At 43.6% G+C, this 69,881-nt stretch overlaps 6 protein-coding genes across 8 annotated transcripts in view; 2 read left to right on the top strand and 4 right to left on the bottom strand.

Annotated features, from left to right (window-relative positions):
• Positions 1 to 5,856: 5,856 nt before the first annotated feature.
• ccdc175 (coiled-coil domain containing 175) lies at positions 5,857 to 8,073 on the top strand. Its single transcript, XM_070926875.1, has one exon. The coding sequence runs from the start codon at positions 5,857 to 5,859 to the stop codon at positions 8,071 to 8,073; it is 2,217 nt and encodes a 738-aa protein (XP_070782976.1).
• Positions 8,074 to 10,280: 2,207 nt separating this feature from the next.
• noctb (nocturnin b) lies at positions 10,281 to 19,200 on the top strand. Of its 3 annotated transcripts, none has more exons than XM_070915541.1 (5): positions 10,281 to 10,392; positions 16,925 to 17,067; positions 17,186 to 17,345; positions 17,809 to 18,140; positions 18,228 to 19,200. In XM_070915541.1, the coding sequence occupies exons 2-5, from the start codon at positions 16,933 to 16,935 to the stop codon at positions 18,747 to 18,749; spliced, it is 1,149 nt and encodes a 382-aa protein (XP_070771642.1). In that variant the 5' UTR covers positions 10,281 to 10,392; positions 16,925 to 16,932; the 3' UTR covers positions 18,750 to 19,200. The 3 variants fall into 3 exon arrangements, with proteins under 3 accessions (XP_070771642.1, XP_070771625.1, XP_070771633.1); XM_070915524.1 differs by lacking the exon at positions 10,281 to 10,392 and adding an exon at positions 14,974 to 15,146; XM_070915532.1 differs by lacking the exon at positions 10,281 to 10,392 and adding an exon at positions 14,974 to 15,146 and having other exon boundaries at positions 17,189 to 17,345.
• Positions 19,201 to 19,817: 617 nt separating this feature from the next.
• On the bottom strand, positions 19,818 to 37,660 carry elf2b (E74-like factor 2b (ets domain transcription factor)). The gene is made up of 10 exons (XM_070915649.1): positions 37,376 to 37,660; positions 30,392 to 30,543; positions 30,007 to 30,253; positions 24,444 to 24,557; positions 24,011 to 24,199; positions 23,499 to 23,585; positions 23,181 to 23,376; positions 22,688 to 23,098; positions 22,408 to 22,585; positions 19,818 to 21,932 (listed from the first exon to the last, which is right to left on the bottom strand). The coding sequence occupies exons 2-10, from the start codon at positions 30,464 to 30,466 to the stop codon at positions 21,312 to 21,314; spliced, it is 2,118 nt and encodes a 705-aa protein (XP_070771750.1). The 5' UTR covers positions 30,467 to 30,543; positions 37,376 to 37,660; the 3' UTR covers positions 19,818 to 21,311.
• A 6,481-nt stretch (positions 37,661 to 44,141) lies between these two features.
• LOC139303159 (uncharacterized) lies at positions 44,142 to 51,493 on the bottom strand. The gene is made up of 4 exons (XM_070926886.1): positions 51,379 to 51,493; positions 48,730 to 48,830; positions 47,480 to 47,552; positions 44,142 to 44,626 (listed from the first exon to the last, which is right to left on the bottom strand). Exons 1-4 carry the CDS (start codon positions 51,449 to 51,451, stop codon positions 44,142 to 44,144), a joined length of 732 nt encoding a protein of 243 aa, XP_070782987.1. The 5' UTR covers positions 51,452 to 51,493.
• A 3,225-nt stretch (positions 51,494 to 54,718) lies between these two features.
• On the bottom strand, positions 54,719 to 57,025 carry LOC139301127 (ras-related protein Rab-33B-like). The gene is made up of 3 exons (XM_070924435.1): positions 56,807 to 57,025; positions 55,367 to 55,545; positions 54,719 to 55,269 (listed from the first exon to the last, which is right to left on the bottom strand). Exons 1-3 carry the CDS (start codon positions 57,023 to 57,025, stop codon positions 54,942 to 54,944), a joined length of 726 nt encoding a protein of 241 aa, XP_070780536.1. The 3' UTR covers positions 54,719 to 54,941.
• A 1,033-nt stretch (positions 57,026 to 58,058) lies between these two features.
• The window catches only part of LOC139291293 (N-alpha-acetyltransferase 15, NatA auxiliary subunit-like), a 15,014-nt gene continuing 3,191 nt past the window's right edge, over positions 58,059 to 69,881 (bottom strand). Inside the window, exons 2-20 of the mRNA XM_070913283.1 lie at positions 68,360 to 68,444; positions 68,141 to 68,245; positions 66,821 to 66,978; positions 65,989 to 66,123; positions 65,271 to 65,424; positions 64,879 to 64,998; positions 64,668 to 64,763; positions 64,305 to 64,411; positions 64,019 to 64,091; positions 63,327 to 63,496; positions 63,068 to 63,220; positions 62,416 to 62,544; positions 62,059 to 62,272; positions 61,757 to 61,950; positions 61,517 to 61,625; positions 61,289 to 61,387; positions 60,942 to 61,085; positions 60,329 to 60,426; positions 58,059 to 60,120 (exon numbers count right to left, since the gene is read on the bottom strand). Coding sequence (XP_070769384.1) covers positions 59,923 to 60,120; positions 60,329 to 60,426; positions 60,942 to 61,085; positions 61,289 to 61,387; positions 61,517 to 61,625; positions 61,757 to 61,950; positions 62,059 to 62,272; positions 62,416 to 62,544; positions 63,068 to 63,220; positions 63,327 to 63,496; positions 64,019 to 64,091; positions 64,305 to 64,411; positions 64,668 to 64,763; positions 64,879 to 64,998; positions 65,271 to 65,424; positions 65,989 to 66,123; positions 66,821 to 66,978; positions 68,141 to 68,245; positions 68,360 to 68,444 — 2,541 coding nt within the window. The 3' untranslated portion in view covers positions 58,059 to 59,922. The remainder of the gene's footprint in view (positions 60,121 to 60,328; positions 60,427 to 60,941; positions 61,086 to 61,288; positions 61,388 to 61,516; positions 61,626 to 61,756; positions 61,951 to 62,058; positions 62,273 to 62,415; positions 62,545 to 63,067; positions 63,221 to 63,326; positions 63,497 to 64,018; positions 64,092 to 64,304; positions 64,412 to 64,667; positions 64,764 to 64,878; positions 64,999 to 65,270; positions 65,425 to 65,988; positions 66,124 to 66,820; positions 66,979 to 68,140; positions 68,246 to 68,359; positions 68,445 to 69,881) is intronic.

A 69,881-nucleotide genomic window follows, 5' to 3' on the forward strand; every position in this document is an offset into this window, starting at 1 on the left:
AAATCCAATCCTGGGGAGATAAAAAAAAAATAGAGAGAAATAATTAGTCAAATGTGGGATTAAGGTGAGATCCAGAGGAGGAGGAGGCATGTTTACTGTTTCTTTTGTTATTTTTGGTAACTAAATGGAGTTAAGCAACACAGTAAATAGAGACAAGACCTTTAGAATGTGTTACTATACATTAGATATATTACATAGCAAAGACAGAAGCTTTGAGTTTGTTTTGATTCATTTTATTTGGTCCCCCACCAAGAAAAATATATGTTTCTTTAGCGCCTTGCATCCAGCATCACGTTTGTTCATTCTGACTTTCCGTAGACATTCATCTGAACATTTAACCCGGACTGTAATTACTATGATAATGAATCCATTGCAGCAGTGCACAATGTGTGTGCTTGAGTGAACTTCTGTTAGGGGTGCCCACTTGTCTGGTGGCAGACCTGCAGGGCCAGCTGAACTGCTCTCTGGCAACATCTCACTCCGCTGGTTACGGCTCCCGAGGGATGGCGTGTGGTGACTCTGGAGGGAGCTTTCAGACCTGTTATAAAAATGATATTAAAGTCATTTCAGCAGGTGTAATGGGATACATGTAAATTAAGATGGCAAGAGGTGAATAAAACTCATCCTACCTGTGCGCACCGACAGGAATAATTTCTCTCCCCTCCAGTCCTGCGTCACACAGCTGGTGAAAGGGTGTGCTTCTGACGCAGTGATTGGTATAGATGACTGATGTGCCGGCTTCTTTACACATGCGAGCCAGCATTGAGCCCAGATAGTTGACTCCGAGTGGGACGTGGCTATACCACATTTCATCCGTTAGCTCCCTCTTAGGCTGCAAGTAAAGGGCGGCTGCATTGGACGGGAGCTTGCTGAGGTACTTCAAGAGGGAAGTAATGGGACAGAACTCGCTGCCTGGCTTCTCAAACATAGAGCATCGGCCCTTCTCCACATGAAGTTTTGTCTCATCGCCAAAGGATAAAGTGCAGTATCTCAGTCCCCGCTCGTCTTTTCTGATTACAAATGAATCTGGCTTTAGATTCCGGTTAGCCTGCTTCCCTCTGCGGCCGAAATGCACCTGTATATCAAACCAGACTTTGTTCAGAAGTCCCCTTGGGGTGCTGGTGTCCATCGCACGCGAGTGTCTGAGGATGCGGATATCATCAGGAGACAGCGCCTGATGGTGTGATGTTATGTCTCGACCGGACTTCCTAATTCTCTTGAGCACTCCCAAGAACACCTTGTTGGCTGAGGTGAACTCAGCATCTCTCATTAAGCACACGGGGCGGCTGACAGGAGGCTCTTTGAAGTAACGGTTAAGTCCAGCTCTCAGTGCAATGTAACTAGCGATCCCATACAGCTCACCTTTGCTGTTCCGTACCGAGCCATAGAAGTGTCTCAGCAGCCTGTTCAGCTCCGTCTTCTCCGCTGTGGTCAGGTCCACCTGAAGCCCCCGGGACTCCAACCAGCCAATGAAGCAATTCACAGCCCACGTCGTCTGTTTCTTTGTGACCTTACTTATTTCAGTCCTGCTGTCTTCAAGCTCGTCCAGTTCCAAGTCTGATACCATTGCATGTCTGGAAATGTCAGTGGTATTCACCCCACACTCTTCCTCTTCTTGTGACTCATCCTCTTCTTTCAGAGCGACCTCATCCTTAGTTGTCACATCAGGCTCAAACAAATCCACATGTTCACGAGACTCCCTCAGGTCTGCACACATAATGTTAGCTGGTAGCTCCATCAGCTGTGTTTTGTCATAAAATGTGAGATGAAGAGAGCACAGGTGTTAGGTTTTGGCCATGTAAACAAAGCGGAGTGATACCGCTCAAGTAGTCAGGTCCCGGTGCTATACGGCGATTATACCACAGTCGTTATCAGCTCGTATTGAAGAGACGGGGTCAGTCTGTTTAGAAAGGGGATTTTAAACTGCTAAAGATGGCGGCTCTGACTGGCAAATCATTGATTGCACCAACCGCATAACTGTCCTTATTTACGACATATCACACCAGCGGGACAACAGCGACATATCCCATTCCAAACTACATTTTCAATAACAGCATATTCCCGTACGTGTCTGCCAGCTCCTTACAACGGGCTGCGTGAATGACTGTTTAGGTGATACCATGGCAACGACCAGGGAACGGGACTGCCGTAAAACATGACTTCTAGCGCTTGGGTCGTGTTCTCTGTGCGCATGCGTACAAGCATCTCAGGTGGTTAGGCGAAAATTAACATTCTACGTTGTATAGAGTGCGATTCATCAGTGCTCCTAAATGTGACATGAAAATGACATTATGATTGGAAGAACGTGACATTAGATAACCCCCAATTTGAAGAAATGCACACCGTTTTGCTGAAAAACTTGCAGGCAGGTGTTACACAAACGACTCTTTACAGTAACGAATATTCTTCATTATACACTCTTTGAATGTGTTTGACAATCACAATGCATGGTCGGAATTAAATGTTGCATTCATAGATGTGACAGACTAAATGCACTCACATCAGTCTGGGCTAGTCTTTAGTTAAAGTAAAACACATACCGTGTGGGTATGGCATACGTTGTGCTCTTAAGTGTGTTATAAATTACCAAAGAGTGTGCATATACAATAATAGCATCAGGGTCAGGGACTACTTTTGCATCTTTAACTGCTCCCCGTTGCAATGCAACTTCATAAAACCCAAAGAAGTGCCACTCTGCAATGGCATTTTGTCAGTTACGAGGGGAATAGGGTGAATGCAGTTGTGGCAAGGGCGGTCAGTGCAATAGGACTCAAATTTGATGCACACCTCAGATTCACAATAATTGCAGTGAAAGCGCTGATTTTGGTGGTGAATCACCTTGAGCCTCAAACAAAGCTCCAGAAGTCGAGGAAGAAGTGGTCTCGAAGAAATCTGCACGATGTCGACGCCTCAGATGACTTCTTAAATTCGTGGTATTTCCACCTTTTGCCAGCACTATTTTTCGGCATAGGCGACAAACGGCCTCGCCAGAGTTTAACGGTTGTCCCTTTTCGTCTGCTTTCAACCCGAAATACAACCACACGATAGACTTGCTTCTGGGTTTGCTGATAAGATCCATGTTTCTGTGGCCCTCCTCTGCTGCTCTGCAGGCTGTCCGCTGGCTGCAGAACTGCTGCAAGAGGTACGGTGGATAGAAAGGACACCCCGTGGAAAATGACTTGTATTTTGTTGCACTATTTTAAATGCGTGCCACAGTATCACGTCAATGGTGATGAGAACGCTCAAAGTGGAAAAAGTACATGAGACTCAAATTAATTTCATAATTACCAGCGCGTTTTATTGTGAACATATTTGAGTAAAACTACGAAATTACAATAGAAACATACTCCATGTTGGTATTCAGTTCTACGTGCCAGTTTAATGCGCCAGTACTAACGCTGTAACAAAAAGCCCAAACGCTTCCAGTGGCTTTCATAAAATAACACATAGGATGACTGCCATTGAATTGGTGGTGCACCTTCTACCTGCTCTGTTTCTATTTGTGGACCAACGTCAACACACTGCGACGAGTCAGGGTTGCCAGGTCCTGTTGTTAACAAATTTACAGTCCAGTTCAGTAAGTCCAAATATTATTAAAATGTGTACCTTGTGTACCAAATGTCTGAAAGGTTTTATGTCCCCAAAATGACCCCCCCCCCCCCCCCCCAAAGTATTTGAAATAATTTCTGATTCACTTTCCTTTTTGTTGTGATTACAAAGTATGTAATACTTTGACATGTGTTTAATCATGCTGGTTTTAAAAACAAAAAAAATAATTCTGAGTATTTCATTTTTGAACAGATCCCTACCAGCAACTTCAGTTTAAATAACAGTCTGCTCTGCTAACCTTGATGTTGTCCATTTTCTCTTTCTGTTGCCTCCTCTTTTATTGAATAATGGAATAAGTTATTAAAAGTTATTAAAATAACAGAAACATAAACGGGCCTTATGAAAGGTAGCTCATTCTGTTGGGCAGAAAATACCAATCAGAATGGACTTCTAATTGTATGCGTTTGTTTTAAATAAATGTAAGCCCGAGGCTGGATTACCAAGCGGATGTGTAAGTCTTTCTGTCAGGTTAGAATTAGCTAACCAAACAGACATCCAGACGTGTAATGTGCTTTAAAGGGCAGCTAAGGAGGGAATGGGCAAAATTATGGTAGCAATGAGCAAAATGGTAGATCTTTTTGATGGATGTTCCCACCTAGAGATAAATTCAAATTGTCAGAATACTGGTCCTTCCTTCTCCCTAATAAAACTTGTCATTAAGCTCTTACACATATAAAAAAAAATATGACACCAGCCACTATGTGACAACAGAGACGCACGTCTCATACCAGCGCTCCCCTTTTTAACTAATTTACGTGAAACTTTCTAATCTGGCAACAACGGGGTAACCACCACGCGGACTAAACGCAAATCATCCGCACCGACTGCGCATGCTCCAGATGCCAGAATGATGTTTGTTTTGAGGAGAGACGAAGTACGTGAGGAAACTCGCCGTTACGCACATATATATTACGTCTCTGAAAGAATATGAAGGCAGCCAAATGGCGTTGAACTCGTATGGGAGAGACCAAAATGCCTGCCGTCAAAGGCGGAAAGAGAGAAAGCTGAAAGGCAGGAGCGGCCACAATGAATACAAACTAGCCACTACTACCGGCCATGGTGTGGCTTTGGAGTGGAGCTGGCGATTGTACATTTGTGTGGCATGAAATAATCCTGCGTTTTTTTGAGCCGTCACTGCATATGCATTACCAAGGTTGTTCACATAATTAAAGCATGTTCTAGTATGTGTTGCAGTGAGACTGAGGTGTTGCAAGCTGGAGTGGATCTCTGCTCCTCTGCCTGGCCTGGAGAGCCATTCTCTCCCCCCCCCACACACACATGCTTTACTGCACGCAATAAACATTGCTGCCAGGAGGAAGCAAACTAGATTTGTGGTTGTTCTTTTTATTTTGCTCACTTGTTCTGAATAAATATTCTTTAGTGTGTTGAACTAAAGTGAGTGAGTGTTGAATACATGTTTCGGTTTTCAAAGATGACAGTTTTATTATGCGCTTAAAAGTATCACAGCATGTTGCAGATCCAAATCGACAACTTGTACTTCGATAGATCTCCTCTTACAACTGCCTCTTTCCAGGGTACACGTCCCCCATTTTCACTGAAGAAATATTTGAGGTTGTACCGGGTGTTGATTGCAGGCCGTGGTACTTGTGTTGCTTTGGATCGAGTTGGCAAACAACGTTATGGTGCATTACCGCCACCTACTGGAATGGAGCGTGGATCGTGAAAATGCGCATGCGTGGAGAGTCACGCAGACGGACGCGGACCCTCAATTGGTTTATACTGCCACCCACAGTTTGGCGTCAGCTATTATACCAAGTGAGTTTGACTCGTGCTGTCGGCTCGTACACATCCTGGGAAGCTGCAGTTGTTCCTAAATGTCTGCCACATATTTCAGGTAAGCGCCAAACCCGCTGAGGATGAGCCTCCAACATTCATATCTCTATATTTCATGGCAGAAGTCGCGACAGGCTTTCTCGTAGGACTACACGTTCCTTCATGCGTTAAATGGGAAGGTCACCCGACTTCTCTGTTTATCTAAAGTTAGCTTTAGCTTAGCTTCTTGCGGTTAGTGGCAGTAATTGCTTGGTTGCACGCACTGACGATAGCGGCTAGCTTATGGGTAGCCACTGCTAACAACAACCTTCTGGCCTCGCCGACTTGCCGTAGCACGCCGTCTTCTTCGTGGTGGGACAGTTGTTGCCATGACGACCCCACTCGCAAGTTGTCGGTGGTGGAAACTGACTTGAGCTTAAAACTGCAGCTACACAGAAACTCACACGGATAAGAATGGCTTCTTGCCTGGTCCCGGACTGCCCGGCCGTCATGGTCGCTCTGGAGCATTTAAAGGAACTGGACAAGCAGCTGAAAGAGGAGGGAATACCATTCTCGCCTGAAGCCAGCCTCCATCTGACAGAGATAACGGCTGCTATCACTGAACTGGAGTTGGACCGGCGTGCTGCCCATGAACATTTAGAAGTGGAGACCATAGAAAACAGCAAACTAAGACACCAAATCAACAATATAAGGGAAAGAATGAGCCAGGAAATCATGGCTGACGTAGCAGCAGCCCGGGCGTCTAATGCTGAGGAGATAGAGCAGCTGCACAAGGAACTCAACACAGTTTCTCAGCTACAAGAAGCCACTGTGAAGAGGCAGGAAGCCCTCTTCAGACAAAATGAAGCTCTGCACCCAGAGCGAGAGCAGATGAAGGCCGAACAGGAGGAGATCGTTGCTGTTCTGAATGATCAAATCACCTTAAAGTATGGCTTGCAGCTGCAGCTGGATCAGACACAGGAGCAGATAGAGGAGCTGAAGTCCTGCATTGCTGCAGTCGAACAGGACAAGATAACGCTGCAGCAAAACATGGCACTGGAGAGAGAGGCCTTCACTGTGAAAAAAGACAACCTGTCCAGAGAGGTGGACCAGGCTGAGGGGGAAATTAAGCAGCAGAAGCAAGAGATCAGGAGGAACAGAAGAGGGTTGGACAGAGTTAATGACAAGAAACGAGAGACCCATGACCGTCTGGGCGAGCTCATGATCCACATGGCCAACCTGGAGAGCAGTGTACGAAGACTGACAGAATCTCGGTGCCAGTGTGAGAAACAGCAGGAGGGGGAGACACGGAAGCAAAAAGAATTGAAGCAACAGAGAGAAACGCTGAAGAAGGAGTTGTGTGACTTAGGGGAAGCCTTCAGTATTAATGTCCAGCGTCTTAAAGAGGAAATTGCCACAGTGGAAGGTAAAATAGAGGAGGGTCGAGCATCAAGGTTGCTCTGTCAAGACTCCCTGGCTCAAATCTGTGAGGTATTCAAGCGTCAGGGTGATGACGAAAGCGAAATGATGGCAGAGCACTTCCACGTCTCGCAGCAGCTGGAGCGGTCCAAGCTGCAGCTGGAGGAGCGCATTGCCTCCATAGTCAAACACAGCAAGGAGATCAAAGAGATGGACAAGCAGATCGTGGAACTCCTGGAAGTCGACACGATCAACAAGCGCGTGTTTGAGAGGAATCAGGAAGAGATGTGCGGTAGTGTAGATACAGAGAAGAAGAACATCAGCCATTTGGAGGAGGAGAAGAGGCAGCTAAGGGGGCTCTTGGAGGAGGCGAAGAGGAGGCAGGAGGAGCACGTGGCAAAGATGACCTCTGATATCAGCAACACCAGGGGGAGATACCTCGAGCTGCAACAAGAGGAGGCCGCACTCCAGCAGCGCCAGCCCGAGAGCGCAGATGCCGACTTGCTGATGAGCCACGTGACCCAGTGCGAGGTGGAGAACAGGCAAAAAGAGACCAAACGACATCAGGAGATGGAGCAGTGCACTGCAGAGACGGAGAGCATCATGAAGAGCAACGAGGAGAAGCAGAGGGAGGTGGATGAGAAAGAGGAGATGCTGCAGGAGGCGGAAGCGAAGTGGAATGAAGAGCAGTCCAGGCACCAGAGACTGAATACGCTGACCTCCGAGCTGAAGCGGAAGAGCAACGAACTGGAGCTGTCGATTCAGGGGCTGAAGGAGAAGACCAGCTCCCTGCTTCAGCCCAAAGAGGACATGAAGGCAGAGCTGGAGGAGCTGCGAGAAAGTTACCTGGACACGCTCGACAAGCGGGCCTCGCAGCTGAGAGCTGCAGAGGCGAGCATCTATAACAATAGCGTGAAACTGGAGCAGGTCGGCGTGGAGAACAGCAGGCTGCGTCTCTGTATCACACAGATGACAGAGGACGATGGCAGCGCCAGGCAGAACAAAGACAGATACTGGCAGGAGATCCACCGCTTCAAGCAGGGCACCAAGGCCTTGTTTGAGAGTTTACAGGAAGCATGGAGGGAGGACTTATTGGTAACTCAGGACTGTCAGAGCAGCGACGGTGTTCTGTTGGCATCGATGAGTGCCACGTTGCACCACCTGAAGACCAGGAGACAGCAGTTAGGGAATGTCAGCACACTCCTGCACCGACTCATGTTAGACTTCAGCAAACGACTGGGAGATAAAACAACCATGGAACAGCAGAGTTGAGTTGATAAGAGTCTCTAATTCTGTGACAAAAGGAGGTAAATGTCTGCTGACCTGTAGTGCCTATTTGAATTCAGATAAACTGCATGCGTGAAATACTCGAAGTTGATATTCATTTGTGATCAAATTAACTTTAAATACAGCTCACAGCAACAAGGTGATGATGTGACGTAATGTCTGTTAATTTTATTGTTAATGCAGGGTCGTATACATAAAAATACTCCAAATCTTAACACAGCTCCCCTGAGTAGACTTCACTAAAAAGCATTCAAGACATGTTTGATTTCTATTCATATTGACATAGTAATGATGAAATATACACTGTAGTAGATGCTGTATTGGTTTGAGTATATACGAACTCATGTATATGTTATTAGTTCTAACCGTGCCTTTCCTACAATGACAAGTCAAACAGTCTGCTCTGAAGCCACTTATATAATCTGCGTTTTATTTTGTTAGATCTCAGTCAATTTTTAGGGATATAGAAATTGAACATTTAAGATGGTCAAAACTGGTTCAAGTGGAATTTCAATCATACATCATATTGTATGTATGTGTATGTTTTTTTTTTATCATTTGTACTTTTCCTTACCAAACAGGTCGTTTTCCCAGAAGACCTTTTGAAAAGTCACTGCAGGAAAAGCACAGGTATAAATAAGAAACTTAATGATGGCTGGATTCTATTTAGTTGATTCATTTTCAGGGTCCTGGCTAGGACGCTGAATAGAGCAGATCCGGTGTTAATGTTTTTGGTACCTCCTGTGCTTTTCCTACTGTGTAAATTCAAAATGTCTGCTATAAAAATAGCCTTTTTGATCATTTACCAATTCAGTCTATGCACAGTTAGCTTTGTATTATGAGCACAAGAAATGCATAGTAAATCACAGTGCAGTTGAATAGCAATTAGCAGTATGTGTCAGCTTTGACCGATGTCTGATAATAAGGCAACATACAGAGATACAATAAATTCATATTTTGGAATGGAGGCCTTACGTGGAATGTTTGTGTTGTGGCTCTCTCCTCCAGCACACTCACCTGAAAGTGTTGCTGTCCTCTTTGCAAAGTTAAATGTTCAGTTTCTGTGCAGTGGCTAAGCCAGTAAAACATTAGAAAAGTATTGAGTTACTATTGCCACTGTGACTTGTTTTACAGGTCCCTTACCAGGTCACAAATATAGTACTTTTCTCTGTAGCTAGATTTCTTATTAACACAGTGTTTGGTACATACAGCAGCTGTTGTCATCTTCCAACATGGAGGAAATACAGCAAACATTTGGTGAATAACCTCTTGAAATAATGGTTTAAAGTTACACAGGCTAACCACACTTAAAATACAGACGCATTATATGGAGCTATAAAATGTACATATACGGTGAGAGCAGCAGAGGACTCATCTGAACAGAAGACACATGACGTGCTTTTGTTTAATTTCATACCCTGTTGTTGTTGTTGTGACACCTCCATGTTAGTGGTGTGACAGTTTTTTGAAAAAACCTCTTGGCAACGTCATCGTCTTCTTCTTCCTGTACTGGAATAAAAAACGTAAAGAAAACTACAACTAAAGTCTCTCCTCTGGTTTCCTTTTATTAAGGAATCATCATTTTGTTCCAAATCTGTAAATGAGATCAGATATATCACCAACACTGTTTTTTTATTGTGATGCTCAATTAGTCAAAGGAAATACAGACTGTTATTCCTTTTATATGTTTTGTTACCAACTTACTGTTTGCTTCTTCTGTGTATCAGAGTAATTCCACAAATTTTCCACTAATTGTGAGTGCCAGCTGTCACCCACTGCAGGTTTTTTTCCTGTGTAAAGTATAATTTACTGATTAATGCTTTAATTTTTAAACAAAACCAAATGATGGTGCCAAAATAAAATGAAAAATAAAATGATTAATTGGCAAGTTTGAAGACAGATTATTGTTAAAAATCAAAATGTGAGAAGTCACTTTTTTGTCTGCTGCCTGTCACATCTATCAGGTTTTATATAATTGAACCCAAGGAATAATGACCACCGACTCTCCTCTCTTTTCAGACCGTACTGTGTGAAGCTCGACACTGTGTGGCTCCTACCAGCAGATGGCAGAAGGGACCGGGTTTCTCTCTGCTGTGACCTTGCCCTGCAGCTAGAGGGTCAAGCAACCACCCACTTCCCTCTGAACAAAAACACACACACATGCACCGAGAGGTACATTTCCTCCGTCTGTGTCAGGCACTATTAGGAGGACCACATAGAGGCAAAGAAAGCTAGCTGGAGAACAAGGCAGCAGGATCACAAGTGGAGCTGAAGGGAAACCAGCAGCTTATTCCAGTAAAGACGGTAAGTCTTCAGATAAACATGAAGTAAACTTTGCTCTGAACTACAGAGTCTGTAGCTCTACAGTGTGTAAGTGACTGTGTCTGTGGCTGCTCTACTATATCAGTATTTTGTGTGTGTGTGTGTGTGTGTGTGATAGATGCCGCAACACAATTCAGTACATTTTGCTGTTGGTTGCCACTTGTGATCTTCAGCAGCAGCAGACACGTGCTGATGTTAAGTTGGAAAACGTCTTTGAATGATGTAATGTTTTATATTTTGCACACTCAGCTGAGATCAAAACATCTAATTTGTTGATATTTTGAAGACCTTTCACTGGATGGTGACCATTTTTAAACCAGTGCAGCAGCTTTTATATTGACGAGTAGTAAAGTCTTCTAAAGATAAGTCTTCTGAAGCATTTTACAGAGAAGACAGAGAAGAACTCCATTACAGTGACACAGCACCGTGTGTCTCATGAATTTTAACAATGTCCACAGGATGTCTCCGTATTTTAAAGTGGCCCTCTGCTGATTTTCCCTGCAAGAATCTGTTTACTAGTAATGAGGAGCACTTCTCAGCCTGTGAAAACAGTTGTATATGTGCTAAACATTTTTGACAGAAAGCCTGCATTACAGGGTAGGAAGGGTCTAATAAAGGTTTTTGACATTTTAGCTGAGGGACTAACTGTGGGAACTAATACATTTACATACTCACTCATTTATCTTCACCCCTTGCCAATATAAAAGGTTTTAAAGTTCTGCTGCTACTAAAGAATTGCCTGTGCCTGTTTGTTATGACATACACAGACCTTCGGCCTGCTAACTTTAATGTCACAGAGACAAAGACTACGAGGGCTCATGAAGATGGCTGTGAACTGACAGCATTGTTGACACTGATATTCCCAAGACTGAATGTGTGAGTCAGCAAAGTCAAAGTCATGAAACATGCTTTTGCTTTTTTTTTTTTTCACATTTGAAACACCAATTGGGTCAAGTCTGAAGTCTACAGCTCTGATATATGATACTAAGTATATTTCCAGTGTATGAATGACCTTGCCATGTACTTGAACTACTTTGTCACATAATGCATTCAGAGTGCTTCTGCCTAAAGTGATTCTTTCATTGCAGCTCATACTGTACGGTGAGCAGAGGCACAGAAACACGTTTCTGTTTGTTCCCAACTGAAAACAAGCTGCCGCCATCTTTACTGATACAACATGCACGTGTGGATTGAGTGGCTCTTTTATGATGTAGTTTATGTTTGCTCCGCCTTGCTGCCTGTCTAAAGGTCAAACGGTAAAGTAGCAATTCAATACCACAAACTAGATAACATGCATGATGCAAGATATCGCATACATCTGCACGTGTTCACTCCCAGTCTTTATTTACTGTGTAAGTAAACAAAGTCACTCAGCAAAATAAAACTATTTACATAAACATGTATTTTTCATTCATTAGCAATCCTTGCAGCAAGGCCTGTTGGCCAATCCACAACTTTGGTCCAGACTGAAAAATGTCAACAACTATTAGATGGGCTACCATGTACATATAATCTTGTTCTCCTCAAGATGAATTGTAATGACTTTTGTGATCCCTTAACTTTTAATTTAGTGCCATCATCAGGTCAAATGTTTATTTTGTCCAATACTTTGGTTCATGACACTAAGGACATTTCCATCAGCCTCAGCTGTACTTTGCATTTAGGGTTAACGCGCTAAACTAAGATGGTGAACGTGGTAAACATTATACCTGCTGAACGTCAGCATGTTATCATTGTCATTTTGAGTATGTTAGCATTCTAACATTAGCATTTAGCTCAACTGCGCTTCCGTACAGCCTCAGAGCCCCTAGCATGGCTGTTGATTCTTGTTATAACCTTAAATCCCATTGAGATCTACTTTTCAAGTAGGCCTCGAGGACATAAATATATTCATAACTCCATAGAACTGCATAATTTAACATTTACAATACAACAAGATGCCAGAAGACAATGTTGGATGTTTGAGCACAGAAAGAAGAAAAAGCAGCAGTATTGAATCTGTCAATTTATTCAAAAAGGAAAAGAGCAGTTTCTTCCGTTTCATGTACAGTCGTGGTACTTTAAGATCACAAATAGACAGCGATCGCAGTGAAATAGTTTCAGCTGCCGTGACACACACAAAACCCACCCACATATTGTAATGTAATGAGGCAGCTGCCCTTCAATGTGGAAATGTCAATATGCCACTAAAGGATACAGTGACACACTCTCTCTCTCTCTCTCTCTCTCTGTCTCTCTCTCTCTGTCTCTCTCTCTGTCTCTCTCTCTCTCTCTCTCTCATATACACCCAATCACTCCACTGTAGTAAATTACAAGAGGTTGAGAACAGGGTATGAGACACACACACACACACAGACATACATTATCCACGAATGCTCATTCAAGGTGTTTGGACATCACTTGCTTGTGGTTCTCGTGGAAGCAGATCTTTTCCCCCTGCTGGTTAAAAAACAACCTCCGTGCTGTAGAAATCATGTATTTCAGTGTCATGCTGCCGTAATGTGTCGTGACTTGTAGTAAATGTGTAGAAACGATGCACATTCTGTGTCATGCGTCTGCAGACGTGAGTCACCGCTCGCATGTCAGCAGAGCGTTCAGTTTTATCTTTAGCGCCTCCCCTGTGCGCTGACACACTGACGTCACAGCAACCGTGGAAAATGAAACATTCACCTCTTGACTCCATTCTGTTGGATTAAGGGATCCAGATAGAGAAGGAATAATACGGCTTTGTGTCTGCTCATAAAACATCGGGATTATTTGGGTCACGGAGAGCAAAGAGCTGGAATTGGTCTTGTTTGTATTCATAGAGGAACAGGTGGATGTTTCACTCTGCAGAATGTTGATTTAGACCCAAACATTGTTTGCTGCCACTTTCACTTTTTGATTCAACATACTCGCACAAGATGATGGTTGATCAAGGAAAACAAAATAAAAAGCTTTTTATTAGCCTTCAGTTGATCTACAAAAGACTCCCATCCAGACTTGACCAATGCTACACGCTGATAGCTGCCATTAAAACCAACAGAGTTTGCATACAATAACCTGTGAAGGTCAATGAAGGCAGACTGCACTCCACGTAACCCCGTCACACAGGTGGTGCACAACCTTCATGGCCTTTGATGCCTTAAAACAGTGGTTCTCAACCTGGGGGTCAGGACTTTTCCGAGGGATCACAGGTGAAATCGGAGGGGATCGTGACATGATTAACGGAAAAAATTCAAAGTTTTAAAAAACACAAAGCTAAAATAATTCCTAAAAGCCTTCATTATCTGTACAACTGAATTCAAATAAACATAGCTGTGACTGCAAGCCGCACGCCAACAAGAGTCTACAATGACGCTCTTAACATGCTGATGTTTATCAGGTGCTGATACCATTTTAGTTTAGTGTTAGCATGCTAACATTTTCTAATTAGCTCTTAACACAAAGCACAGCTGAGGCTGATGGGAATGTTTTTAGTTTTGCAGGTATTTGGTCATAAACGCTGAAATCTTGACCTGATGATGGCGCAGAAACGTTGAGGCATCACCAGTGTTAATACAACGGTGTTAAGGGGAAAAAGAATTTCTGTATAAAGTTTCATGACAATCCACCCAATAGTTGTGAACAACACTTTCATTGGAAACGCAAACACTTGTAGCTGAGGAGTAATATATCATTTGAATACATTTCACAGACCTGAAGACGTAAAACTATCTAATGTTTCACAAAAAAAGATTCAAGAATAAAAACGGAATAAATAACTATAATCATGTGTCGCTGAAATGTCTTTTCTCAAATCTCATGACACCTCCCGTTTATGCCACGACCCCTTAGGGGAGCCTCCAACCACAGCTTGGGAACTGCTGCTTCATACTGTAGTTATACTGTCTCAATGAACAAATTAGATTCCAGCCCAAAATATTATTAAATTTAGTTTTAGTTTGGAAAAATACAATGTACTACATGGAAAATAACACTGAGGACTGGTGTAACGTTAGTGACGGTTCGCTGTTATCAAAGTGACCTGGGTGCTGTTACAACATGCAGACTGAGGAAGTTATTATTGCAGAACACGCGCTCTCACACGCACACACTCAGCACATTTGTGCATGCCTGTGGTCATTGTTGTGCAGTTAATATTAGAAATCATTAACAAACTGTGAACTGTTGAAATGAACTTGTTGTCCACTCTGAGCCGGACATTTTTGGGTGTGTGTATTTGTGTGGGTGCGACTCTGTTTTCATGTCTTTGCTCAATGTTCCATATAAGTCAATACAATCTATCTGTCAGTAATATGTGTACCACACACTCAGCTTGTGTGTGTGTGTGTGTGTGTGTGTGTGTGTGTGTGTGTGTGTGTGTGTGTGTGTGTGACTGTGAGAGAGCAGCGGTTTGGATTGCGCAGTGTATCCCTCTCTCCCTCACCAGCACATGACCTGTAATACTCCATATGGCCTGATGACGTCTATATACTTCCTAATCTCTCTCTCTCTCTCTCTCTCCGTGTCTCTCTCCCTCCCCGAGGCTTTATAGGCAGCAGCGAGCAGCGGGAAGTCAGATTTCTGCATTCACACAGAGACAAACACATCTGTCACCGTCTCCTGTTGCAGTGAAAACCCTTTGAGTGTAGCCAGGAAGCTTAAATCAGCTGACATAGAGTCATAGAGTGTCTGTTAGAGTGACGACTGTTAAAAGGAGGCGTTAAAGGACAATTTACTGTGGACATAGCTGTGGACTGTGATGGAGACTATGGGTAAGAGGCAGCTATTCTTTATTTTACTGTGGTTGAGGTCATGTTGGGATGGACAGTGTCTACTGTATATACATGACTGAAGCCATTTTGAATGTACAAAGTCAAAGATCAGAGGTGGAAGGTGATACAGTGACGGTGAGGTGGATTTAATCACCACATTCAGTCTGGCGGTGTATGGGTAAACATGGGTCCACATACTTACCCACATATAAACATTCATGTGTGAAAGCGTCAAAATGTCTCTTCACGTTTATCTAAATGCTCCAGGGTTTGTTTTTATGTCAAACAAAAGAGTGGGAGCTGGCTCTGGTCACTTGCACGGAGCAGGACGGATCCTAAACGTCAGTGGTCAAACAGTGTCCGATCTCTCCATTTATAGTCGTATAGTTCTGGTCTAGAGGAGCCCAGAAGTTAGTCGCTAGAATGAGTTTGACAGAGCACCGGCCAGTTTGTACGAGCATATTAGCATGCGCTGCATTTTTATATTTGCAGATCAGAAATTGTTGAAACAAATTGTGGTACCGTTACAGAGAAGTGTGCATTGCTCTGTCTGTTTGAAAAATGTGTGGGCAAAGCAATTAGGACTCGAGCTGAAATTGAATTGATGTGATTGATCTGCTTTTAGGAAATTAAAGGACAAATCTTAACTAGATAACACAAATATTTTGGGGGGGGGGGACAAATGGAGACCGAATGCTGTTTATAACATTAGATTCAAGACAGCTAAAGTCTTTTTTCATATTATTGTTCATTGTCTGCAACATCTGGAATTGAACAAGCCTGACGTCTCTTGGCAAAACTACCAGTCAGTTTTGACCCACTTTGGTTTGACCTGCTGCAGTTCAATGTTCTCACAAACAGACACCATGTTAAATACTCATGGAGGCAGAAACTAGAACAGATGGCGTGTGTGTGTGTGTGTGTGTGTGTGTGTGTGTGTGTGTGTGTGTGTGTGTGTGTGTGTGTGTGTGTGTGTGTGTGTGTGTGTGTGTGTGTGTGTGTGTGTGTGTGTGTGTGTGTGTGTGTGTGTGTGTATGCGCACGTGACGGTGCTTATTATTAACAGGGTGTAACCTCCGCAAACTTTAACCTACAATTTAAAATTGAAAGTTGCCTCCCTTTGGTGCTGTGCTAATGAAAAGGCCAACAGTATGAGAGTGTCTCCGTTTAAAGCTGCTATAATCAATGCTTTTGTATTAATGGATCAAGTGACTGTGATGTGAAAGGGATCGCTCCTGGTGACAAACCCGCAGAGAAGTATCACCCGACTCTATAGTCCCCCTCAGCTCGAAGGAGCACTTGGGCCTCTTTAGGCTCATTGTTTGGCTTTTTACTGCCTGAAACTTCAATGTTCTGGTTCTGCCATCAACCTCATTTCCAGGCACCACGTGGCCAACAGGAGCTTTAAAGAGCCAGGTATTTTGTTGATGAAGACCAAAAAGAAGAGTGAATACTGAACTGCCACCGTCGTAGCAATACTGTAGATCAAAGATGAAAGCAGAGTGTGTGATGTGGCAAACAATTTATTTTTAACTCATTTGTGACTGTTCAGTGTGTGACAGTCGCTGGGAAGACTCAGTCAGTCTTATTTTTAGGCCGCGTCAGTGATTCAGTTCACTTGTGAGTGGACAGATGTTGAAGCTGAGCAGCAGTCATGCTGAGACATGAGACAGAAACACTCGAGTCGCCATGTGAATGAACACAGCTGGGATCTGTCACAGTCAGGCCGCTCCAGATGACTCCCTCGTCTCACCGTCTTTGTCTTTTTCTTCCAATCAGTGTATCCGATGGGCGGAGGGGCCACCAGGCTGTACAGCGCCCTGACTCAGACCCTCAGAAGCAGCTCTCCTCTCCCGCTTCCGCCGCCCCATCTGGACCCCCACCAGCCTGCGGACACAAACCTGGATCCGGATTTCTGCCAGGTGACTCCTTCTCTTCTGTTCACAGTGCAGTTTTCAAAAAGTGACGCAGGCGATATGTATACGCAGTAATCCGCCTCCTCTGGTGAAGTGAGTGATAAGTGTCATGTCCGTATTGCAGCAGCACAACGGGTCCGATCCAGTGGAGCTGCTTCGACAGTGTGAGGAGGCCCTCAGGGACAGACCACCTCGCTTCCACAGGAAGTTCACGCACCTCAGTGATGGAGACAGCGCCCCCAGCAGCCCCATCAGGGTGATGCAGTGGAACATACTGGCCCAAGGTAGACAGTCTAATATCACCTCACACTGGGTTGTGGTCCTGACACATTCAAAAACGGTGCCAATTTTGGATGTGCCAGCGTTTTAGCATATTTCAGCTCATTGTTTTGGTTTTACAGCTCGCAAACCGTACTGTTTGGATTCACTCTGCTGTAAACTACCCACGGGCAGACAAAGTTAGCAATTAGTTAAGCAAGCTGGTGGAGGAAATGGAACAACTAGCAAGATAAAAACCAGGTTCTGTCCCTCAGGAGTTGGTAGAGAGCAACACTGAGCTAAAAGCCGAGTGAATATTGGACTGTAAAATGATGGGAAATGTAAACAAGACGTAGACAGTAGAAAATGGTAAAGGTGTTCTTTTGTAAGCATGAACATTTCCAAGTTGTCGTAGGAGATATCCTGATTGAAACTATGGAGCGTTGTTTGAGGTTAACTCTAGATCTCCCTCCTTCTCCTGTCCTTCAGCTCTGGGCGAAGGACTTGACAGTTTCGTCCAGTGTCCCCCGGAGGCCCTCAGCTGGTCCCACAGGAAGTACCTCATCTTAGAGGAGATCCTCACCTACCGACCTCATATCCTGTGTCTGCAGGAAGTCGACCACTACTATGACACCTTCCAGCCGGTTCTGGCAGGCCTGGGTTACAGCAGCAACTTTTGCCCTAAACCCTGGTCGCCTTGCCTGGACGTGGAGGGCAACAACGGCCCCGACGGCTGTGCGCTGTTCTTCGATCAGTCTCGATTTGAGCTCCTGGACAGCGTGAGCATACGGCTCTCTGCCATGAGGATTCCAACCAATCAGGTGGGTAGAATCTGTATAAAGACACACTTAAGACACATAAAAACGTACTCATAAGCACCTCTAACACGCCGCTCTCTCTCGCCACAGGTGTCCGTGGTGATGGTGCTACGTTGTCGGAGCACAGGGAGATGCGTGGCCGTGGCCGTGACCCACCTGAAGGCTCGTTCAGGCTGGGAGTGGCTCCGCAGCGCTCAAGGCTCCGACCTTCTGAGACACCTCCAGAATGTGGTCCAGAAACACGGCAGCGGACCCACTGGTGCCCCCACCTCCGACATTCCTCTGCTCATATGTGGCGATTTCAACGCAATCCCAACTGAGGAGGTCTACCGACGTTTCACCGGGTCGCCCCTCGGGTTGGACTCTGCCTATAAGAAACTCAGCCAAGACGGTTCGACTGAGCCAGAGTACACAACGTGGAAGATTCGGCCTACAGGGGAATGCTGCACCACTCTGGACTACATCTGGTACAGTCAGGACACACTGAGAGTGGATGCAGTTTTGGACATGCCCACTGAGGAGCAGATTGGGCCAAACAGGCTCCCGTCCTTCAGCTACCCATCTGACCACCTGTCCCTGGTTTGTGACTTCGGTTTTAAAGAGGAGGAGTGAGAGTAACGTTGAACCAGCTCACAGGAAGGGACGACACTGTGAAGAGACCGGCTCCTGGACTTCAGTCTACAGGACGGCGTGCAGACGAGGCGCCACGCGTGAGCGAAACGGAGAAGACGAAGACAGGAGGCCGAGAAACCAGAGTGTGAAGTAGGTTATTGTGACTGGACTGAGAAGTCGGACAACGTGTGGCACTGAAGTTGCAGTGCATCAACATAGTCTACCTCCCCGAAGTCTAACACTGTGCGAGTGTTTTCTGTGTCACGTTAGTGCCCTGCACCTTCATCTGTACTCAACCTGCACAGTGACCTAATGGATGGGATTGGGCATGTTTTTATTGGGGAAAAATAATCCTAAAATCAATTTGTTTTATTGAAACTGAGGTAAATGTTGTGCTTTCCACTGCCAATGTACTACAGAGTGACTGAGAATAAAGTGTTTTTGCTGCACATGGGAGGTTTATGTTTGACTGTTGCTTTTGCAGTATAGTATTATGTAGAGTTCCTGTCTCTGACTAGCTCTCGGTGGTTTGGGGCTTAAAAGGTGGTCTGATCCAAATGACCAAGTAGTATCTACAGATGACCGATACGTACCAGGATATGTATTCTCTAATTTGGGTGAACTGAGCCTTTAAAGCTCATTTTGTCCACTCAGTCTGGATAACAGGGTCCTCTCAAGTACAGCTGACTGTGACACCGACAGCTCAAATATTCCGTTTCAGTGCTAAACAATTAGTATCAGTGATCCAACAAGCAGCCACAGACTGTAAATGTACAACAATCTTTTTTGTCACGTTACAGAATAATAATTAACTGAAGGTTCTCGCTACAGCACAACTGATCACCCCAATTTATCTTTGTACCTTATCAATGAAACAATAAGTTCTGTACACTCAAGCAACTGTGTGGCAGAACGTGCAAATAACCACAGAAACAGTCACACTGGAAAAATAGATGTTATTGCTACTTAAAAACCAGGTTACTGCCAATCAGATTTGGTTTTATAAGTAACATCCAAGCCTCAGTGTAAATAAATACATGACACCATGATGAAAACGACAGGTTTCAAATGTCTTTTTATATTTCAGTAAAATCTAATACACTTTGAAACAAGAGTACAGCAAAATAGAATATACTTCAAATGTTGAATATACAAACAGTTCAGTCTGAACACAAACTCTCTCTCTCTCCATCTTCCCTCTTTTTAGGTAAAAAATAATCATGAAATGTAGGGGCAGGGCCAAAGTGGCAGGAAAAACAAAAAGGATGCTGGCAAATTGAGCCTCTGTTTCAAGCGAGACGTAAAGTGACCAGGGATCCACAGTGGTTTGAGATTCCTCGCAGCCATTTTGCATAAACGTGTGACATGCCTCTTTTTTAATAATTAAAACTATTGCTTCATTTCATTCTTGACCTCCGAGTTTACATACATTCCTCTTTCTATTTGGATTCTGGCAGCATGCATCAGCTCAGAGTCACATTTCTTTGCATTTCCATGCAAACTGTGTGGGGTTGTGGAAAAGAGCAAACCTCTGTCAAAATGAAATTGGAGAAAAAGCCAAAATCCCTTTTGTCAATTAAGTCTGAAATTCAAGCCTAGAGATTTTCCTAGACGCTGGAGGGCACACTGCAAGCAATATGGCCACTGATCTACGACATGTTGCCGTTTCTCCTGTAAGATTTCAACCTATGTGAGCGTTTAACAGCCTGATGGAGACAGAGGAACTAATAACAATACAAATATTAGTTCCCCTAGTTTCAATAATACTGTGCTTGGTACAAGGTATCAAAACACAAAAACTAATTTCAGCTTACGGTTCAGACAATACATGAAAAAGAAAGTCAAAATTTAAATCTAAGGCTGTTAACTTTAGCTCCGTAAACTGTATAGTAGATAATATATATTCATATATGTACATACGTGATCATTTTCTGTCCGATATCGCTGCTTGTTAGAGCTTTCTCTTTCTCACTCCTATAGGACTCAAGTAGCACCACCCACACCTGATCTGCACAGTGATACAAGTAAAAAAAAAACAAAAAAAAGAAGTTGCTGGTTTTAATATCTGTAGAGGCAAAAATTATAAACAAATGGTCTCTACAAAAGCTTCATTACGCCCCCCACTTTGTCTTTTTTTTTTATTTGATAGTTCACATTTTGGTTAGTTGTAATTATTTGCCTGGTCTTGTAGTGTTTGTTTTGTATTTTCAGTGATAGCGATCCATTTAGAAGGCATACATTGTAGTGATCAAGGTTGGTCCCTTTACCTTTCCCACAGGTTCCTTTAAAGTCTGTGTGTATTCCTTTGTTGGAGTACAGTTTGACACTCGGAGGTTTTCAGTGTGGTTCTGAGGGAGACCCGGCTTAGTCCAGAAAGTTCTAGGCAGCAACGGGGAAGATGTGGAGACAGATTCAGGACAACAACAAAAAAAATAGGACTGCGGGAGTCTTTAAAGTCTCTCAGACTGCTGCTGGTTATTACAAGAGTAAAAATGACGTCAGACATGTACAAACTGACCCTCTCTGGCAGAGAAGGAGCAGATATTGGTAGATGTGTGCATTTCAACACTCGGGCTCTTCTGTCTTTATCGTCACGTCAGGCGTTTCCAGTTTGATAACCACCTCAGCGTCCACAACCTCAGATTGGACGTTCTGGACAGTTTTGGGGTTCACCTGGTTTTGCTGGACCGCCATCGTCACCGGCACCTGCACAGTTTGGACCTGGACTCCTGCGGCCTTCAGCTTCTCCAAAGAAGTGACTCCACCGGTTGCTTGCGCTCCTATCACCAGCTCTGAACCGTTAATGATGCCGCTTATGATCCGGGGCTGTGCCGTCACCGACTGATTGGCGGTTGATACCGTTACCACCCCGGTCCCGCTGCCTGGCTGCGACACCACCAGAGTCTGTTGTTGCGTCTGTGTCGGCACGGTGAGCCTCATCACTTGCGTTCCCGGGGCGACGTTGACAGGTGCCAGGGCCCGAACCGTCAGGGGGCTCCCGAGAAGGCTGATGCTCGCTGGGGAGGCCCCGACGCTGGGCTTGTTTGTGCCCGTGGAGGTCTGGAGCTGACACTGAGCTAAGTGGTGGGCTGGGATCGTGATGATCTTGGCCAGCTGGACGGTGATCTTGTCTCCGTTCTCTGCTGTGGCTGGGACCATAGTGGGGATGGTCTGGATCACAACCTACCCAAACAACACACACACATTTTTTAAAGTTAATGAAAGTTTAAAAAAGACTGGAATGTTCCATGTAAAGAAGTTCCTTGATTGATCTATAAGCCTGTACAGGGATTCTGCAAGGTTCAAGTTTCATTTAAGACCTGTTTCATGACCATACTGGCCAAAGTATAAAAGGAAAACAATAAGGAATGATGTGGCCTATAATTATTTATTATTATTTCACATTTTCCCAGAAGTATATAACAAGAATTCCTAATTATATAATTAATTAAACTGTGACCTGGCCAGCAGCAGAAAGGGATGAATGGATTAATTCATTAAAAAGGATTAATTCAAAAGTTCCTTTAGTTCCTTTTGCTAAAAATTGACACATTATGAGATGATGGGATTCCTTGCTGCTGGAGCTAGCAGTAGTGCAGACACCCTGCGGTTACATGCAAAACTGCTGGTCAGTAAACGAGTCTCCACATGTACACACCTTCTGTTGTGGGTTGGTGTTACCGGCAGCAGCACCGATGGCAGAAGAGTTGGTGAGGAGGGTGGTGTGGCCGGCTGCCCCCGTTGTTCCTGCCGGCTGCTGCACAGCAACAGTGGAGATCTTCTGACCCAGCGATGTTGTCATGACTACAGGCACCTGCATAGCCACCCGCACCGTCCTGTAGACGAGAGGGAGGACAGTCAAAGGTCAATACTTGACTGTTGGGAAAAGATGTAGACATTTGCATAACTGAAGGTCCTCGTCTCTGCAGGAGTCTCACCTGGGCCCAGTGGCGTTGGAGATGATAGCTGCGTGAGACTGGCTCTGACTCCCATCTGGTGCTGTTGAAACAGTCACTATCCTTGGTATCCCTGGCGCCACCGCTGTACCGTCTCCTGCCAACGTCCTGCTGCCTGTGGCGAGAGTAGCTTGGACCACATTGGCCCTGTTCCCGCCCCGCAGGATGTTGGGCTTCTTGGAGGACGACAGCTCGGTCGCCTGCAGCAGCATGTCCGGCATCGGCAGCACGCGCTTGTAGGATGCGACGGCCTCTGAGCCGATCAGATCGTCAGGGGCGGGCATGTCAGCCTTGTCGTCATCAATGATGACTATGTTTTTGGGCATCTCTTTGAACTGGTAAACCAGCCGCTGGCCCTCTACCTTGGCGAGGATGCCGCGCTGGTAGTAATATCTGAGGAAATACCTGAGTTATGATGCTGCTTCCCAAAAAAACTAACATGAAAAAGCAATCCAAATTCTCTCAGCCTGCTCACCTGAGTGCCCGTCCCATGGTCTCATAGTTCATGTCTGGCTTGTTCTTGTGTTTGCCCCACAGCTTGGACACAGCCTTCGAGTCGACCAGTTTGAAGATGCCCTTCTCCCTCTGGGTCCACTTGATGTACCTGGGACAGGTGTTCTTGTCCTGGAGGAGGTCCAACAGGAACTCCCACAGGTAGGTGGTGCTCCCTGCTGGAAATCAAGCAAATTGAATGCAACGCTCAACAGTAACCCTCCTTTATTGTTGCTTTAAACATTTAAATGGCAACAGATGCACGTATACATCCATGTTGATCATCACTACTGTTTGGTACCTTTCCCTTCTCGTGGTTTCTTCTTGATGCCGAGGTCCAGAGAGCCGTTGGAAATAGCTGACTGATGCGTCTTTGGCTTCCGTCCAGCTATAAAAAGGAAACATTGCAAACAGGACTTAATCATTTGCTTCAATCACTGATCATCAACATGACTTCAGTGAGAGTCTACCACCAGATGGAGCTCTTGGATAAAGTCAATAACTGTAATTAACAGTGCAACTCCAGGTTGAGGTTTGAGGTTTGTGGCCTGGCGTGTGTGGTCAGGTTAATCACAGAGCTGCGAGATGTTTTCCATTTAAAACTCAGTTTGAGAACATTCAGAAACAGTTTCTCCTTTCTCCCCACACTCCACAATATGCTGCTGATAGTGGGTCAACAACTGCATCAAAAATAGCTTTAAAAGTTTTTATATGCTTTTCCACAGTTTTGGACGACTGGGGGGTTCACAGTCCTCACTTTATAGAGGAATTCTGTGTTGGCAGAAACACAAATTACTAGCTCCTTCTGTCTACCTCTCCTCTTCCTGACAGGGTCGTGGCCGGGCTCAGGTTCTGGCTCTTCAAGCAGGGTGACCATCTCCTCATCTTCCTCCTCGCAGCACTCCTCTGTCGAGATCTCCACCTCCGTCTCTGTAATCATGTCGGGACGCATGGCAGCGTGAAGGAAGTCTGGTGTCGCTATGTAAGGCGGGATAAAAGCTTCTGGATGGAGGAATTAAAGAGAAGAATACATGACTTTCTGCATGTTCAAACTAAAGCAAAGACAACAGAGTACTGAAAATGTCACTGACCAACCACATTTTCATATTTGACCACACTCCACCATACAGATGAATACAACTATGTTGCATTAATTATGAAACATTACAAACATCAGTTTCAAGTGTAACAATTCCTAAATTGTGTAAATAGCTGTATTTGTGCATTATTAGTTAGTGCGTGTTACCTGGGCTACGGTCTTCTCTGAGGCTGGAAGGTGAGTCCATGCGTAACAGAGCTTCTGCTGCCTCAAAGGTCTTGTCAGAGCAGTGGACACTGGTGCCATGGACAGAAGCCTCCACTGAAACATACACGCACGATCAATTAGCAAATAGTTCAGGAAAAATACAGGTTGAGCCCAGTGGAGACTATTATACCAAAATACATGAGCATTAATCCCCACATGGAAAATCTGTGTCCTGCTCAAGGACACTGCAACACCTTGCCTTCACACATCTAAGCTAAGAAGCCACAATTTCTATCTTTACATGATTTACTTAATAATTTCCCCCCAAAAACCATAATAAAATACTACTACCAACTGTAATTCACCTCTATTGCACCATTAATACAGTGCTGCACACAAAAATGCAACTATATGTCGCCCCCTAGTGAAAAAGCAAATTGCTTTTAAATCACTGATACGTTGATTTCAGCAGACAACACACAGCATGACTTCATGTAAAGTATAACCTTCACAGAAAGAAATGTACATTATCTTGCCTCATTGTATTTGTTAATCTAGTTAGTGTGACAGTGTTTTTACACTGCACCTTTGGCTTTTGTTTGAAGTTGCAAGGAACCAAGATTGTTTCAGGATACTGAAAAGTGACATGAGGAAAAGTTCAGGGAGTAAAATGTCCCAACTACACCTCAGCTGCACTCAAATATCTCCATGCAGAATTGGCATTGGCAGGCAGTTAGAAGAACCCTAAATGTAGTTCATATTTACAATCTCAAAATATGACAAGACATGGCACAAAAAGCACAGTGCTGTTTAAATGAAAAATGGGATTCGGCCTGTTGCAAAGGAAAGGGTACGTGGCCCTATCTGGGACCCTGAGAAGGAACACGGGGCACCTGCTGTTGGTGTCAATCACTGGTGGGAAACACGAGATCCCGTGACACCCTGCCCTGTCCATGTTTGGCTATCTCACTGAGGCAACAGGCACTGCATAGGGGACAGAAATGGGCTATCTTTAGATTGTCCCACTCATTCAGTCCCTCTCACAAACAAACAGGACATTTTGGTTGCCATCACCGCAGAGACCCTATGGCCTACCGAGCTGCCCTTGAAACAGGTAGTGATATAATAAGACCACCATAAGGTGTGAGGTTGGACCGAAGCTTGGCTTGACCTACATAACCACATATAGACACATTGGCCATTTCTAGTGTGTCCAGAATGTTAGGATTTTGATTCACCCGTTATTACTGAATAACAACTTACAAACAATGACAATTTCGTAAAATAAAAAAAAAGTGCGTAAGGTGTAGGCAGCTTATCCTCCTGAGACCCGGCCCATTCATTTATGTCCTTTATAATGGACATTTTGTTCACCTGTATCTTTCTTAAGTATTTGGAGTTACCCTTCCAAGTCCTATAGTATTCTGTAGGGGACATCCTGGGCTTTTCAGTGATGTGTCATGTGATGGGTTTGCATGCTGGGAACTTTACTTTTTTCCTCTATCAAGATGGCTGCCATACCAACAACCACATTTTATGGAAAGAGGAGAGGCAAGTCAAATATTCTTTATCTATTGCTATTTTTACCATGATAATTATATATATTCTTGTTCATAAACATGTTAAGAACAATATTTTTACATCTGAAAACAGTTTCATTATTTCTGTTTTGAAATAACAGGCATTTAATGAATGTCAACTGTAGTGGACACCAGGACCATTTTAATGTATTTAATGACTGCACATTGTTGTAGGAGAAAGAAGTGAAGCAGAGAGGATTCTATACCGGATAGTAGAGGGAGATTCAGATTTGGAGCTTTCAGATGAGGAAAAGGATGAGGAGGATGAGTATCAGCCTGTGATAGGTGAAGATGATGATGAAGAAGGAGAGGAAGAAGATGCAGGAGAATCTGATGAGAGTCAGAGGCAGAGAGGGAGCAGCAAAGTCGTCGTGCTCTGTGGGCCACGACTAACTTGTATGTTTTATTTAGTTTCAGGCTAATGTATTACATTTTATGATCATGTTAAGATTATTATTAAAATAAAAAATATATTTAAAAAAATTAAAATTGTAAGGTGTTTTTTTAGGCCCAAATAGATAGGAAATCACACTAAAACAGAAATTGTAAGACACTTTTTTCCCTTGGTTCTCAGGAGGATATAATAAAATATTGGAATATTTAGTATAGTAAATGCCTATTATGAACCCATATTACTATGTAACGGCGCCAAGAATAGCAGCAAGTCCGACAAAAAGTAGTGCTGCCTCTGATGACTTCCGTGTTTACAGTCCTCATCCTTTCCCTCCAGTTCTCTTCGAAGAAGCTCACAAACCCTCTTGTCACTCAACACCCGCCTCGCCTCCTATTGGCTCATTCTCTGATTAACAGACCGCCCCCAGTTAAACCTGATTGGACTCTTGCTGACGTTCTAAAACAGCGCGCACGCTATTGGATTACAATGCAAGTCAATCAACGACACACCCCGCCCTCTCACATACACAATGCTTCCGCCATCGAAATGGGACAAAAATACTTTTGTACCGAGATTAAACAGAGGTGGAAATGACGCGGTGTTTCACAATACATCGTTAATTAACATAAACCGTGAAAACGCGAGTGAAATCACACAAAACGTGTATTTGCAGGTCAGTGTGGTCGAAAGCTGAAGCCGCACTTGAAACAACTACAGGGAAGAAAGCGAGTGAGCCAGGCCATCCCACGCTTCAACCAGAGGCAGCACAACACGATAACGGAAACCATGAAACCAAAATATCTAAACCTCTGACACTGAAAATCAGTCAAATGTGTTCACCACACGTAAAATTCACAAAAACAAACAATACTGTGATAGTAACTTTTCAGATCTCATGGACTGTTATTCAGGGACAATGTGTGGAGACTGTTACTGCACATAATTCCCACAAACGGAACAAACTAAAGCCAGCCACGGCTAAATACTTCACCCGTCAATCATAACAATAACAGAGGCGACATCTGGCAGTGTGTACCATATTTATGCTAGTAAAAATAAACCCACATGTCCTTCCGACTCAGACAGCGTGGCAAAGACGTAGGAAAGACAACATCTTTACACTTCCTGGTTGTGCAGAGCCGATCTGCAAAGCGCTATTTCAAATCACACTGCGGTAAGAAAAATCTGCTCCAACATGCAAATCACACTTCGTGCAGATAACTATCCATTTGTGCAGACTGGCAAGCCCTGCGGAAGTTTTTCACCTCTTAAAACCGGGTTTGATAAACCGTGTAGCAACGCCATGCAGGTTGCTACCAAGGTGATCACTTCCTGATTGCCCTCCATTACTTCACCACACTACTCAACGGACTGAGGCGCAGCGGTCGCGGTTAAAAACACAACCCGTGCGTTAACGTTAGCTCTCGGGTCGAGGTCATAAGAACATAAAGATAGGTTACCGGCTCTGATGAGTAAATCGAGCTGATTTGCGTGCCCCTCATGCTGTGAAGTCGCCATGTTTTCCCCTTGCTGCAGATTCACATTGACTTTTCACTGAATTGTATAGGAAGCTACTAGCTCATATCACTCCGCCGCTAATGGGAAATGTCCTCGAATTCAACGAGACACATTACGGCGACAGAACGGTATCCCTCCGCCACAGACACAGGAAATCCTTCCTTCGCCCTCCCTCACTTGCGTAGTGACTATGTCAAATAAAGCTGGACTGTGGTGACTGTATTTAACTGTATTTCACTGCACAAAAAAAAATCTAATTTGTACAGAACAACGCTGCAGTTTGAACAACACATTGACTGTTAAGAATTGTAAACTTCAACAAGAGAGCACATCAAACCCACTTCAGTCAAAAAGAATGAACACCACATGTTTAGTGATGACTGTGATTACATGTTTGTTGCTCTGTTTAAACTATGGATTACAATGACTTCACAGCATGTTGTTGTTTTTTTTACTGGTTTAACTATGATTTTTGTATAAGGCAAATGCACTCCAACAAATTAATTTATTTATTAATTAATCTATTACAGTGTAGCCTACATCATTATCAATTCCATAATTAAAATATCTTCTTTTGCAATAGTTTATTGTCTGTGGGGAATATACTGTAAATTAAAGGTAAAGTGGGATTAAAAGTGGGCTATTTGAACACTCTACTTTCTTCAGCCAAGGGACACTATCCATGGTGGGAGGTACCCATTAATGGCACTGGGTATTTTAGAGACATTTAGAAACATTTTTCACTTGGAACCAGGCTTAAAAGTACATACTATATATATGTACAAAGTTAAAATGTATAACTTCCAAGCTGACTGAATGTGCAAAATGGGCAAAAATATGCAGTGATGCAAAAACATTTCCTGGTAATTATGACAAATTCTTGATCCTGCTAGCAGATACCTCTAATTAAGATTGTGTGAAAATGTAGTTCAGAGATGTAATTTGGGACTGTGTGAATAAAAACAGCTTTCATAAGTTCAAAATAACATTGCCTCCGCCTTTCAGTCTGTTTCATACTTCTGAACACAGCACTGGATTGGACACTAGTCACCATTAATAAAGGATTAATGGATGATTAGAGAGTTAATACTGGATACCCTGTTCATGATATATATATCCACAATACAAATATCCACAAGGTGGCAGTGTGTGAACACACACGCCTTTACCAGACTGTGTCACTGATGCGAATATGCCCCATTTCAGCCAAACCACACAAACAAAAGCAACACTGTGGAAGCTTGATTTCATGCAACCAATGTGTTGACCTTCAACCTAGATTCATGTGAACTCAAACTTTTCAATACATTCTCTAACCTGTCAGCCTAAGAAGTTTTGAAGTCAGGGGTGAGCAGAGAGAGCCAAGATGTACCAATGAAACACAGGAGGAGACTAAACATGGCCAAAACAGCAGATCATTAATATTTGAGAAAAAAAAGACAAGAGGCACACCACAAAGACAATATTTTAAAAATGACATTGCATGGTGTAATTCAAAGAATGAGTGAAATTTTGACTCAGTACTAGGACATAGTCAGGGCAAAATCAGCTACCTTTTTAAGTTGATTTGCCCCTCTGACAGACAGCTCTGGAAGTGGCTGAAAACATGTAAATGCATCCTTTACAACTGTGAATGTGAACCATGGTATGGCTCATGGTAAGCTCAAACTATCAGCTTGTTGGTTAAAGCAAAACGGAAGTCATAAATGTCTCACAAGTCCAGAACCAATGTCTTGTTTCTGAAACATGCAGCCCATAAATGTGAACAGTGTAACAGCACAAAAAATTCCCCTCTTATTATAATAATACAAAACCTTAGTGACCCAGAGGAAATGGGAGTGGTGCATCAGGAATGTAACAGGATATAGAAAAGACGTGAGTCAAACTTCGCAGCACCTTGGGCAAAAGGGTAAAGCAGGTTGCTTAACGACGAGGTTTGCACTGGACATTCTGGGTAGTGGGGTGTGTTATGTCATAGTCATCTGGTGCACTAACCTACAATGCTAAAAGGAAGATTATGAGGTAACAATAAATCTAATTTTTGATAAAAACAGGAATATTTATGTCTCACCTGCCTCCTCTTCTGTCTCTACCTCCTGCTCGTCGCCCACTTCCTGCATGAGGTAAGCCTCGTCATCATACACCAACACCTGGGCTGAGTAACCTTGCTCCTCGGCCAGGCTGGCGCCAGGTACCTCCTCCACTATGACTGCTGGGTAGTCCTCTGCCTCCTCTCTGTCCTGTGTTTCTTCATAGGCCTCCTCGGCTTCACACTCGCCTTCTACCTCTCCTTCAAGCTCCAGGTCCACCTCTCCCTCCTGCTTGGGGAAAGGGATTTGGGGGGGTGGGGTGGGGGGGCAAAGTTTTCAATAAGAGAACAAGACAGAAATGAGAAAAGAAGGCAAGATTTTGTTGTGTTGCAGCTTTACTCTTGCTTGTGTCTGTGTCCAACCCACCTGATGGGGGTCCTCCTCAGCTGTGACATACTCCACCACCGTCCCACCGGTGTCGACCAGGACCACTGAGGTCATGACTCATGCTCCTCAGGGATCAGCAGTCACAGTCACCTCCGTCTAGTGGCCTCCACCAGTTTGTTGAACAAAGGCCCCTGGAGAGGGAAGACGTACTTGGTAAACAAAACTTTCTTTAACACAATAAAGTCAGTGATGATGATGATGATGATGGTAGTATTTGACCAGATTTTGTCAAAAGTGAGTTTGATGATGACAGAAGTCCTGTGGGGATCCTTAATAAAATAGTTCAGTTTAATGAGCTTTAGAGATGCTGGTAGGTGGATTTTGTTACCTTAGGCCAGGGTAGCTATTTCCCTGTTTCCAGTCTTTATGCTAGGCTAAGTTAAATGGCTGCTGGCAGTAGCTTTATATTTACCATACAGACATGAGAGTGGTATCAATCTCCTCATGTCATCATCTAACTTTCAGCAAGAAAGCAAAAAAACATATTTCCCAAGTGTCAGTGAAGTCCAGTTGCTTTACTAAAAAGACAAAGTTTGGCAGCTCACACTCAACAACTTCAACAACTCTTTGCAAAGTAAAAATCACCAGGCTGAAATGCAACTACGCCTTCCTCCATCTGTCCCAACTGTCTAACAAGGCCTTATTAAAAGGCAGAGATCTCTTGCATCTCTTCCATCTCTTTCCCTCTGGCTTTGGTCTCCATGAAGTGGCTGTCTGCTCTTACAGGAAGCAATGCACTGACAGGAAGCCAAGTCAGTCCCTCAAACATGGACACAGAGTCCCGTGGAAGATCTAGGCAGGGCAGACTGGAGCCATGGTAACAGTTGCCACAGGTTCCTGTTCTGTGCTGCTGTGTGGGGTGACAATAGGATGTAAGACAAAGGGAAGGCAGGAGCAGGGAGAGGCAACACATACACAAACTGCATGACAGCGTTTCAACTGATGCTCCACCTACTCTTACTTTACTCTGTTTTTAAAAGGCAGACTTGGCCACTGACCTACTGAGATTTGATGTAAGTGTAAGTGTTAAAAGTGAAAATACGAACTATAATGCATAAATCTAACCTGTCTCACTTGTCCAAGTATGTGAGCTAAGCAGCCTAAAAGTGTTAGGATTAAATACAAGTCTTGTGTTTTTCCTTATCATATTTATAATACCAGGACTAACTACTTCTACGCTACAATACATGAACAGCGCTTCTTTATTTCCATGGATCAGCAACTAGTGAGGATGTTGACTTTTGCCTGGGACCAAGCACTAACCTGCGGGTCTGAAAAGTGAAGCCAATGCAGAAGTCCCTTAAACCTGCATTCTTTCTAATGGCCTGCAGGGGGCGACTCCACTGGTTGCAAAAAGTCCGATTTTTTAGAAGTCTATGAGAAAATGACCTTAATTCTCACTTGATTTATTATTATTATTGTTTATTTATACCACATGATGTTCATTTTGTAAATTATGGTCCCATTTAGAGTAAAATAGACAATAAAGCAAGGCACGCTTAGGGCATGGCTACTTTGTGATTGGCAAGTTGCTACCACGGCAACCTGTCAATCCGGATAGAGGCGTTCAATTATACTAAAAGACACGAGTCGGCTGTTCATTTTTTCCAGTAAATACATTTACAACCTAACTTTGTGAGCAGCTACTTTGCACGCCATGGCCAGGAGCCAGGTGCAGCCAGGTTGCCGATATAGGTAGGCGTGCATATTGTTTTCTGGTTCTCAGATCCCCAGCTCCACCCTCTAGTCCAAATATGGCCACTTCCGGTTCCAAAAAACCAAGATGGCAACAGCCAAAAGGCCAAACTCGAGGCTTCAAAACGGTAGTCCACAAACCAATTGGTGACGTCATATTGGCTACGTCCACTTCTTTTATACAGTCTATGCCTGGGACACACAGCTTTAGTCTCAGTCTTTTAGCCGTAAACAAGACAACTGGAAACAAAATTTTATTTTTAATCCACTTATGGAGCTAATATTAGATTAATTAGCTAGCTAGCTACAGCTGATAAAATCTACTAGTGACGGTTCTCATTTCAGCCAGCAAAAATCAACATTTGCCTGCTAGAAATGAGAAGCCTGCTTTTGTCTCTGTCTGAAATCAAGCACCAATTGTTTTGAAGAATTTCAATGGTAAACCTGCCACAAACTGCGCAAGCTAAACAGCCGTAGCAACAGTAACTAAGAGGGGGTGGGGCTTATATCACTTCATGCCTTAATTGGTCAGGAGTGCGGAGGTGATAAAGTGATAAATTGTCACTGCAAGCTCTCTTTTTTCAATCTCCACACAACTACTTCCATCGTTTTCACCTGGAAAACAAAACGCGACACCACAAATGAGGAGAAACTGAAAGTGTGCATCTTAATTCCTATTTTTCCAATGCCTCGTGCCTCTGTCCTCTCTATGACAGGCAGGCTTTTCACCCCGTGTGGCCATTCAAAACAGCAATGACAGTTTGTTTGGCGCTTTACTTTCAACATAAACACGGTCCCAAACAGAACAAACTCTATTATCGACAAATGGACTTCACCCCACATCTACAGCCAAGGGAGCCCACCCTCTGCTTGAAGGTAATCAAATGCAAAATTCTTCAAATTCTTCTGTGCACACAAAGACATGGATTAGAAATAACTCTTTCTCACCTACACTAATCTTTCCACAATTTTCAGTGCAAAATGTATTGACACATTTCAAAATAGCCAGAACACAATGTAAAATTCATGAACAATCCAGGGCATTTTTAATTTTGTACAAACTACTGACCATACAACATCCCCTATCATAGTGCTGCTGTATAATGGATGAGCCATGCTGTGCTGGTGTTCCCTCCGCCACTGAGACCAACATGCTATCAGCTCGGATGGAAATCCTCTGTTCAATTATTCAGTAGCATTCAGCAGACACTCATCCACAGAGCCGTATGCTCTGTTTTGGAAGGGGTTAGGTTAATTCAGATTTGCTGTAATCATGCTGGGGTATTGTTCAGCCACCATGTGACACATCCACAGGTCTCACAGAAGGGCATCTAACTGGCATGTGCTGCTCCTCAGTCCAGGATGTCAGGACAGAGTAGGCAGACACTTTAATTTTCTGATGTTAAAGTAAACTCCTTCCAATCTCTGTTTCTTGTAATCCTTCCGTTCTAACTTTGTAATATTTCATACTTCACCTGTTGTTGCATGCCTTTTGCTCTCTGGCACAGAAACAGCCTTACCAAAGGGAGGTGTATACACGTGGTACGATGTGCCATTAAACTGACAGAAGTTATGCAAGTCCATGGAAGAGTTGGACATTGTGACACACTTAGTTTTTGTGATCTATCTAGCCCATCTAACTCCTTTCATTAGAAAACCAGAAAGAGGTTGCATGAAAGGGAGGGTCAGAGTCCTGTATGTGGTATCTGTATGTTTCCACTCAACAGAATGATCTGGCATTAAAATGACAGCGTGCGACAGTATGAATCAGCGTGGGCAATTACCTCTCATTGCAGAGCTGTGTATGTTATTTCTTTCTTGAATGATATTCCTTGAATGATATTGAGAACATCCTTCTAAGTGGACAAATACAGACCCTCCAACAACTGCACAATATAATGTGCAGGGTCATGTGGGTCACACACACACACACACACACACGCACACACGCACACACTGGTAGGAGTTGAGTCTCTCAAGCAGGACTTGCAGGTTGCACTGCCTCAAACAAGTGTTACAGGACCTGCTGGACGACTGCGAACACGTGGCTGCCTTGTCGCTTCTCAGGCTGCATTATTATTTGTTTCATTCAGAAACTACCGGTCACATTACAAGCAAAGGAATTAATACTTTTAAAAAGGTCAAAAGCAGTCAGTCACTCCTTACAGTTAGCTACTAGTCATGTTGGCATTCCAGGAATTGAAAATATTTCTGCTGCAATGAAAGTCATTCTGAATAAGACCTACAGCTGCATGTCTCACATTCAGTTCACTTTTAACTTTTCATTACCAGGGTGCGAGCAGACGAGTAGCTTGACTCTTTTACAACATGTTGTTCTGATTCTTGGTGAATCGGTAGCAGTCTCGAGACTTCACAAGATACAGCAGATTAATCAGGCCGACATTCTCACCGTAAAATCCAAACAAACCCATCAAAACTATAAAAAGGAAAAAAGCCCACACTTGCCTTTCCACAGAAAAGTTGAAAAGCTTGCATCTTTACTTGGCTGCTGTTTACAAATCCACAAGGAGAAGATAAAGAAAGAATGAGAGTGGTGCGTTCTTGCCATGGTATGAGAAAGCAAAAGGACATTTTTTTTCTACATCTTTCTCTCTCTCTGCCTGTCTCTGACTCTCTCCCACACCTCTTCTCTGTCTGACATCCATCCATCCACCCGTCTGGCCGTCCATCTCCTCTCTCTGCCTGCATGCTCGCTCGTCTGCCTGTTCCCTGGGTGGAAGAAACCTCTCAGAGCGACTCAGCACTCCTCAGACCCTGCCCTGAGCTCAGATCACATGACAAGGGTGGAACACACACACACACACACACACACACACACACACACACACACACACACAGTCACATGATCTTTCAACAACAGAGCTTTTGTTCCAAGTAACTGGGGCTATTGGTAAAGATACAACGCCCTGCCTTGTGCCCTGCCCTCTACCAACACATACACACACACACACACACACACACACACACACAATGATGACACAACGAGCAAATACATGGCAAGTATGACCTCAGGATTTACTTGACATCCACCCAACCCCTACATATACATGCACACACAGGCAAGTTCCACTATAACTCAGTTGCATCAATGATATAGCCATGAAGTTGTGTTATGAATTCTGTACAGTGTTATATGTCACATTTAATCTGCTGTCACTCAATGTTTAGAAAAATAGTGAGTTGATATTTTTGGGCCTGAAACGTTCATAGTTTGTGCTACAACACAAATTCTCTACATAGAAATATTAAAACATGGCGGGGGATTATGTCTTTAGACTTGATTATGAGATTATGAAGAATGATTGTCTTTAGACTTGGCATGTCAAGAGTCATTCAGGTAGCTACAAGTTAATAAAATAAGCAAAAAAAATTAGCCTTTTACATTACGTAAAAGGATCCAGCCTCTCAAATGTGTTCTCTGTTTTATATCATTGTAAATTGAATAATCTTTGGGTTTTGGACCGCTGGTCAGACAGACTGGTAAATCGTGATCAGTATGCGACAGATTCAAGTTCAAATGGCGTCATGCAAAGTCAACACATTAACAAGCATTTGCTTTGCCTTTCCCTTTTCTGGTGGTGATTTGACTTTGCAATCATTTTACTACTTATATTAGGAGCATATGTGGTTCAATATTCCTAAAACATGTTGTGAGGTTACCTTTTGTGAATGTTGTAAGGCTTGAAGGATATGATGATTACAGAGCTGATCTTCATATCTAAAACCCTAAGCAGAAATTCCAGTGGAAATCAGCTTGAGGCAGCCCTGGATGTCCAAATAAAGACATGAAACATGAAAATGACCAAGAATTTACATAAAATTATAATAAAATAATAAGGATGTGTTTGTCGGCAAATGGCCATCATCCTCACAGTGATTGCATTCCCTTCCACTCAACTCTAATAACAAACACACACTGTAAGCCTGTAACATCTAAGCCCAGCATTTGCGTTTTTACCCGGTTCACCCCCCCATCACCCATCAATCTCTGTTTCTATTTTGGCCATTTCTCACCAGGCTTCTCGTGATTTAACACTGGAGCATGACTGTGGCTGCCCAGCAGAAACCTTCAGACTGCAGGATATACTGGCTAAGCAAAAGGCCAGCTGTGCCAATCATTTGCCAGCACAAAGCATAGACACTTCAGTGCAGCAGCTCACGCTGGAGACTGCAGGTGCAGGCCTAAATAACACTACTTCACCACACACAATCACAAGTGCACATCCCAGCAGCCACTAAAGCAGTAACTTAAAATAGAATACTGTGCTAAGCTGCCACACTGGATGATGCTAATTTCATTCACGTCAAAGATAGCTACAGTGGCGGTGCTGAGGAAATTATAAGGGGTCACTATTAAATGTTTTGTGTTTTTTCATCCACCAAACACAAGTTGAAAGTTAAAATACCCCAAAAGCATCAAAATAGAAAAATGTACTATATGTCGACTACATAAACAATTCTAAGACACTTTGAACTTTTTTATGGACACAAATATATAATTAAAAGTAGTTAAAACATCAACAAGAAAAAAAATCTATAGTCCCAAATATTTCAAATAAACTAAAGGATATTAATGTATGTCAAAAAGTAGTATAGGGGTTGTTATTTGTGATAGTGATTATCATCTTTTCAAATAGTTCAACATGAGCGATGAGAAAAAGAGGGAAAAAAAGCTACTAACAAAGTCTTACCATGCTGACAACATGCCACCAGCATCAATGGCCTACTTATCACCACAATCATATTGCTGGGTTACAATACACTTGCTATCCTACAAAGCCAATATAGTGTTTGTCTGTGCTGATACCCGTGTCACTTAAAAGCAGTGAGGTTAGACCCGAGATCAAAGTTAATTCAGATAACAAACCCCCGCCTACATCACACAGTTGACTGACCGCAGTTTATGTCAGACAGCGAGTCTTGGGAGTAATTCACTGTTGCAATGATCCCTTTGCAGCTAACCTTATCAATGAATTATTAGCCAGCTCTTGCATCATTTACATAGTTATTTTACATTAATACGCCGGTCATGAAATTGTGTGCTATAAACGCATTTCAACAACCGCAATTTTTTGAGAAGACGTCGCACACACGCTGAAAACCGAATAGAAACAGAAACTGAATACTGACATTAACTTAGCTAACGTTAGCTAGATAAGTTAGCATCGTTACAAATACAAGCTGTCAGAAAAGAAACACAACAAGCCATGTGGCTAATGCTGGCTAATGTCAGGTCAGCTCACTTACCGTGAAATTCCTCTTTTCGCTCCTGGCTGGCGACCAACTTAATTTACAGGCAGCAACTTGGCGTTAGCTGGCTTGCTAATGAGAGTTTGCTGTGAGAGTGTGTGTGTGTGTGTGTGTGACATCCAGTAACCTCTCCTCCTCTCCGGACGGGCTCTCGTGCTCTGATCCCACTGCTGCTGTCGACTGTCAGGCTGAGCAGTCCCGCTGCTAACGACAACGCTAGCTAACCTAACGTTGACGTTAGCCGTTTGTATTAACGAAGAGGAGCCTCCGGACACACAGACCTCGGTGCCCTTGGTGTTTCATGCGGGGCAGTAAAAGAATAAAGGAGCGGGACAGGACAGGCTGTTCCTCAGCCTGCTAATGGAGAATGACTCGGTTGTCAGTTTACTCTCCGCTCGTTCAGGCAAATTACACTCGTGACGTCACGCCGTACGATAAACAACCAGAGCTCACCAGAATAAACTCATTCACTCACTCAGTATTATTTGTCTATTATCAAAAAAAATAATCATCAATCCCCTTCTTTCCCACCATAACCAGAGGATAAAAAATGTCATTTTATTAGGATTTTTTTTTCTTGCTTCTATTTGCCTCAAGGCAACAAAGATGATGTCGTGATGGTCACAAGTTATTCCAAAAAAGTTCCTAAAAAGCTAATATTCATAAGCTTAGGCAAATGATAAAACAACAGTTATCTGTCACCACCAAGTGGTCAGCGCACACTATATTCACTCTAGCACAGTGCATTGCCATGTCAAGTAATAACACACAAATAATTTCATGCGCAGCAAAACTGAGTTCAGTTGTTTACACACCACTTTATTTAAAGTGTCTATGTGAGCACATTATCATGACAACAGAGACATCGCAATTAGCTAAATAAAAACGGGTACGTTAACTATTTAATATATTAATATAATATATAGTTAATATATGATTAGTGAGTTATGCAGTGCACCTACGCATATATTTAAAACAAAGCAAGTTACATATCTTAGAGAAGTGGAGGCATGTTACTGTTGAATATAAAGATAAGAAAATAATAGTGAAAGGGTATGATGATTTTATATGAGTTTAAACCTACACAGAATGTATCAATCCTTTGTTGTAGAAGGTATTGGTATCGGCTTTAAAAAGCAAATGTCAGCACTGGTGCAGTATTTTTCACCGGTATTTTTGTTATGTTGCCTTCTAGGTATGCATCACTTTCAAATTAGCAACACAATAAAAGTGTGATGGTCTTAAATACCTGAAGATAGTCATGTCTGGGCCTACATTTGTACTAAACAAAAGTGACAAAAATGTATATCTTTATGCAATTACATCAGATGATATGAGACGTACTGTTATCACCTTGGAGAACATATGTGCAGCCCTGCTTAAAATTCTTGGTACAGTTTGTAGGTATTGTTAGGCTACTTAGGCAAAATCTATGTAAAGCAGTCTATCACCACATTACACAACAAATCACTTCCACTGCCTACTAGAACACCATTAAAGAAACGTGTTCAGCTGGTCATGAAAAGCTTTGCAATAGTGGCACCTAGAGGACAAGAGACATGATGGGGATCATTTCATAAATACTAACAAAGATTGATCAGAAACTGAAAGGGAACATTTAACAAAAAAAAAAAAAAAAAACTGACAACATTTCAAGAAGGACACATTAGCTAGTGAAACGCGTGGCTAGTTCTCCACGTGTTGTTTTCATCAGTCGTCCGGGCTTGGCTGACAGATAAGCGAGTGTTGTGGAAGGCACACTGTCTGTCGTGTCATGACTGGGCTGTCACCACCACCATAGTCTCTGTGGCTGCAACAAACAAGCACAACACCAGTTTGTATGGCAGAAATGCATATGTTCAGTGTATGTGACTATTATTTTGCAACATACTTATCCTAGAGTTTAAATGAGTAGAATGGACATGGGCAGCAGGGTTTTTAATAGAGTGCAATAGAGCATTTAAAATGTGGCTATCTGAGAATAACACCTATCCTGAAGATGTCCATTCTACTGTCTCTAGTTCTACGAAGACGGCTGTGTTTATAGGCATGCTGCTTTTAACCGTTTACCTTCTTAACTGTACTATTACATCACTGAGCAGCTTTTTACAGTCCAGATAGACACCTTTGGCTCTGTGGACACAGGCAGAAATACATCTGGTCAGAGCCGAACACAGAGAAGACTCAGATTATATTGTCTTTTAGCATCATTGTGAAATTGCTCAACCCAATTTGTGTAACATTTAACTACATATCCTTTTATTCTCATGACTCAAAATAGCAGGAAGTTGTAAACAAAACATGTAGACGTGTTTTACATTTTAACATATGCTGCAAGCTCAGTCTTATATACCTTTCTAATTAGGTTTGATGAGGTGGAGCTTTCCAATTGAAGAACCCTTTATCATAAAGATTGAGGTCTTTGCTGCAGCGGTCATCATTAAAGGCAGATGTCAGCGCACAACAAAGGAAACACATGTTGAAAGTCTCCACCTCCACCCTAATTTTGCCGTGTGAGTGAGCGAGAACCCTGACACTGGCACACTTTAATGGAATGAAGTAATTATTGTTATTAGTCACATCTGTGTTTAACACGTCAGCTGTGTCTGCTGTGACAGAGATCTATAGTGCTGCCCACCGTGCCCACACCATGACGTGTGATGTCAGACTATTACTACTATTACTATTACTATTACTATAAACTACAAAGAATGGAAATCAGATCCTGCTTACCTTGGTCAATTATTATTATTAATAGTCAATTAAGTATTGTCTTACAGGGAGACACATGCTGAAATTTTGGGTATAATTCATCTTTAAGGCTTCAAACAGGATTAATTAATAAATTATGTAAATTCTTAATGCAGGTAGTGAATATAATACTAATACAAAAATTATCTGGGGAGGCAGAAAAGGGGGAGGGTATTGTAGCCTTTTACTGAAGGGAGGGTAGTAAAACCTTTTGGGGAGACCAGGGGAGGGTCCTTTTTAAGCCATGTTTTATCTTAATTCAGCCTCGGGGACTACGGAGAGGGTCCAAAGTTCTGTCATCATATACTACTATTTCCTTAGTGTAGCTATGATGGAGCATTATAGATCATGCTAAACTATGGGGTGTTCTTACTTTGTCCCTCCACCAGTGACACTGCCTCCTTGTCCTCAGCTCCCTCAATGGTCAGTTGCCCTCCCAAAGCAGCAGGTGGCGCCACCTCCTCTGCCGCTGATGGAGCAGAGTGGCAGGAGTGGCAGTGCTTGGCCTCATGTACTGGAGCCTCTGATGTAGATTCTGGTTCAGCAGCTGAAAGGACCTCCAGGTCTGACCCGGAGGAGGCTGCTGCCAGCTGAGTCGCCTCCACAGCTGCTGCAGCTTCACTGTGTGTAGCTTCGAGTGCCTTTGCTGAGGCTTCAGCTGCCGCCTCCTCCACTGATGTCTCAGCAGCAGGCGTTGTCTCACCTGGTGATGTGTCATCCACTGGAGCGGCTTCAGCAGTGGTGGTGGCCTCCTCAGCTGGTGTAGCCTCCTCAGCTGGTGTAGCCTCCTCAGCGGGAGCACCATCAGGTGAGGCCTCTGTAGAAGCGACAGCCTCCTCTGGAGCAGCTCCAGGGACCGGAGCCTGATCTTCAGCCTCAACCTCACCCACCTCCTCCACTGTCGGGGCTGAAGTTGCAGGTTCTTCAGGAAGAAGTGTAGCTGCCTCCTCCTCCTCTGCTGCTGCAGGAGAAGGTGTCTCCTCTTCAACCACCTCTTCAGCAGCTGGAGCTTCAGCATCATCAGCACCAGCCTCTGCAGACTTCAGCTCCTCCTCATTCACTACAACCGCCGCCTCTTCAGCTGCTTCTTTTTCTACCACCTCTGTGGTTTCCTCCAGGACTTCAGGCTCTACTACCTCCAGTGTGGACTCCAAACCTTTTCCATCTTCCTCTATTTTCTGGACAGCTTTCACCAGACTCGTCTCACCAACAGAAGCAGCTGCAATCTCAACTGAAGAGCCGGCAAAGATCTTCACAGCTGTGAGCAGATCTGGCAAAGACTCTGAAGGACAGGAGGACAGGAAGTAGTGGCTGAGAGGTTTGAAGTATAGTATACAATATAAGTTCACACATTCCAGCATCTCTTAATATCGGAGCTTCATGTGAAGTAAAAATGCTTTAACATCAATGGCTTCAACTCTATTTGAAGCCATGTGAAACATGACTGTTGTATAATGTAAACTTAAATTGGTGTGTTGCATTTTTCTATGCACCATACTGTCCCCTTACAATTTAAAAAAAATAATCTGCAACTACTTCCATTTGTAAAAGTTAATCAATTAAAAATGCCAAATATTTACTTGTCATATGTGAGGTTTTGCTGCTTTTGTGTTTTAAATAATTGGAAATTAAATATCTTTGGGTTTTGGACCATTGGATAGAAATTGGGCTCTGGAAACTTGACACTTTTTTTGACATTTCATGCACTAAACGATTGATTAATTGGTCAAAACATAATTGCCAGATTAACCAATGATGAAAATAACCATTTGTTTAAGCCCTTGCTGTTTTGTATAAGTTCCACTTACCTTGACCGGGCGTCTATCACTGGACGGTCTACAGTCATCACAGGTTCAGGAAGTACTCTAAAAGGAGACTACCTGTCCAGTTCATGCTCCTTCTGCTGGTGTTACCTTTTTAGAAAAAGTGTAAAACACGGAACTTGAAAAAGCAGTCAGGGTCTTTGATGAGGTGTGTGGTGAGCGCTCTTAACACCGGTTTGATCTCAATGCAAAAGCCTCAAGTCATGTTTTTTTTTAAGACATCGATTAAACCCTAGATGGACATTTTTATAAAGATAATATCCACATGACGTTAAAAGAATTTCATTACACGGCGCATGTGTTGTTGGATAGTAAACATTCCTGGGTTGCCACCAACAACGTCCCATGAGCCTGTCTGTCACCCCATCAGGACACCCTAAAACAAGCATTGTAATCTAGGATTAGTCTTAACCTGTCTGAGACTGCACTTCTTACAATTAAGAATCTGTTGTTCAAATGTAAGGTAAATGTTTGGAAGAAAAAAAAAAAAACTGTTAATGTGACATGTCTGTCAAATGATGGCAGAATCTTTTCTTCCCCTTTCAACTCGTTGAGCAGGACCAGCCACAGCCATCTGACAGTTTCTTACTGAGTGCTTCCTGAATCTTTCCTACCCTTCGTATAACATTATGCAAATTATTTGTGACATTTAGGCTGATCAATATATTGCAGACACTTTGAGAGGGTAGGTTTTGAGGTCTCTAGCTCAGACTTTGAATTTCATGTTGCACACTAAAAATTATTTGATTGGTTATGGATTAGTTAGTTCTCCAGACTTTTCTTTTACTGTAAAGTCTTTGAGAAATGCTTGAGTGGTCACATGCTCACCCTTAGAGAACACTGTATCGAGGGCAAAAACCCATTTAGATCGTCTTTCAATCTTCAGCTTGAAGGCACAGGAGCATGAACATAGCACAGGGATTCTTCAGGAAAGGGGGCATTTCTCCAGGAAGTGGGCGTTTCTACACCTACATTACACATCACAGTCTATATGCAAAAGCAACAAGCAGCTAAGAGTCGATGAATAAACTATAGGCCATAAATATACATACACACACACACAGAAGTTGATAAATGCAAACCAAAAAGCTTCAATGATGCGTTCGAGTAAAAAAATGCAATCTAACAAAAAAACAAAAAGAGAAACGCCGTTTTTATGTAATCAATCCAGTGAAGATTTATTCTTGGAACACTTAACTGCATTAACCATAATGACAACTTGCTCAGAGACAAAAAGGTGAATGAAATGTCTGGAGTGTTACCTGAAAGGTTCAGAGAAGTTTCACATTTAAAGAGACAGAAGTGAGTTTAACACTAAAAACTTGTACAAGGCTGGTAAATTGTAATGATGTCAAAACAATGGACAGTTCGATAAAGCGGATGCAGGTTGCTGTAGATGTAGCTAGAGAAATGGTAATGATGGAAATTAAAGTATTTTAACGTGAAAAAAAAAATGTTAGAGTAAAAAAGCAAAAAGGATTTTATGAGTCAAGAAAAACTAGAGCAGAGCTGCAGCCAGGAAAAGAGGAGCTGGTTTTTGGTCAAACTTCACATCGAGACAGTTACATACATCTCTCTACTGTAACCTAAGCAGAGATATAACTGAAGTAAGCATTTGCTGGGCAGAGGAAGAACAAGTGCAAACGTTGAAAGAGACAAAAACTACTCATCAAATGGGCTGCATTCATTCACTATGCTGACATTTTTACAGAAGTAGGAAGGAAAGGCAGAGCGGTCGTGTTTTTAAGGGCACTTAGAATACTTTACAGAGAACATAAGTCATCAACTCGTTTCTATCCCTCATATCACCTAGTTCAACACTCCTCTAACTGTACAGCAGCCAAACCATCATTTGGATTTGCTCTGGTGATAAAAAATTCCTACAGAAACTGAATTTTCCAAACTGAATCTAATCTCAGCCTAATGCCAAATGTTCTGGTTTGGGTCTGAAGGATGGGGTAAGGGTAGGCAGGCACCTGAAAACTGGACTGATGAACCCTTAACTGGTATTTATTAACCAACCCAAAGTGAAAACTAAATGCCCCCCCACCCCCACAACACACCACCCTCCTTTTAGCAAAATAGGGGTTCATAAGTCCTTTTTTCCTGGGCCCAGAGAGGTGGGACACAGCACCAACTAACTGACTCCCAGCCCTCCTTTCTGGGCGAACTATGGGGCCATCACAGCTTTATGCAGCCACCTCTGCAGCAGCGGTGGCCTCAGCCTCGGGGGCTGCAGAGACGGGCTCCGCCTCAGCAAGGGAAGCAGGGGGGACTTCATCTACTGCTTCCGTACCAGCGCTCTCTACTGCAGGGGCCTCTGCGGCAGCGACTTCCACAGTGACCGGAGCAGCTTCAGCAACCTCCTCTTCCACCACAGGTGGAGCAGCTTCTGCGACCGCTGGCTCAGCTGCAGCCTCAGCAACGACCACCTCAGAGGCCACGGCGGCTGCTTCCTCAGACACGGCCTCGACAACAGGTTCGGCAGCGGTCTCTGCCACTGGTTCTGCAAGAGCAGGGACGAGCTCTGCGACGACCTCAGTGGCCGGTGCTGCCTCCTCCACTGGGGCGGATTCAACTGCTGGAGCTCCTGCCTCTGGCTCTGCCGCTTCTGGTGCAGGTGCTGCTGCCTCTGGCTCAGCCACTTCTGGTGCAGGTGCTGCTGCCTCTGGCGCTGCCAATTAAGAGGTTGCGAACAGAAATTATAGCAACCTTTCTGAACTTGTTTCTCTTCATTGCCATGTACATCAGGAAAAACTAATTTGAAAAAAAGAGTGCAATGTACTTCAGATTTCTAGGCCAGTGGCAAAAGATTTGGCCACATTTGCAACACAGCTACAGTCATCAGTCGTTAGGGTAAATATTTCCTTGAGCATACAATATTCAACAGCACTGGGAACAATATTTGGTTTTAAAAAAAAAAAAAAAAAAAAACACGCATTGCTCTGCAGTAATGAGCTCTTGTTCCTCCAATCCTCTCAACCACAACTAATCTTTCATGGCACTGGAAATCCAAAGAGAAAGTGCAGAAATCTAAAATTATGGCCACTTACAGGTTCACATAATCCAGTTGGGCAATAAAATAAAAAAAAAAGTCAGATTTGAACTACTTGGCCTCAGACTCCTGTCAACAGGTAGCATAGGGTTGAAGGTCAAGAGCTTATGTCTGAGGTCTAAAAAAGGTGAAGCATATGATGAGTAAAGTGAAGGATAATCCTTAATCCCAACATGTCATCCTCGGGACAGAAATATAACCGCTGACCTCACTGAAGCTAGTAAGTATTAAAACATTTGCCAAAGTTTAATAGCTCAAGCACAAAATCAAAGCTAAAAAGCAGAGCTAAAGTGTGGCTTTACAGATTCTCATTAATTGAAGTGTGCCATTACTGAATATGCACTTACAGTCAAGCAGGCAAATATGTTTTTAAAAATGCTAAATAGGAGTCTGAAAGGAGTGCAGGAACTGATGATGACGCAACTACAATACGTTGTATCAACTGTGACTTTGAACGCATAGAAAAAGTGAAACCTGACAATGTCAGCATGACTATACGACCATGTCGCTTGGTCTGCCCACCACTTTGATCTGGACTGTACAAAATGTATCGGCAATTCATCCAATAATTGAGATATTTCAGACATTCACGGTCCCCATTTAACTTCTACTGGTGCACAAGATAAGCGATTCAAAAGGTCGTCGGCTCGAGTCCCACCGGGGTTGTGCTTTTGAAAAGATGAAGCGGATGCAACAGTTATTCGAACACCTACGCGTGAACTAAGTCCATGTTTGTTAGGAGGAGAGTTGATCCCGCAGTGGAAACTGGGCAAATCCCTACAATTTATCTCACCCATACATAAAAATATAATAGTGCCAAGGTCTGCAAGTCAGGATGGAAAAGCAAAAGCCTCAGCATGCTAAAGGTTACTAGCTTTAGATAGGGAATGTATGATTTTGATGTTACTGGAAACTGTAGTTCTATTGAGCTACAGTGTTAAAAATATGTGACGTAAAACCAGGCTAAGATACTAAACTACACTTGAGAACTTCCCCAAAAATGTGACAAATTTTGCCCCGACAGTGAAGGTTATTACTGCAGTCCTGTGTCTAACAGAGTGCCTCAATCTAATGCCGTCTACACTGCAGCTCAATATCCATTAAGCACATTATGATAACATGTTTTCTTGAGCCTCATTTGGAAATTGTTGAGTTCCCACGTCAGAACATCAGAGTGACCGTTTTCACAAGCAGCCACATAAAGCAAACAACCCACCAAATTGCACTGTAGTGATACTCTGATGTGTCCTCAGATTGATGAGTCAGGACAATATGATCCTGGATCACAATCACTTTAATCACCATCACTATGTGCATCAAGATGTTTGTGTCTTTGTTTCCTGGACATTTTTGCTTGATTACATAATGAGATCACTGGCCAGTTTAAAGCCAAAGTAGTATAATCTCCAGCACTGTAGGGGGGCAGAGCTTCATGCTCCATTTATAACCAAAAACAACACTTCCAGGATGCATGTACACAAGCGAACCAGTGGCAGCCGCTGCTTATCCCCATTACAGACTAGTTAGCTGCTCTGGGCGCAGAGCCATGATCTCTCCGGGCTCAAACTGGCTGAATAGACAAATAATTTGCAGACAGAAATCAAAACAGACAGGCAAGATAAAGCTATTGAGAGTGATCGTTCTACCGTGTTGGAAATTTGCGTGGTGAAGCCAGAGCCAACTCCGAAATGCATCAAAATTCTCTTTTTATCCACTTTTGTTTCTTTCAAACGGAAACATTTTGGTCCCTAAATCAGTGCCACATTACAAAACCCAATTAAAACCTGGCTGTGAACTTTGAGGTTGGCAGATTCAAAAGAGTATTAAGAAATAAAGACTGAGTGCAACTGCTGAGAAAAAAAAAAAGTTCCACTTTCTTCTGTGTGGTACCATTTATTTATGAGGTCTTAGTTTTTAGCCATGCTAGCAGTGTGGCTTTAGGGATGGCGACATCGGTCTACCGCTTTGGTCCAGACTTAATCTTAGAAACTATAATTTTATAATCAGATTGCCATGATGATACTCATGGCCCCCCAAATTATAATTGTGATCCCTTAATTTTTCAAATACGCATCAGTTGTATTATGTATTTTGCGTTTAGTGCCAATTAACAAATGTGGGCATGCTAACATGCTAAACTGAGTTGGTGAACATGGTAAACGATATACCAGCTATGAGTCAGCAAGTTGGCGTTAATGTCATTGTGTGCATGTTAGCATTTAGCTCAAAGCCCCGCTGTGCCCCCTCCTCACAGAGCATGGCCGTATACTCTAGTACAAGTCTATATGCTGGGTCTGTAGTCTATTCATTTGCTGTGGACATGACATTATACCAATATTTCAATTATGTAATTTACAAGAAATTATTTGGAAACGTAACGACAATTTCTTGCACTGAAAGCCTATGCAGGCAATACGGGTTGCCACAGAGTTATGCTCAGGAGTGTGTGTTTGGTGTGTGTCAGCAACTGACCCTTTGCTGCAGAACTCATGTTGGCGAGTCTGTCCTCATAGCGCTCAGTATCACCATTGACGGTCTTGTAGGCCTGAGAGAAAGAGGGCAGATATGCACTTGTTACATTCCAGCACACAACAAATGATAAGAGTATAAGACAGCGCAAGGGGGCATTATGAAATAGTTAGACATTTTGTCCAACATGAGCCACCACAGCTGATACACACTTGCGCTTTGCCAAGAGCCTGACAGTAAACAGGAACAGCTATTGTCTGGGCAAAGAGCCGTCTGTGTCCCTTCCAGTGTCTGAGCTGTGGTGATGTCTGCGACACACAGACCAGTTTGTCCTGAGGCTGCATGTTAACTGGCTCCCAGTTTACACCAGCCAAGACGTCACACTGTAAAACTACAGAAGGACGATCGCAGGTAGCCAGTGCCGCTCTTCATGGTTTGGAATCAGAGGTGGAGGTCAGCCCTCACACTGGTGTTTAATGGATTCACACATCTTGTGTTCTTGTGGATGATGCCCACCTACATTTATAGTGTATGTGAAGTATTAATACATGCCAGTAGAGGACTTAGTGGCCCTTTCTGTTAAGTCTACCTGACATCAATTTCACATTTTTGCATCACAGGAAAGTCCAAAGATTTTCCTGCATAGTGTAGTGCCGTAATGTTCCCATTTGTCACACCTGTCTTATGCAAATTAATACTTATTCGTGGGAAAGAAAGCCATCTTGAGCAATACATGGCCAGTGTGCAGGAGTTTTTAGTGTATTTTAAAGGTTTTTTTTTTCTTCAATTTATTTTGCTAACAAAAATCCTCTTTGTATTGCATTTTATCTAAATGGAAATTTCATTTGCATGCATGTGTATTAAGAAAAGTTACATTTTGCCAAATCTAATGGAAAATAAAGGTTTAAATTTAAATTTTTATATTTGCAGCCCTGGACTTCTATATTTTCAGCATATACAGGAAGGAATGACCAAAATCTTTAAGTGCCTTGAGAACATAATGTCATTTACTATGCAAACTAAGGACAGAACCAAGTGATTACCCTTTCAAAGCATTCAAGCAATATTCCAAACTCTTTGGATCACTTTGAGCACTCACAGCTGATATTTATTTTGATTTTCAAGAGTTCTGGAGTTCAATACCACTCAAAGAAAGAAATCACAGCGGAAGGACAGAAGGGTGTTAGTGCAGACTTGCAGGTCAACAACAAAACTGAAGGTGAAGCAGGAATGGAGAAATCTCAGATACTCACATAGACGACTGCAGCAGTGAGGCCTCCTCCACACAGAACAAAGTACACAGTGTTGGTGGAGCCACCAGGAACCCCAAAGGCCATGTGTCGCACTGGAGCTGCTGAGAGACACACACACACACGTTGAGGGTTAGTTTGGAAATGTGATGGAAGCTTCAGCAAGGAGGTTTACATTTTGCTGAAATTCATACGATTAGAAAATTTTGAATGATTGCAATTTTTGGACCAGGATGGAGTTACTTGCGCCTTCATTCAACTGCTGATTGAACATATGCAGGGTATTCGCTTAGTTTCCAATCCAAAATGAGCATCAATAATAAAATCACAGGAAAAGACAATCACAGTAAGTACTACACATTTGATGGTTTGTGGGTGTTTTGAGGAAACCGTCCCATCAGAAGTACGACTTGGCACGAAGACCAGTGCATTCTGATAGCGTCAACATGTCTCCATCCCTTAATCCAGTTACACAATACAGCCCTGGTCATTTGTAGCAGAGGAGATGGAAAGACTTAGCAGCAGCCAAGCTAAACAACAAACTGTCCCTTAAACCAAATCCCCAGCACACACGAACACTGAAATGCTTCCTGCTTCACGATCTTAGATATGCATCAAAAAAACAAAGCTGCAGAAAAATCATCTAGTGGGTTTGAAGTCATGCGAATTAGTCCCTCAACACATGCCAGGACTTATGCAGATCTGTGAAATGCTTCTTCTGTGAAACATTTGCTGGCGTTTAAAGGATTGCCAGTGGTGCATGCAGAGGAGGCCATAAATAAAACCACCCTGCATCAGTCTAATCACCTTCTACCTCGACCTCTCTCACACACACACACACACAAAAGAGTGTGCATCAGTTACAGTACATGCGATATCTTGAGCTTGACACCCTCCGTGTGTGCACATGCATGACGTTTACCGCCTGAAGCAGAGAAAGAACACAATGTGCAGCCCCTTTTTGTCCTTCCCATGTTTCAGGTGTGTGTTCAAGCAAATCATAACTCGTCCTGTGACTTTTTCGCAGACAACTTGCATCTGTATATAACCAGTCACCGATTTACATAATATTGAAACAGTTCAATTTATAATCAAAATTTTAAAAAAGCTTCGACGACCTGAAGTGAGCTTTAATGTTAACCCATTCAAAAAAAAAAAAAAAAAAAAGGGGGGATTATTCAGGGGCTGGTGTTGAGTCAGAGGCAAACATCGCCTGAAAACTGAAACCATTGGAAAAACAAAACAAACATCAAAAAAGGAGTCGCTCATAGTGATCAACCCACAGAGCGTTATCACCTGGCTCCAGGTTCAGCTCATTGTTTAGCTGTCAATGTATGCAGCATAAACAGGTGACAATATTTAGATGTTTTGAGCCAACGTAGCAGTAAGTCCTCCCTCTTCCTCTAATACCCATGACACAGCAGCACTGCGCAGGGACAAGGCCAAGTACAGGTTATTTATACGAGTAATCAGTTAATCCCTGCAGTGAGGTTCAAGCCTGTGAAAATGGACACGCATGTCAGACAACAGCTCACAAAATGGCTTCTATGGTAGTTCTGACACATGTATGACGTGTGAAGGTGTGCTCTCCTGCTTCTGTCTGTCAACTGCCATGTGCTGACAGAGCAAATGAGGGAGGGGTATGCAGACCTGCAGGACAACCAGGACTTTTTTTGTTTTACAATCTACTAAAAGAACAACCCTAGTATTGCAGGTAGAATAGAAATATTTGCACCAGTCAGGGCTTCAGCACCAGTCAGGGCTTCAGCACAAGCCCCCCCCCCAACAGGAAATTAAAGCAGCAGTTTGCCCTCAGGCTGAATTCCACATGTTCAGATCCCAAAGTAAAAGGATGATCTGGGCAAGGACGCGTGAAAAAGAGAAAATGTCCTGAAAGATACAAGTGATCAGGTCTTAAAGCCCCTTCACCTCACATGCAAACCCCCTAAAGTCAGGTTTAAAGTGCAAATATGTGCGTTGACCCAGGTGTAATGGATGCAAAGAGTCATTTTAAATTTTAAAGATGATACAAACAGCAGTGTCATGTGGATTTCTCATACATCCATGTGGTCCAGCTCATAAAAGACAAGTCCTGGGACAATGTGTTACCATGACAAAAAGAATCGCTCGTAAAGCGTTATTTCTTCACAAACACTGGACTACACGCACGAGGCTTCAGCACTTGCATTAAAAATGAAATGCACTTGATGCAACTTTGTTATAAAACCTTAAAATGAAGAGTTTCATTGGTGTGTGTTGCGCTCTTTCATAACCAGTGTGCAAGAAGAACTGCGTGTTCCCAAAGCAGGACACACCTCCCCCTGACTGACTGACTGCACAACACAAAACAGGCGAATGCATCTCTTTATGGGACTTTCACATGTAATTCCACATGATCAGTAAAATATAGACATTTGAAAAAAAAAAGATCTCTGCTTCAGAAATTCACTTTTAAAAACATTTTTGTAACAAATTTGTAACCACATTTTGGACAGTTTTACAGTCTGTGAGACAGCCTTTCAGAGAGCAAAACCGTTTCAACTAGTCGTCAACTAGTAGCGGCTTGCACTCCACTTTAACTACTCTCCTTTCATGTGACGCCAAATCGCTCACAAACCACGCACGGGTCGTTAATGGGCGGCCTGAACTCACCGGTCGTGGGTGCGGGTTTGAAAGCCCTCCGCGCCAGCGGCCCGACTCTCTGCCATGCCCGTCTGCAGAACATCTCGGCTCGGTTATCAGCAGCAGGTAGACGAGTGCGTGAGCGTTTGTGTTCGCAGCAGGTTTTAAAGATGAGCGAGGAGGAGCGCTCAGCTGCTGCCCGACGCTGATTGCAAATGGGACACCCCCACTTTCAAAAAAAAGATGAGTTCACTAGCGCGCCCCCTACCGGGAAACAGGCAGAATAACGGGAGGCTGTAAAGATCTCCGATAGCTCTGCTTTGAGTTACTTACAGCACAACTGTTGTAAAGTAGTCCATTTGCGATGTCATGCATTTATAGTGACGTTATGATATTAGAGTTTATATCCGGGGCAGGTTTGCAGTTTTTGGTTTGTGCCATGCTTTACAATACACCATGAACCACTCCACTAACATGAGATGAAATCAGGATGACTCTGGTGTGACTGTGGAGGATCAGACGTCCCTCACGCTGGCTTTAAGTGGATTACAGTCCCATGTGGTTGCATGGAGAGAGACAGTGAACTGCGGTTGCATAATACACACTGTCCCAGAGCTATTGTGGGCCTGCATCATGCATATGGCTCTGACCGGCAGAGCCGAGGCCAAAGCTAGATGGGAAGAGAGAGAGAGAGAGAGAGAGACTTGCTGTTCTCTTCATGTTTAAACATTATGAGTGACTTTTAGAAATGCTGTACTTGTTTCGTTGACAACGGCTGATCCAGGATCCATGTTTGCTTACAATCACCATGCGGTGTCTCTGTCGCCCTCCAGTGGTTAAGGAGGCATCAGGACACCAACAAGACACGTACCAACGGATTACACACGCACTGTATAAAAACATCACAGGTGGGTGCATTTGTGGATCGTGGCCACAGGTGGCAGTTACAGAATAATGTTAGTGCTAAAACCTAGTATAACAGTAGCACAGGCAAAACCCCCTCAGTGTACTGAACTGAGAAAGGGGGGCGTTTTATTGCTTGTCAATTCACCTTTTCATTTGTAAACAGAAGAATTTGTTATATCTTCCTTCAAAAGTTACATAGTGTCACTTTCATACTTAAGAGATTTAGTATTGCACTCCCATGACTAAGAAAAGACACACAAGATGTCCTGGCTTTTATTCCCCTGTCTTGGTGAAGCTCTAAAACCACTGGATCCCACATTTCCCACAATGCAACTCCAGTGTGTCTTTTGAATAGTCTCTTCCTGCCTGGTAAACTCCCAAGTCTCCACCACCAGTTTGTACCAGTGTAAAGTCTTTCTGTTCAAGTTTGTAACCTCACCTTGTTGTCTAAAACTTTAAGTAGGCCTTCTCTGAAGTATTGCACTTTGTTACAGAGGAAATCGTCGTCAGATGACCAGAAATGACGTAGCTGTTTCCACTTTCCCCACTCATTCAGTACATCGCATTTTATTGAAATCTTTTGTTATGGCAAATTAGACAAACATAAAAGAACTGCGATGGGACATTCTCTCCTCCAGTTATCATCTGTCCTGAGTCTAGAGAAGGACCTCTACCATTTGTCCGTTGAATGTTGCATCAATGTGACACTGTGTGACACACACACACACACAAACACACACACACACACACACAGCTGTACCTCTGGTGTGTTGCAGGATCTACATTTGTCTAGACCAATGAGCAAGAAGAGGTTTGCCCTCATCACGTGAAGACCTCTGAATCATCAATTGGACACACAATCACAACACATGACATGATACACTTTCCAACGCCCACACTCCTTATGCACAAGACCTGTGCATGACTGTTGTGATGTCTTGTGCATCTGTGGTAAACCCTTAACAGCCAGGACTAGATTGTACTGTATCATAACACCATATTATCAAAGTTGCTCGTATACAGAGACAGGACAGCCCGATGTTTGGAATAAATAATACATTTTCATTCAAGTTTTCATCCCGTGTCCTTGCGTTTACTGTTCTGCTATCTCTTAGTTTGTCTAATAGATGTTAAAAGAGGCACAGAGATGGACCTTTTTGTTAAAGAGTAAGATCCCCCCCCCTTGCTCTCTGTTTTCTAGGAGCTCTTCATCCTTATACTCTGGCTCAAATAAACAGGGACGGCCATCAAATTCAAATGCCTCAGCTACATTGTGGAAATCAGCGAAATATTCAGCCATGACTTTGGAAATAAATTCCGGCTCGCAGTTCCTCTCTGTGAACTCCAAACTCCTCTCTCCAACTCTGATTCATGTTTCCATGTTTCGTCTTCCTGCAACAACTCACTTCTCGCGAGATTTCAGAGCGAGAATTCTCCTCGAGCGAGACTTCTGCTTCTGCTTTTTTTTTAAAAAAGGATCTTACTCTTTAACAAAAAGGTCTGTCTCTGTAGGGATCCTTTCCATGATGTTGTCAGACACTTAGAGTAACAACCTGAGTCAGTGGCAAAAATTAGCACTTTAAGTGGATGTACATTTGATGGGTGCAATTGCCCCCAAGGATTACTTTGCAGACCGTTGATATACTGGGCCAGTTCCAAAACATTTTGTACCTATTAGTCATTTACACCCAAAAATGTGTAAAAATGGGGCTACTGCTGGGGAAGGCAAGTTAGCCGAATCGAACTACCACTGGGGGGCACGAAACTCAGAAATGTACTAATTCTTCACATGGGGACTTTAAAGCCCCTTTTCCACCGTGACATCACGGTCATGTCCATTAAGTAAAGCAGAATGTTGATCACGTTCATATCATATTGGAGTTTCTGTAATTTAAAGTTTCGGACATTTGTGTCGACATCCAAGTTGCAATTATGACCTGGGAACAGATTTTTCTGTAAACTCCAATTTATCCGACTTACAAAATAACATGGAAGAGTCTGAACAAACATGGATGCCTCACATCAGCCAAAGTCCGTCTTTCAAGGTGATGAAACCCACATTTAATAGTGAGAGCTAACCTGCTAATACACAGTATTTTCAACCATCACGCCGTAAACTCTGCATTTACGGAACTGAGTCATCAGATAGTGGATCGTGTTCAGACGGAGGGACGAAACCCCGTCAGGTGGTTCATGCTGCACCGCTACTTGTTTGCACTGTTGGGCTGCAACAAGTCAAGAGTCTGAAAGGGATCACACCCCAAATAATATGAGCACAGCCATGGCTGGCTCCCAGCGAGACAAAACACATTGAAAATAAACACATCAAGGCACTAAAAAGGTTGCTTGGATCAGAGCCTCCACCACATAATGTTTCACAGTCTTTTATTTTGTAGCAATTGTAAACAATCAGATCACAAATATACACGACAATTTTAGGACATCTGACATATTTAAGAGTATAAATATTAAAGTTGTGTGTGGGAGTCACAGTAACTATATTTCAAATGTAAATGTTTTGCATTTTTGATGTTTGTCTTTGGTTAAAAATGAAAATTGTGCACCATATGGTCATTCTCGTATTGACACACACACACACACACACACACACACACACACACACAATCATACACTCATGAAGAGCCACATAAAGTCATATTCTTGGTCAACAGTTTTCTCTCTCTCTCTCAGCAGCAGGTCCACAGCTCTTTCTCTGGTCTTTTCTTGTTTAGGACTTTAAAGGACCCGCTGTACGCCAGGTGGTTCGCTGCTTTCTTCTGTCTCTTCAGTTTGGCACCAACAGCAACGACGATGTCCTCCACCTTGTCCTGCTGGTACGGCACCTCTCCATCACCCATACGTCGACCAGTCGTGCATTTGTTTGGCGGGCTCTTGGCTGACGTCTCAAAAAACATCATGCGGTGAGCTGTGGCGAAGCTCATCGCCCGCTCCTGGCCCACCTGGCCATCAGTCCTGCGGGGGTCACGGAGGTCACTCTTGTTACCCACCAGGAACCTGTGGAGGAGAACAGGCAGCGGAAAGGTAGATGACATTAAACAAAAAAGTACTCTGGTCGTAGGATGTCGAGCAGCCGGGGAGCTGGTGTGGCTACCTGGGGATTTCCTGTCCGAGGGAGTTCTGCCTGTACTCCTCTACCCAGGTGGTCAGGCCACTGAAGCTGGCAGGGCAGGTGACATCATAAATGAAGAGCACGGCGTGCACGTTACGGTAGTAGTGCTGCACCATGGATTTGCGGAAGCGCTCCTGTCCTGCCGTGTCCCACAGCTGGAGCTGGTGGGAAATGAAAGGAGAGAGTGAGAGACTGACATCTCAACGGCTGGCACTGAGGAGGAGGAGGAGGAGGAGGAGGAGGTGGTAGAGACAAAAAACAAACACGAGAAAGAGGAAATGAATGAGAAGGAAGGCACATAGGGGAAAAGAAATCATGTGTTGAAATACCCCCAACACCATGCAGGAAAACACACACACACACACACGCACACATACGCACAGAGTCATCACTGAAAAGGAACAAAGAAAAGGAATAAACAAGTTGATCATTAGAAAGTCACATCGCTCTGCTGGGCTCGCTCATAGTGATAAATCTCTTGAAACAATCCGTACATTTGACACCAAACAAACATACAAAATAACACAAACATAAAAACTGACGAGGGGCAGGCCTCGCATGGCCGCACACCTCAAATATTTGAGTCATTTTAATTGTCACTTTGTCATTTGTTTATGAGGACTAACCCCCAGAAAGTGGTGACTGTGAACAGAACACACAAAGGGCTGTCCAACTCCCGTATCGATTTAATGCACTGGAAACAAAGCTTCAGCCTCCCCTGGCAGACACTTCCTCTGTCATGTGGTCGTTTCAAGACACTCACACAGGAAACAGCACAAACCAACTAACACCCACAGATTTAATACAGGATCACGGAATCAGCAGAGTCCTGTATTGTGTTTACATGATAGGGTTCGAATCAAAACTTCACGTCACAACTGCAGGATCTGAAAATTCAGAGCTTTAATTCGATGACTTTGTGAGGCGCTTGATGCATCAGACAACATGCCTGTAAAATCAAGCATGCAGTCTCCACAGTGATTTACAGGCTGCTGCATTAGTTCTGCCAACACAAGCTGCTGTGCTGCTTGTCTGCCACCCAGAGACTTCTCAGTCCTTCAGTCAGGGAGAAATAGCCACACTGCAGTGTAGGACACTGTTGAAAAGAGCCTCTAAGAGTACTTAGAGGCAGCAGAGGAGAACAAATGCAGTGTAAAGCATGATGAAGCCACAGCTAACCTGTAGGAGTCTAACAGGAGGATTATGGCCTCTTTTACACATGAAGTCCCTGGTGGATCAGAGGTTTCTGTTTTGTTTGTCCTGATGCTTTAGTTGAATTGGGCCTGTGAGGAGCACTGACTTCATTATGAAAAGAACAAGTGTTTAACACACAACGCACACAAACCCTTGATACAAAGAGAACCACCTCTGTGCGTAAACGCAGCAGTTTGGCACAGTCCTGCGCACGGCACCGCCGGTTACCTTAATTTTCTCTCCGTCGACATCCAGCAGTCTCTCGCGGAAGTCCACCCCGATGGTGGCCTCCACTCTGCGGGGGAACTCTCCGGCGCAGAGTCGGTGTGTGAGGCAGGTCTTCCCCACCCCGGAGTCTCCGATCACCAGCACCTTAAAGGTCCGGCAGCGAGCCAGCAGAGAGGACACGCTGCCCAAAGAGCTGGAAAACTCCTGAGATGACTCCATTTCCCCGCCGCTCACAGTCAAGTCACTGGAAAACAAAGCTCAAGACGGGTCCGGCAAAGGTCTCTAAAGATGCGGCTCCACCGACCTGAGCTTGTGGAAAAACACACTTTCTTTTGACTATTCAGTGTAACTTTTCCGGCCAAAAGCTCTTTGAACGCTCCCCGCGGCGCTGAGCAGCTTGAGTGAAAGGAGGGGAGTGGGGGGGGGGGTCATTTGGCAGCATGATGATGACTGAAGTCTGAGGGTGGAGAGATGGTCAGAGGAGGAGCAGGCATCAGCATATGGGCCTTAGTCTCTAGGCAGACAAACATGATGGATTCCTCTGGAAAGCTGTTTGGTACAAGTCCCCCAACCTTTTCATTTTGTCCCAAAAATACAAAACCTTTAACTGATGTGGGACCTGCCTGAGGAGGCAGCAGCACTGCAAGCGACCTGTCTGTCTGTTTATATTACGTTTTATGTGAGTCCACCTGTTAGTTGTCTGCCAGACACATAAACATTTATTGTGGATCAGAGACATGCTGAATTAAACTTTGTATGTTTCACCTCAAACACATCCACGTTCACAGCAGCGGGACATGCTGCTGCCCCCTGCTGGTAGGTGTACTTTAAAGTCAGATTTCTGTCTTCCTCTGTGTCCTGCTGTCCCACTGTCCTCTACAGGCACTGCTCTCCTGTAATGTGTCCTCTCCAGTAACCATGTTTGGCTCAACAGCAGCGCTGTGTTTATTAGTTAGGGTGGAGACTATTGACAAAGTAAACTAGAGGATCATATGTGGGTCAGAGAGCAGCAGATGCTCCTCAGTTTGAATGGACACACATCAGTGGTGACCACAGCTTTGTCTTCAGAGACGTGAAAGAGTTCTAGCCATATGAGGGCCTAAAAAGGCAGCATTTTGTAAGGGAAAGTCATTTTTGGGTGTGTGGACTGTGTGCAATGTCACTAGACGTGAGTGAAGGAATGATGTCACTGAGCACCACAGCAGGCAGCCAAATGTATACACTTTATTGCATTATAGATTCAGTGCCCGAGTCTTGATAAGGGGAGATACTGCAATCACTAAAATGATTTGAAAGAAGCATTACTACCCACATTTAGTTAAAGAAATTCTAGTTTCTTGAGTATACTACAAGTGCCTGAACAATCACACAGAGACATCTGCTCCAACACTGATCCCAAGATGGATCTTTTTTTGAAATGCTGGCAGGAAAGATCCCTGCAAGAAGAAGTGCATCTGGACAGGTAACTGAATGAACAGCTGAACTGGTCCTGTAGAGGCCTCCGCTACAAAACTCTTCTTTTGACTTCATTCTAAAATATGTATAAACATTTCAAGCGCACCGACTTTAACTGTCCCTGTCTGACCCTGAGACAGTAACTAGAACACACCAGCAGCTCAGTGAAGTCAACAGTGGCTCCAGACAGATGGAAAGAAGTCGATTGTTTTCTTTCGTTTGGTTTTAATACAAAAATCCAGAGATATCATACATCGCCATCTCAGATTTCATCTTTCACATTAGAACCCAAATTAGAGGGAAAAAGGGGAAGAAAAGAGATTTGGGAAAAAAAGGGAAACAGAAAAAGTAAAACTAATTCCAGGTGCTCAAACATTTACTCGCCTTGGAACACTTTTCACTTCTGTCACCTCGGGCAACGGGCCTGGATGCTGAACTCTGAACTTTAGAAGAGCCATTTTTATTAGCAGAGATAAAAGAGCCCTCTGAAGTCGGCTGTACAGTACATGTACTGTGTCCACTTGGACTGTTAGTCCCTGTGTACATGCAGAGAGAACCATTTGTAACAGTGACAAAAGCAACAACACGGGGGACTCCGCCAGGCTCAGTGTAACCACTTCCACCTGATCTAGAAATGATTATCTTCAATAATAAGAGTTTCATTGATCCATTGAGGACAGGAAGGTGTCTATGGTATTGCTTAGATCTATCCAACTCTCCCAGAACTATGTAAAAACGTTAAGAGTAGCAGTGTATTTGAAATGGAGCACAACACACAATACAGTTTTTAATCTGTGCTACAAGGTGCTCCATAATAACAACAGACGGAGGATTACATATTCCCAGGTTTAACCAGGAACCGTGAAGGAAGCACAGTCTGAACCAAAAAAAATAAATTTCACATGTGAGGCCGCTTTCTTCGCGCTGCGACCCCCGCAGAGATCGGGCCTTCCTTGCACACTTCACTCCACTACCACGTGTAGATCAGCAGTTTACTGGAGCGTTACAGCAGATAGATACACCGGCGGCCGCTGGATGTCCTCGGTGTCTACTTCGGGTCCTCGGTAACTCTTCCTGCTCAGCTTCCTACAGATCTGTCACAGATCAGATCCACTCAGCTCAGTCTCCCGTCCCCCAGTGACAGTTGTGTCCTATTTTCATTTAAATTGGCCTTTTAAAATAAGGGGAACACAGTATGCAATGGGCGTGTGTCGGAGCAGCACCGAGTCAAACTTGAGTGGTTGCTGTCACCGTTATTGATCGTCTCAGAGGAAACCGACAGTCCGTGTCAGTCCATCACAGTTTCTCCCAACAGTTTGCCAATAACTATTGTTTATTTTCATATTCAGCATGGTTGTCAGCTCTATTAAAAAAGTAAAATGGCCATTCTGTTATCTTCCTCTTCCCCCCCCCTTCCCACAAATATACACAACCGCACACATGCTCTCAACACACACACACACACACACACACACAGTCCTGATTTTCACCATGTGGGAGAGAGCCAAGCCATGCCAGGTCAGACCCAATTAAGCTGAGCCAAAGAACGAAACGCCCACTTTCGCTTCCCGTGTCTGGCTCTGCAAAATGGCTGCCAGGCGTACCACAAGGCTCCGTGCTAGGCCCAATTCCTCTTCTCATCCGCTGTTGTTCGGTCACGCTCACATCTCATTGGCTAGCTCCTCGGTTTCCGTGGAAACGTCTCCGTTGGCGATCTTGGTGTTCTCCTCGTAGCCGGGGGGTGTGAAAGCTAACGTGTAGGGGTAAAGCTTGCGACACTCGGCGCGGTACGACTCCGCGCGCTCCTTACAGTCGCCCAGGACGCCGCTCCGAAGACACTCCAGGGCCTCTGTGCAGATCTGATGGGAGGAGAAAGTCCACCTTAATTACTACTGATCCATCAACAGAGGCGTATACAATGTACAGTAAGTGAGAGGTACCACATTAATACGGTTAGCATTTTTTCAGCCCTAAAAAGAAAACACGGACTTTCCACTGTGGTCTCAATATAATCTTACTACCACTGACTGTGTTTTCCAGACATTGCATAATTCAACAACAGCGTACCTGTATGGTTCTGTTCTCGAGTGACTCATCTAGTGCAGTGGCCAGCTCTGCTGCCTTCGTTTCAGTCGATGAGTCCAGATACACCATCATCTTAGCAGCTGCAGGAGGGAGAGAAGTTTTTACAACTTGAGCACTATGACTCTGAGAACTCAGACTGTTTTTAGGGATCTGAAGGTAAGAGAAGACCAATATGTTGTTCTTGTTAGAGTGATTTCAGAGTTGTAGGTTTGAAGGTTTGCTGGTGGGCAGAGAAAGCTCAACTCTCTATATTAGAGATGAACAGGAAACAGAACTCAAGAAGGAAATATCCAAAGATGAGAGGAACAATATAGGTGAGGTACAACACACAACCACCAGCTCCAGGCTGTGGAAAGGATCACATTGGAACCAGAGTCCAATTCTTCATTATCCCTAAAAGCAAATTTTCATCTACATAACAGGCAGGCTGGAAAGATGTGAAAGGGAAAGGCTCAACAGTAGGGAGTTTAAGACATGAAAACCCACCATAAGGACACTGCTAAAACCATTGTACAAAAAATGAAAAGTGGTGTCAGAATGTTAACCTCACTAACTAAATGTGAACCTATCCTTTGTGTGTGTGAGAGAGGCCTACCAGCCAGTCGGTGTGGTATGGAGTTTGAGTGCTTGGTGAGGTAGGCCTGGTTGAAGCTCTTAGCGTTGCTGTCTCCGAACAGCCGGGTGATCTCCTGCTTCAGCACCGTCCTGACCACCTCCGGCAGCTCCTTGCTCTCCGAGACTGAAAGAGGGGAGGAGAGGGAGACGTGAGTAATGGTGGGAGGAATGTTGAAAACAAAGAAGGAAAAAGGGCAAGAGGATGTGGTGGGTAGTACGGACATATGAGCAAAGGCATTTAAAGATGGAAAACAGTTTCCAACAGAACATTTCCAACATATGGTGCATTTAACAGCGGTGGCATTAATGAGGAACCCTCTCTCGTACCTCCTTTAAAGAAGCGTACTAGACACTGGTGTAACCATGGGTGGTCTGGGTCAATGGCCAACGCTCTCTTCACTGATTGGAGCATCAACAGGTATTTTTCTGAAAAGAGCAGACAGATTGTAAATGTGTGTGAAGCAGAAATGAAAGGTAAGGGACAGAGTATCATCACGGTAAAAAAAACTAAAGAAAAGTCAGTGAAGTGTCACTCAAGTGAGTGAGCTTGCCAACCTTTCCTGAAGTAGATCTCAAAGGCCAGTAGGTGTGTGTCTATTTTGTCCTTGACCAGGTATTTGAGAGGCATCAGGAACTTGACGGCTTCTTCCAGTGGATTTTCTACCTGTAATCAGGAAGTGTGTGGGGGGGGGGGGGACAAAAGACAAAACAGTCAACATCACCTTCACGGATTCCGCTCTCTGTGTACCTGTGTGAGTTTTTATGATTCTGATTCTTTATGTACATCTCTCTAACCTTGACCAGTTTGTCAGGAATGAGCTCCTCCTTGGGCCCTCCGATCTCCTCGTCATCATCCTCCTTCTTCTTCTTCTGGTTCTTAAGCTGCTTCTCCTTCTCTGCATTCTTCTTCTCCTCCTCCAGCTGAGCCTTCTTCTGGGCTCTCCGCTGCTTGTTCCTCAGCTTCTTCAGCTCTTTGTCGGAGAGGTTAGCTAGAGAAGAGAGCGGGGCGTCAACGATGGACAAAATGTACCGATTTCCTCTTTTTCTTTGTTCAGTTAAGCATTTCGGATGTATTAGAAACTCAAAGTGACTCTCACCAGTGTCGGCCTGCAGCTCCTTGCTGTCGTCAGCCAGGGGATTGTCGTGGAGGCTCAGGTAGATCTGGATGGCCGTGATGGCAGCCTTGTAGTAGAAGGGATGCATTCGGAGCACGTCCTCCAGCTTCAGCAGGTCCACATAGGAGCGTAGCGTCATCTTCCTCATGCAGTAGGTGTGGAAATCAAACTGGTCGTCTGTGATCTCCACAAAATGCTGATGAAAGTGAGGCGAGAGAAGGAAGATGTAAAAGAAAAACAATCAAGGATTTGACCCATACCTGAAACAGAACTTAACGAGGGCAGCTACACGACATGTCACAATACGCACAAGTATAATCCCTGATAACGAGGGCTCACCCTTTCAATCTCGTGGCACTTCTTGAGGGCCTCCCCAAACTTGTTCATGGCCTTGTAGGCGAGTGCGCACTCCGTCTGGAACCACATACACTGCATCTCGTTGAGGTTCTCCACTGCTGAGGCTCCCTCCTAGATGAAGACAAAGCAAAAACACAGAGACATGCATGAGCAAAGGAATGACAAAACAAAGACATGCTCAGTTATCATGTCAACTGCTGCAAACCAATGTGTCTCCTACAAACAAATTGTAGAAGAATAGTCATTGAGTGTTACTGCAAATCTATTCCTCATAGCTCACATGCATAAACAAACATCCACAACATAACACCAGTTATGTTACAACTTCAAAACACACACGTCACATAAACAAACACTAAAGCTCTTTTACTTGTGGTCCTCTTGTCATTAACATCATTAACTCCTAAATATAATATTATAAATGAGTTGTTTGGTTCTAATAAATCATTTGCAAAGAAAGAACTCCACCCTCAGTTATTTAAGCTTGTAGGATGTTAACGCATGAGGGTTATGAGGTCTCCAGGTTGTACTAATTCTTTGCAAATGGATTAACAGGAAATACAACTAGGATTTTGTTTTGACATTTTCCAAAAGTTCTCCTCTGCTCGAGTGTGTCCACCCTCTCTTTTCTCACCCTTGTGAACTTGGAGCACATTTCCTCGGCCTCCTTGATCATGCCAGCCTTCAGCATGTACTTGGCACACTTGGAGTTGATGAATCTGTCAGCCGTGTCCAGAGCCTGGGCCTCATCCATCCACTGAGCAGCTTCTCTGATGTTCCCAGCATGCTGCAGGAGGATAAAAGGTCAATGCAACAGTCATGACGACAGCTCAGCCACACTACGCTTCGCGGTTCAAAACAGTAAACACATGTACAAATGTGCGGCGTGTTACCTTGTAAATCTTGGCTTTGATGAGGAAGAGTTCGATGAGTGTAGGCGTACTCTCAATGGCTGCGTTAATGTATTCTAGAGAGAGTGTCTGTTGGTCAATCATGTCGTAGTGCTGTGCCAGGAAGTATTGCACCCAGAGCAACGTGGTCGGCGGCTCCTCCTTGCCGTCGTCTGCGACAGGGCAAGTAGAATGTGTCAGTTTACGTCTTCAGGGTTGTAAACAAAAGACTGCAACTTGTAGGTTAGAAATAAAAATGAGATATTTGGTTGTTTACATTTTAAAGTTATAATCCTTAACATTTGAATGAACTCACACCGTTTTGGATACTTTTTAATGTTATCAACTTTCTGCAACGTATCCTGTAATTACCTCTCTTATTTATTAGTTTGCATTGTTAGTGTTAGAGTCCACCATTCCCACACTGGATTTAAATGAGTTACCTTCAGTACTTCTGTAGAATTATATTCTATCAGTATACGCTGTTAACTGTTCACTTCCTACTGCTTCACATCAACTGTCTAGTTTAGCACAGTCGTTCATCAAAAATGAGTCGAGCGGATCAGTGGAGGATTACAAGGATTAAGGATTGCAATTTTAAAAAACGGTCCATTACGCTACATTGCACATTCAATATAGTTGATTAGAAAATCATCAAATTCATTATCATGCCGATTTAGAAATGTTCACCTCACCGTTCTGGTTGAACATTCTGCAGCTTTTTAATGAGGTTTCGAAGCCGACCACCAGCTCCTCTATTATTGCCACCTGCAAAGAGAAAAAGGACACCGTACATTACCTCACCTGCAGTATGAAGGACGCATCTGTGAATGTGAATGCTTTATTTTAATCTAGTACACTAGAACGTTCCCCTCAGATAGACCTCTCTTCCTTCTGTGCATTATGTAAGATGGTTTAATGATGTCATTGTGATTTAGATTCAGATCAGTCATCTGACATCTGCAGCAGCAGTGCTGTCACCTTTTCTTTGTCGTTGTACAGTGATTTGAGGGTGGTGAAGACGGGCGGACAGCCTTTACTCAAGTTGATCCTCAGATACCTGTCCAGACACTCTCTGAACTTCTCACCTGCAGAGAAAGACGGGGGACGTAGAAAACTTTACTCCACTTCCAACACAAAGTTCATTCATGGTCCGAATTTGATTAAAAACATAAAAGTGGAGTAAAAAACAAAACAAAACTGGGAACCCAAACAGGATGAATACAATCAAATAACTGAAGCTGAATACAGCTACTAGCTTGTTCATTTAATTTGTATGTCATGGATGGAAATGTTGACTGAAGTCAGTGTTTTAGTTGAAAGGAGGTGTATTATTGGTCACACCAGAGAGGAAGGTGAGGGGCAGCCGACGAGGAACCAGTCCTTTGGGAAACTTCTCCCAGGCGTCTTCATAGATCTTGTGTCTCTCCTCTACACTGCCTGCAGAGAATAACAGAGAACACAATTCAGTAGTGTTGATAGTTGTAGCTTGTACAATGAATGTGGATATTTTGATTGTCAGTGATGCTGCTGCTTCTAATACAATGTGTCATACTCGGTTTGAGGGCATTTTCCAAGCCGTGGTAATAGGACCAGTTCTCTGGGTTCCTCTCTTGCAGACGACGGTAGACCTCTGTTGCCTCATCCAGACGCTCCAACTTCAGCAGTAACTCTCCTGTAGAAACATGAGGGAAGAGCTCCGAGAGTCAAAGGCTGCTCAAATTCAACCGACGACGGCAAATATCAATTGAGAAATATGCCTACACAAAGACAGGCAGAGTGCATTTCCGAAGGAGGGGGACATTTTTGTCAATAGTCGGTGTACTATTGCAGCTCTGTATTAACTAGTACTCTACATTTACATGAGACACGTTGAGCCACCAGTGACTAACACAGGATTTTCAAGGTTTTGGATTCAGTGAGTAGGTATGGAGCACAGTGACCCACCTCGTGTCTCCTCCACAGCCAGTTTGTCACAGATCTGCTTCTCATAGTTGGAGAGATGCTCCAGGGCCTCCTTGTTGAGGCCTGCTTCCCTCAGCACCTGGTTCTGGTACAGCAGCAGCTCGCTGTATTCGTAGTCCACTTTGTCTGGAGATGTCTGGATAAACAAAGAGGTTGTTAGTGAAATCAACGTTTACAACAAGCAACAATGAAAAACTACTGGAGCTGCTGAGTGGACTTCTGCATCTATGCGGTTCAGGAAACTCTGCAGCATTCTTCAAGTATATATGCTGTTGCTAAGCCACACCAGCTTGTTGTATTACATACATGGCACAAAGACAGGAAGCTGACTGGTCTTATCAGGAGCAAGCCAGAGTGAGAGAGTGCTCTATCATAACTGTGACCGATGCACAGACGACAGAGAAAAACACCCATATTTAAAACTGTTGAGGGGAAGGACCGACTGGCCTCAAGGCACGCACTGTAACTCTGATGCATCAATCAGCAAGTCAGACACCTACTCCATGACAAGAAATGTGAGAAATCCGGTTCATCATCTAACAGTGCAATGTATTGCACAGCCTCTGCGCTACACAAAACACTTCATATTCATGGCTCAGCTTCTCAGTTCTGATCATAATACCACATCTCACCTCATTTATAAAGGACGAAAAGAACCGACTTTAGATAAGAGAAATGCTGAGCTGTCATTGGGTCTAACCTGTTGTGTTTTCCTGAACTCCTCAATGATCTTTGCAGCCATCTCGTAGTCTTCCAGGAGGTGATAAGCAATGGCGTAGCCAATCCAGGAGGCCCGCTGTGCTGGACGCAGCTGCAACAGCTGGTACCGTGTCTCCTATAGAAAAACATGCAAACATTTAGCTGCAATTAACATCAGAACCCACAGGGTGAAAAAAAGACTGGACTTGAGGAGATACGCAAGGAGGAAGTGGGCCGACGGTTGGCAGCACAAAGTGGAGAAGAGCAATTTTGCTGATTTGTGGTATTGACACCAGGTTGCTGCTTGCTGGCTCAGTGAGAAGTAAAAGAAACACCTCATACACTCTGACTCAGAGCCCCTCCCTCTCCCATCCACATTTTTAATCCTTTCAACCAGACTTTCATCTTGCCATTTCATACCTCTCACTAAATAAGCATCTAAATCCCAGGCTGTGTCCCAGGAGAGCTGTTCTACATTGTGAAGACTGACTGCAACCTGATATCTGCCTGCTGATGTGCTCCGTCCTCTCCACATCAGCGGCGTACTGCGTCCTGGACGAGGCAGAGCGACGGATGGGAGTGCGTATTCCGGAAGGTTCTTCCGCCTCAAATTGTTTAAGTTAGTCATTGAAGTTTTATTCTTGTATTAAAAAGAAAAGTTACAACATTTCTTAAATCTGCTTCTCACAGCTGGGGTGGACTCTACACCCGACCCTGTGCCCAGGGTTCAGACCAGGGTTCAGATCTGATTGTCATATGCCCATGACAATCAGAAATGTATCTCAGAATAATTATTTAATAAGATAGAAACCATCCACTCATAGTCCCCTCACCCTGTAGCCCTCCAGGTCTCTCATCTGGATCTGCAGCAGGGACAAGTCTCGGAGGATCTGCAGGTTGTCCTTGTCCCACTTCAGTGCGTTGCGGTAACACTTGATGGCCTCATCGTACTTCTTATCCGAGCGCTGCAGTAGGCCGTATACATGCCAGCCTGGGACGCACAGGGAGTTAAGGGACAATCTCCTCCACACAACCTGATCTCATCAAGCTACTATTAAAGAGGTATACAGAAGTCCACAGAGAGGGTTACTGTTACTGGGGCCACATGAGCAGACAACTGATATGACAGATTCATAGTCAGAAAACAATGAACACTTCCCCAAAGTTGACATATTTAAATTGTGGTTTTAGAATGTTGGTTGGACAAAACAAGCAAACAGATTTAATTGACTTTGATATAACAAAAGGAAAAGCAGTAAATCCTCACATGTGAAAAACTGGGACCAGAGAAGGTTGGAATATTTTTTGCTTGATGACTAAAATGATTAGACTATCAAATCTGTTGCATTTATCAACTAATAGCTTAACCAACAGTTTTTTTAGCTCTTGTTTTATCCAACAGCGCAGAAAATATATTGAGACAAATGGAGAGAAGGATTAGAGAGAGAGATAGGAGTAAACTATATTTACATAGAAAAATGTGTTTACAATAACCTAAGAAAATGTATTAACTATGAATTAAAATGATGACGATTTGGCCGCTGCAGTAAGGACAAGGCCTTTGTACATGGGACGCCCGCTCGACCAGGTGAGCTACCAGGGTGCCCCAAGCCCCTGCTCTTTATAACAAAACCACTGTGTATATCTGCATACATTCCCCAAAGTGCACACTACATAAACAAGACACGTTTTTTTGCCACAAACTCTCAAGATAGGAAACGACTGGTGAAGCCAAAAAAAAAGATAGTGTGTTGTCTGCTCAGAGATGTGTTGACTTTAGGCAGGGCTTAGGCTGAGATAGCACTTATCTGCTGGAAATGTGCACAGATTTCTCTCTGGCCTGGGAGTCACACAGAGACAGAGACAGAGAGAGAGAGAGAGAGAGAGAGAGAGAGAGAGAGAGAGAGAGAGAGAGAGAGAGAGAGAGACAGAGAGAGAGAGAGCAGTAGAGAGAGAGGATGTGCTGACTATACTCCACAAAGACCAGAGCTCCTTAGCACAATGTGTGGCATCTCAAGGTCCAGACACACAGACACTCACCCAGTTTGCAAAAGACACAATGGTTGAAGGTGTAAAGTGACAACAGCTTAACCCAGAGTGCATCTCCTTTACTAACACACAAGTTGTGAGTGCCATGCCAACAGTAAGGATACAGACGTGGCTCCTGAGGTCATTGCGCAGGCCTCTTCTCACCAGGTCGTAGGCCTCCTCCTTCTTCCCCAGACAGTTCAGAGTCAAGCCCTTCATCGCCAGGGTCTCTGGAGGGAGACGGTGGTACAGCAGACAGTAAGAGACACAGTGCATATTGCCCACAATGGGAGAACTTGTTCATGCATCTTTCCATCCGTACATCCACATGTCTTTCTGCTTACCTCCATGCTCTGCAAACTTGGGATTGGACAGGATTTGTTTGCAGAACTTGAGCCCGTTTCTGTACTGCTTGTGTTCGTAACATCGCTGTCAAAGGAAGGAGAGAGAAATCACATTAGGCCAAGAGAACAAGAGTGGTGCTTCAGAGAGACACTCATCATGGAGTTTATGGCCTTGTTATGACTCATAACAACTGGCTCAACTTAGCAAGATCCACTTGATGAAACTATGAAAATGTCTTTATATTTCACCAATTTGTGATCCACATTGATGAAGTACAAGCACAGCTGGACCTGCATGTTAAAGCATTCTACAGATTACATTAAAACACCTTCAATATCAAGGAACAATTACATCTTGTAAGTTAGCAGTTCACCAGCAATGATATTACAGCAGATCATTATCAGACAATATACTATCCATATTAACATTCATCAGCCTTCTACACACAGCCAACCTTAAAGCCTTTTTACTAACACAAACAAAGCTTTAAGCCACCTTAAAGGAATGACCAGCTTTTGCCCTAAAGTTATATTTAGGTTTTCAGTTGCACAATCAACAATACACCACCTCTCTTTTTAAGCTGATCACTCACTATCAGGGTAGATAGCATGTATGTGTGTGTGTGTGTGTGTGTGTGTGTGTGTGTGTGTGTGTGAGAGAGGGATAGGAAGAGTCAAGCTGGCAGATGGTATTTCGTTGTGCCACTGCCGACTTCACTAATGGTGAAGGAAAAAAAGAAAAAAAGAAAAAGATGACGTCAACTTCACATATGGGTGCCAAGGTCGGATATGAAATTATAAGCAATTCACTGTTGAACTAAGTGGAGGATTGCACCATTAGCAGAGACTTTGGGCTAGAGGACACAAGAAACACGCTCATGTGGTGTCAGTTGCTGGATGGTGTTGCTTTAACTACATACTGCATCATGTAGTCAGGGGTGTAAGGGGCTAATGCAGAGTAATTACACACGCATTAAGAGATGAACTTGTTATTGAACTAGTGTAAATGTTCGGTCAAGCTCAGTAATCCAATGTCCCGATTCATTCCATAATCAATGATATGACAGCCATGCAAAGGGTCTCAGCTTTGCATTTGGGCCATTAATAATAACAAGCTTTGTTTGTGCACAAACATGAGGAAACTTAGAACTTTTCCACAAGGTCAACTAGATTGGAAGGTGTGCTTTGTCTTCGCTGGAAATTCTACAAAGAAAATATGGCATGTAACATGAGTAACCAGAGTAGATGACATGTGGCTTCAAAATGTATGTCTTAAATGAGACAGGTCAACAAAAAAGGAAGGTATATGGCAAAGATGTACATTTCAGACAGCTGTAATAGACAGTAGCATCATTTACTTTTAAACACAACTTGACACAGACAACCACAAACAATGCTGTCAGCAATGTCTACAAGTGTCAGTTCAAAAAGTCACACATGCATTTTGCAAGTATACAGATGCTAGTACACACGCATACTGTACTGTGCATTTATTGTAAATTTAGCAACATTAACACCACCA

The sequence above is a fragment of the Enoplosus armatus genome, chromosome 2 (assembly GCF_043641665.1).
Source record: "Enoplosus armatus isolate fEnoArm2 chromosome 2, fEnoArm2.hap1, whole genome shotgun sequence".
Classification (NCBI taxonomy): domain Eukaryota; kingdom Metazoa; phylum Chordata; class Actinopteri; order Centrarchiformes; family Enoplosidae; genus Enoplosus; species Enoplosus armatus.

Excerpts from the sequence above, each read along its gene's own strand:
- LOC139301127 (XM_070924435.1), bottom strand. The coding sequence starts at position 57,025 with ATGGAGTCATCTCAGGAGTTTTCCAGCTCTTTGGGCAGCGTGTCCTCT. Across the intron at positions 55,546-56,806 it reads TCGACGGAGAGAAAATTAAG|CTCCAGCTGTGGGACACGGC; the intron begins GTAACCGGCGGT and ends ATTTCCCACCAG. Across the intron at positions 55,270-55,366 it reads CTCGGACAGGAAATCCCCAG|GTTCCTGGTGGGTAACAAGA; the intron begins GTAGCCACACCA and ends TCTCCTCCACAG.
- ccdc175 (XM_070926875.1), top strand. The coding sequence starts at position 5,857 with ATGGCTTCTTGCCTGGTCCCGGACTGCCCGGCCGTCATGGTCGCTCTG.
- elf2b (XM_070915649.1), bottom strand. The coding sequence starts at position 30,466 with ATGACCTCAGTGGTCCTGGTCGACACCGGTGGGACGGTGGTGGAGTAT. Across the intron at positions 24,558-30,006 it reads AGAGACAGAAGAGGAGGCAG|TGGAGGCTTCTGTCCATGGC; the intron begins GTGAGACATAAA and ends TGTATGTTTCAG. Across the intron at positions 23,377-23,498 it reads GAAACCACGAGAAGGGAAAG|CAGGGAGCACCACCTACCTG; the intron begins GTACCAAACAGT and ends CTTGATTTCCAG.
- LOC139303159 (XM_070926886.1), bottom strand. The coding sequence starts at position 51,451 with ATGTTCTGCAGACGGGCATGGCAGAGAGTCGGGCCGCTGGCGCGGAGG. Across the intron at positions 48,831-51,378 it reads CAAACCCGCACCCACGACCG|CAGCTCCAGTGCGACACATG; the intron begins GTGAGTTCAGGC and ends TGTGTCTCTCAG. Across the intron at positions 44,627-47,479 it reads CATGAGTTCTGCAGCAAAGG|CGCCAGAGGCAGCAGCACCT; the intron begins GTCAGTTGCTGA and ends CTTAATTGGCAG.
- noctb (XM_070915524.1), top strand. Across the intron at positions 17,346-17,808 it reads GTGGAACATACTGGCCCAAG|CTCTGGGCGAAGGACTTGAC; the intron begins GTAGACAGTCTA and ends CCTGTCCTTCAG. Across the intron at positions 18,141-18,227 it reads TGAGGATTCCAACCAATCAG|GTGTCCGTGGTGATGGTGCT; the intron begins GTGGGTAGAATC and ends CTCTCGCCACAG.